We start from the raw sequence: 72089 nt of genomic DNA, 5'->3' as shown, positions 1-72089 counted from the left end.
GATCAGAAGAACACTACCAATTTTCTTCAGGTAGCTTTAGGTGCACACTGTGCAGAGGACGCACTACACTAACTATAAATACTGTAGCTAATAGGACTAATAGGATCAGAAGAACACCAGCAATTTTCTTCCGGTAGCTGTAAATACTGTAAAAACACCTGCCTGCCTGTCAGTAGGAAGAGAATAACAGGAACGGATCTAGCTAAACTGAATACAGTGTATATATATGCACACTGTGCAGAGGACGCACTACACTAACTTGTAAATACTGCAGCTGCCTGCGGTACTAATAGGATCAGAAGAACACCACCAATTTTCTTCAGGTAACTTTAGGTGCACACTGTGCAAAGGACGCACTACACTAACTGTAAATACTGCAGCTGCCTGCGGTACTAATAGGATCAGAAGAACACCACCAATTTTCTTCAGGTAACTTTAGGTGCACACTATGCAGAGGACGCACTACACTAACTGTAAATACTGCAGCTGTCTGAGGTACTAATAGGATCAGAAGAACACTACCAATTTTCTTCAGGTAGCTTTAGGTGCACACTGTGCAGAGGACGCACTACACTAACTATAAATACTGTAGCTAATAGGACTAATAGGATCAGAAGAACACCAGCAATTTTCTTCCGGTAGCTGTAAATACTGTAAAAACACCTGCCTGCATGTCAGTAGGAAGAGAATAACAGGAACGGATCTAGCTAAACTGAATACAGTGTATATATATGCACACTGTGTATATATAAATACTGTAGCTAATAGGACTAATAGGATCAGAAGAACACCAACAATTTTCTTCCGGTAGCTGTAAATACTGTAAAAACACCTGCCTGCCTGTCTGTAGGAAGAGAATAACAGGAACGGATCTAGCTAAACTGAATACAGTGTATATATATGCACACTGTGCAGAGGACGCACTACACTAACTTGTAAATACTGCAGCTGCCTGTGGTACTAATAGGATCAGAAGAACACCACCAATTTTCTTCAGGTAGCTTTAGTTGCACACTGTGCAGAGGACGCACTACACTAACTGTAAATACTGCAGCTGCCTGCGGTACTAATAGGATCAGAAGAACACCACCAATTTTCTTCAGGTAGCTTTAGGTGCACACTGTGCAGAGGATGCACTACACTAACTTGTAAATACTGCAGCTGCCTGCGGTACTAATAGGATCAGAAGAACACCACCAATTTTCTTCAGGTAGCTTTAGGTGCACACTGTGCAGAGGACGCACTACACTAACTTGTAAATACTGCAGCTGCCTGCGGTACTAATAGGACCAGAAGAACACCACCAATTTTCTTCAGGTAACTTTAGGTGCACACTGTGCAGAGGACGCACTACACTAACTGTAAATACTGCAGCTGCCTGCGGTTCTAATAGGATCAGAATAACACCACTAATTTTCTTCAGGTAGCTTTAGGTGCACACTGTGCAGAGGACGCACTACACTAACTGTAAATACTGCAGCTGTCTGAGGTACTAATAGGATCAGAAGAACACCACCAATTTTCTTCAGGTAACTTTAGGTGCACACTGTGCAGAGGACGCACTACACTAACTGTAAATACTGCAGCTGCCTGCGGTACTAATAGGATCAGAAGAACACCACCAATTTTCTTCAGGTAACTTTAGGTGCACACTGTGCAGAGGACGCACTACACTAACTGTAAATACTGCAGCTGCCTGCGATTCTAATAGGATCAGAATAACACCACCAATTTTCTTCAGGTAACTTTAGGTGCACACTGTGCAGAGGATGCACTACACTAACTGTAAATACTGCAGCTACCTGCGGTACTAATAGGATCAGAAGAACACCACCAATTTTCTTCAGGTAGCTTTAGGTGCACACTGTGCAGAGGATGCACTACACTAACTGTAAATACTGCAGCTGCCTGCGGTTCTAATAGGATCAGAATAACACCACTAATTTTCTTCAGGTAGCTTTAGGTGCACACTGTGCAGAGGACACACTACACTAACTGTAAATACTGCAGCTGTCTGAGGTACTAATAGGATCAGAAGAACACTACCAATTTTCTTCAGGTAGCTTTAGGTGCACACTGTGCAGAGGACGCACTACACTAACTATAAATACTGTAGCTAATAGGACTAATAGGATCAGAAGAACACCAGCAATTTTCTTCCGGTAGCTGTAAATACTGTAAAAACACCTGCCTGCCTGTCAGTAGGAAGAGAATAACAGGAACGGATCTAGCTAAACTGAATACAGTGTATATATATGCACACTGTGCAGAGGACGCACTACACTAACTTGTAAATACTGCAGCTGCCTGCGGTACTAATAGGATCAGAAGAACACCACCAATTTTCTTCAGGTAACTTTAGGTGCACACTGTGCAAAGGACGCACTACACTAACTGTAAATACTGCAGCTGCCTGTGGTACTAATAGGATCAGAAGAACACCACCAATTTTCTTCAGGTAACTTTAGGTGCACACTGTGCAGAGGACGCACTACACTAACTGTAAATACTGCAGCTGTCTGAGGTACTAATAGGATCAGAAGAACACTACCAATTTTCTTCAGGTAGCTTTAGGTGCACACTGTGCAGAGGACGCACTACACTAACTATAAATACTGTAGCTAATAGGACTAATAGGATCAGAAGAACACCAGCAATTTTCTTCCGGTAGCTGTAAATACTGTAAAAACACCTGCCTGCCTGTCAGTAGGAAGAGAATAACAGGAACGGATCTAGCTAAACTGAATACAGTGTATATATATGCACACTGTGTATATATAAATACTGTAGCTAATAGGACTAATAGGATCAGAAGAACACCAACAATTTTCTTCCGGTAGCTGTAAATACTGTAAAAACACCTGCCTGCCTGTCTGTAGGAAGAGAATAACAGGAACGGATCTAGCTAAACTGAATACAGTGTATATATATGCACACTGTGCAGAGGACGCACTACACTAACTTGTAAATACTGCAGCTGCCTGTGGTACTAATAGGATCAGAAGAACACCACCAATTTTCTTCAGGTAACTTTAAGTGCACACTGTGCAGAGGACGCACTACACTAACTGTAAATACTGCAGCTGCCTGCGGTACTAATAGGATCAGAAGAACACCACCAAGAACACCACCAATTTTCTTCAGGTAACTTTAGGTGCACACTGTGCAGAGGACGCACTACACTAACTGTAAATACTGCAGCTGTCTGAGGTACTAATAGGATCAGAAGAACACTACCAATTTTCTTCAGGTAGCTTTAGGTGCACACTGTGCAGAGGACGCACTACACTAACTATAAATACTGTAGCTAATAGGACTAATAGGATCAGAAGAACACCAGCAATTTTCTTCCGGTAGCTGTAAATACTGTAAAAACACCTGCCTGCCTGTCAGTAGGAACAGAATAACAGGAACGGATCTAGCTAAACTGAATAGAGTGTATATATATGCACACTGTGCAGAGGACGCACTACACTAACTTGTAAATACTGCAGCTGCCTGCGGTACTAATAGGATCAGAAGAACACCACCAATTTTCTTCAGGTAACTTTAGGTGCACACTGTGCAGAGGACGCACTACACTAACTGTAAATACTGCAGCTGCCTGCGGTACTAATAGGATCAGAAGAACACCACCAATTTTCTTCAGGTAACTTTAGGTGCACACTGTACAGAGGATGCACTACACTAACTGTAAATACTGCAGCTACCTGCGGTACTAATAGGATCAGAAGAACACCACCAATTTTCTTCAGGTAGCTTTAGGTGCACACTGTGCAGAGGATGCACTACACTAACTGTAAATACTGCAGCTGCCTGCGGCTCTAATAGGATCAGAATAACACCACTAATTTTCTTCAGGTAGCTTTAGGTGCACACTGTGCAGAAGACGCACTACACTAACTGTAAATACTGCAGCTGTCTGAGGTACTAATAGGATCAGAAGAACACTACCAATTTTCTTCAGGTAGCTTTAGGTGCACACTGTGCAGAGGACGCACTACACTAACTATAAATACTGTAGCTAATAGGACTAATAGGATCAGAAGAACACCAGCAATTTTCTTCCGGTAGCTGTAAATACTGTAAAAACACCTGCCTGCCTGTCAGTAGGAAGAGAATAACAGGAACGGATCTAGCTAAACTGAATACAGTATATATATATATATATATATATATATATATATATATATATATATATATATATATAGCAATAACTCTCGCTGGAGCTGCTGGTTTAAGCGGGCTTGTTACCTTCACTCTCCTTCCCTCTGTTTCACTGGCACCGGGTCTAGGGTTCCGTTGAGTTTACCTCTGGATGACACACGCACCAACACTTGAGTACGCTTTCAATGCTTTATTAAACAATTTAACAAGGAAGTAGCAGGAAAGAGGCAGAAGGGAAACTGCAGAAGAAACTCAAATATCTTCTTGTAGGATTCTTGACAAATGTCCTGATAGAACTTGGATATTATAATAGAAAGCGCTCCCCTCGTGGGACACACTCCTTGCTCGCCTGGATAGGCCTCTCTCACTTGCCTAGCAGCCAGTACGTAGCACGAACAAAAGTCTCTACCACAGACTTGTTTGGGATAAACCCGTACGATCCTCTGCCACAGGATGTATTGTTTTTTTCTCCAATGAATGTCAGTCACAGTGCCTGAACCTTTAAGCCAACCCGGCAACACTATGCTGTATAGTTACTTTAGGATATGTCCTCCAACCGAGTCACCAGGCCCCTCTCCAGACCAGCACGCTGCGTGATCCTTCCATGACGGGTCCTCCCCTGGGATCTCCTTGGTTGTCCAGCTTCTTCACTCGGGATAGACAGCTCAGGACCATTCCTTGGCTGCTGTGGTAGGCCCCAGACAAGCTTCTGGGCCCACCCCTGCGCCGCGGGCCTCCGGAATGGAGGACCACGAGGTAGCTCTCTAACGCATACCTGTCGGCCAGGAGGGCCTGCAGGTGGCTGTAAAACGAACCCCAAAATATGGCGTCTGTCCATATATACCCTCGCCCAGAATGCAACTCGGAGGACCACCTCCACGGAGTTGTCTCCGGGACAGAAGAGCATCCATACGCTTCGACACGTTGCCTTTCCAACACTAACCAGTGATAACAGCGACACCCACCGGTCAGTATGGAAAGACACGCAACGTCAGCCAAGCTGGAACAGAGGCAAACCTAACCTTCCTAACGAACAAATTACTAAATTTACTTAACATATGATAGATCACAAATCTACCAGCGCTACATATATATATATGTACAACACCTAGGATGCATATATATACACAATACACTGTAAGTGCAGCTAACTGACTCGCCTGCCTACTCTATCTAACTTAAATCAAATGACACTGTGTCTCTGTCTATCTCTCCGCCGCCGCCGCAACACACTACACAAGGCCGCCATGCAGGTGGCCTTATATAGTGTGGGGCGTGTACTAAACCCCCTGAGCCATAATTGGCCAACAGCCCATAATGTTCGAAATTCGACGAACGGTCGAACATGCGATGTTCGAGTTGAACATGGGTTTGACTCGAACTCGAAGCTCATCCCAACTGAAGAAGTCCTGGTGCCCAGGATAGCAGGGAGATAGGGAAAGGACATAGATTACATGGGAAAGTGCCAACAGCCACTACCATAATTGGTGACAAGATGTATTGCCCTGAAGTTGAATGCCTTGAAGTTGTCTACTGTGAAAGTAAAGCTTTGAAAAGTTATTTGCCTCGCCTCTTCTTGCTACCATTTACCTATCCATTGAGCTGGTACCTGGTTCTGCCAGGGTGAAGTACCAAGGATAGCATTGTACATGTGCTGGTGAATGTACACTTTACTTGCTCCCTCTGGGAGTGGGGTAGGGTTGCCATCTCATCCCTTTAAACCCGAACACATATGAATTACACAGGTTCTGAGGCTAATTAAATGCAGATAAGGCAACAAGTGAGTTTAACTACCACCTTAATCAGCCACAGGACCTGTGTAATTAATATTTGTTCGGGTTTAAAGGGATGAGGTGGCAACTCTAGAGTGGGGAGACTCACACTAACGTGGAATTTGGGCCAGAGGCCTTTTAGTGGTACCCGGGAATGAAAATTTATGCCCACGTTCTCAATGTCCTGCCTACATACTGTATTCATATGATTAGTTATATGGAGGAACATCATAAAAGGATCCCGTACAGAAAAATGTGTCTGTCTGGGTAAAATAAACGCCATTGTGGCATATGGAAATGTGCTTTCTTCCTGTGAAATCTTCTTCCTTAAAACACAAAAATGTCTCACCAAGAATAACAAGTGGAGAGACATCTGCTCATCCTGCATCCTATTGCCGGAGTGGCCATTCTGGCCATGAAATTCAACTGATGTATGATAATATGAGCGCAGTGCATTGCTGTATGATGATTGGCCAAAGCATGCACCATGACCTGCATGCTTTGGCCAATCCCAGCGCCCTCAGCTAAGAGAGCCATAATTGGCCAAAGGCAGGGTGCCTTTGGCCAATCATGGCTCAGGGGGACTAAGTCCACGCCCCACACTATATAAGGCTGCCTGCACGTCCGCCCCGCGTAGTATGTTGTTGGCGTGGACAGAGAGAGAGTGTCATTTAGATTGAGCAGGCAGGCAGGTTAGCTCAGTGTATATATATATATATATATATATATATATATATACACATATATATATATATATACACAGACAGTCTCATATATATATATATCCATATATATATCTACTGCATCCAGTTTAGCTAGAATTCACTGCAGGCCATTCCTGGTGTACTTTTTTTAATATACTTCAGGCAGGCAGGTTATTCAGTTAGCTGCAGTGTATTTAATATATATACAGTGGGGACGGAAAGTATTCAGACCTGCTTAAATTTTTCACTCTTTGTTATATTGCAGCCATTTGCTAAAATCATTTAAGCTCATTTTTTTCCTCATTAATGTACACACAGCACCCCATATTGACAGAAAAACACAGAATTGTTGACATTTTTTCAGATTTATTAAAAAAGAAAAACTGAAATATAACATGGTCCTAAGTATTCAGACCCTTTGCTCAGCATTTAGTAGAAGCACCCTTTTGATCTAATACAGCCATGAGTCTTTTTGGGAAAGATGCAACAAGTTTTTCACACCTGGATTTGGGGATCCTTTGACATTCTTTCTTGCAGATCCTCTCCAGTTCTGTCAGGTTGGATGGTAAACGTTGGTGGACAGCCCATTTAGGTCTCTCCAGAGATGCTCAATTGGGTTTAAGTCAGGGCTCTGGCTGGGCCATTCAAGAACAGTCACCAGGTTGTTGTAAAGCCACTCCTTCATTATTTTAGCTGTGTGCTTAGGGTCATTGTCTTGTTGGAAGGTAAACCTTCGGCCCAGTCTGAGGTCCTGAGCACTCTGGAGAAGGTTTTCATCCAGGATATCCCTGAACTTGGCTGCATTCATCTTTCCCTCGATTGCAACCAGTCGTCCTGTCCCTGCAGCTGAAAAACACCCCCACAGCATGATGCTGCCAGCACCATGCTTCACTGTTGGGACTGTATTGGACAGGTGATGAGCAGTGCCTGGTTTTCTCCACACAAACCGCTTAGAATTAAGGCCAAAAAGTTCTATCTTGGTCTCATCAGACCAGAGAATCTTATTTCTCAACATCTTGGAGTCTTTCAGGTGTTTTTTAGCAAACTCCATGCGGGCTTTTATGTGTCTTGCACTGAGGAGAGGGTTCCGTCAGGCCACTCTGCAATAAAGCCCCAACTGGTGGAGGGCTGCAGTGATGGTTGACTTTCTACAACTTTCTCCCATCTCCCGACTGCATCTCTGGAGCTCAGCCACAGTGATCTTTGGGTTCTTCTTTACTTCTCTCACCAAGGCTCTTCTCCCCCTATAGCTCAGTTTGGCCGGACGGCCAGCTCTAGGAAGGGTTCTAGTCGTCCCAAACATCTTCCATTTAAGGATTATGGAGGCCCCTGTGCTCTTACAAACCTTAAGTGCAGCAGAAATTTTTTTTGTAACCTTGGGCAGATCTGTTCCTTGCCACAATTCTGTCTCTGAGCTCTTCAGGCAGTTCCTTTGACCTCATGATTCTCATTTGCTCTGACATGCACTGTGAGCTGTAAGGTCTTATATAGACAGGTGTGTGACTTTCCTAATCAAGTCCAATCAGTATAATCAAACACAGCTGGACTCAAATGAAGGTGTAGAACCATCTCAAGGATGATCAGAAGAAATGGACAGCACCTGAGTTAAATATATGAGTGTCACAGCAAAGGGTCTGAATACTTAGGACCATTTGATATTTCAGTTTTTCTTTTTTAATAAATCTGCAAAAATGTCAACAATTCTGTGTTATTCTGTCAATATGGGGTGCTGTGTGTACATTAATGAGGAAAAAAATGAACTTAAATGATTTTAGCAAAGGGCTGCAGTATAACAAAGAGTGAAAAATTTAAGGGGGTCTGAATACTTTCCGTCCCCACTGTATATACAGACAGTCTTGTGTATGTATATATATATATATATATATATATATATATATATATATATATATATATATATATATATATATATATATATAAAAAACTTCAGGTGGGTTACCTTCTTTACTTTAATGCTTAATCAGATCACAGCACCATCAGGGTGGACTCCCAATCTTCCACCATAAATTAATGAAGAAAAACGTGGATCGATGCTTGATGCCAATAAATCCTTTACTTGAAAATTTCAATCATACAGACATTTTAAAGTGCAAACGTGCAAGCGAAATTTTCAATCATACAGACAATTTAAAGTGCAACGTGCACGTTTGCACTTTAAAATGTCTGTATGATTGAAATTTTCAAGTAAAGGATTTATTGGCATCAAGCATCGATCCACGTTTTTCTTTATATATATATATATATATATATATATATATATATATATATATATATCCACTGCATCCAGTTTAGCTATATCTGACTGCAGGCCATTCCTGGTGTACTTTTTCTAATATACTTCAGGCAGGCAGGTTATTCAGTTAGCTACAGTGTATTTAATATATATATATATATATATATATATATATATATATATATATATATATATATATATATATATTGCATCCAGCCAAGCCTATATCTGACTGCAGGCCATTCCTGGTATACTTTTTCTAATATACTTCAGGCGGTGTACACAGTACACAGTACCGTGCACCCATAGTGCAGTTGCTTCTACTTTTCTGGTGATGTATACAGTACACAATATAGTGTAGTGTGGTTTTGCTAAACAAAATTTACAGTATGTCCGGAAGGCCACCAAGGAGAGGCAGATGCTCACAGGCCACTAAAAGAGGGCAAGCAGCCTTTGTGTCTACAGTCGACAGTGCTGGTCTTGGACATGGTGCATCCTCAGCACTTGGCCGTGGTGCACGCTTGTCCTTTTTTTCTGTAGCTGGCCATGTTATTGAGTCACAACATGCAGAAGAGTTGGTGGAATGGGTAACAAAGTCGTCCTCATCCTCCTCATCCTCTGTCACCCAGGGTTTATTGCTGTGGACCTACCTGGGACAAAGCCAGACTGGTCAGGATGTATTAACTTTTGCCTAGCGTTGTTTAATCTAGTAGCTAGGACCCTAGCCAGGATCTTAACGTCTGAGTTTAGTAATGAGATGGATGAGAAGACTCTGGTAGTAGGTTATCTTTGTGTGGTTTAGATAGTACTATAATGCTAGCATCATTCATGGAGTCTGGAAGTTTAAAAGAAGTAAGCGTCTGATTAAATATTTTCAACAATTCTGGCAATATTATGTCTCCTTAGGTCATTTATATTTCTGGCGGCAAGCAGTCAACACCCAGGGCCTTCCCATCGGGAAAATCCAAGACTGCTTTGGTTAACTCTAACGTTAGGGGGAATTAAAGTGTTACTAAAGTCATATATATATATATATATATATATATATATATATTATTAAGTAACAAACATGTTATACTTACCTGCTTTGTGCAGTGGTATTGCACAGAGTGGCCCCTGATCCTCCTCTTCTGGGGTACCTGGTGGTGATCTTGGTTCCTCCTCTTCTTTTTAGGACTACCATAGCCAGCCACTGGCTATGGGGAGAGCGTAGTCTGCACGCTCCCGACCTGTGTGTCTTAGGCCCGCCCCCCACTTCCTCTGCACTGCATTTGATTGCCATAACCACGGTATATATAACGTCAAAGTAATGATGTATATATACAGTGGGCTGTCCAGGACCTGGTTAAAAAAAAAGTAATTTTTATTTCTGCATTTTCCAAAAACAGGTGGCAAAAACCAAATCTTTAAAAGGCTCAACATGCTTATTAAAAATATCTTGGGATGTTTGTTTTTCAAAATGTGGCAACTTTGTGAGTGTTTCTACTATCCTGGTGTTCCGGGGACTCCAAATGTGATAGGTAGTCAGGGAATTAGATGCCTGATTAAAGCTGGCCACACATTATACAAGTTTCTAATGCAATTTCCTTTAGATTTACTTTCAACTATGTAGTACAAGAGCCTGCCTGACTGCATGAAAACTGAAAGTGCTTAGGTTGGACTTCATATTATATGGTTGTGCACACTGGAACCTGTTCCGATTCTCGGATGAATACAATTCTTACATTTGAATAACCTGTCTTAGGAGAAATTGAACCTTAGGACCGTCGACCCTGCCAGAACCCTATCACCCCACCTCCCCTCCACTTACCTACCCTCTACCACTTCTACTTGATTCTTTATCTTTATTCTCCCTTTTGACGCCTTTGGCGTCATCCTCTTTGTTTTCCTATTTAAAAAAGAAAAAATTCCTTTGGATTGCAGTAATCCTCTGGTATTGCTCCTGCGAAATCAGGACCGGGAGCCACGTATTGTAGGAGGTACGTTACTCAAGTTTAGTCTTTCAGGGTACAATAGTTCGGCTCCTGCCAAATAGGGAAAGTTTATTCTAACACCCAGGTTGTCTTTCTCTCACCTTAATGCTCTTAATCATTGGGTCCATATAGGCCCAGTAAAACTAACCCTATTTTAGGAATTGAGGTTCTCTCCAATGTTCAGGTTTAACTACAGGTTACGATTGTTGTAGAGCCCTTAGTTTAGACTCCTGAATTAATATAACTGTTTTAGAACCATGCCTGTGTTCTCCCTAACCTATATACAGTAGACCTCTTTGGATAGTTATGTTTATTGCTTACTACTGAATTTTGCAGGTTGACATGTGTGTTATTCTGTCACTTTGTTCAAACCACAATTCTTAAATAAATATTTAATTCATATTATATGGTTGTGGTAAATCTAAAGGAAAATTGTACAAGAACATTGTATAATGCATGGCCAGTCTTACTCCCCTTGAAAAGGTATCCCCATATTCAGGAGGAATAGCAGAAAGTATTTGGAGGTGTAATTCTAAGTATCCCCATGCTGTGTTTGAGAAATATCCTCCTAATTGACAGCTGTGTGTAAGAAATACATCTTCATTTTCCAAAAAAATATGAATTTCAAAAGACTCACCATGCAACTAGTTAAATATATTGGGGGTCTATTTTGCAAAATATGATCATTTTGTGGGTGTTTCTCCTGTCCTGGCACTTTAGGGCCTTGAGAAATGTAATAGGTAGTCAGGCAATCAGATGCATAGCCTTGCAAGCCTAAAGGTGCTCCTTGGATTTGGGGGCCCCTCTATGCATCTAGGCAGCAAAAACTCCTCACACTTGTACTACCCCCATACTCAGGAGGAGTATAGGATTGTGTTTTGATGTGTAATTGTAAGTATCCTCGGAAAAAGTGTGAGAAATACTTTGTTAAAATGACAACTCTGTGAAATAAAATCAAGTTTTATTTACTTTATCCCCCCCCCCCCCCAAAAAAAAATGGCACAAAACTTAAAAAAAAAACCTCACCAGTCAATACATCAAAATGGCAAAATTGATACATTTTCAAATATATGTCCCATCGTTTGTAGACTCTATAAGTTTCACACAGTCTAAGTAATATACACTGTTTTTTTCTAACAAAGAAATGTAGAAGAAGAAATTTGGCCTGAGTTTGTGCAGAAAGTTTATTTTTGGTAAAATTTTTGGTAAAATTTTATAGCAGAAACTAAGCGAAACTGTTTTTTCCCCAAAATGTTCGTTTTGTTTTCTTTTATAATATATAGTAAACAAATAAAACCCCAGTGGTGATTAAATACCACCAAAGGAAAGCTCTGCCTGCCTCAAAAGTTATATAAAATTCATTTGGGTACAATGTTGTTTGAATGAGTGTTAGTCAAAGTATCAGAGGAAAAATGGCCCGGAATGGAAGGGGGTTTAACATGCCAGGCTTTCGAGTTGGTAAATAACACTTCCCATTTATAGGACTGTGGTAGAGGATTTTGTTATCCATTCATCTGCTTCTTCTGGATATATATCTGATGTAAGATTTGAGGGTATGAAGATATATACAGTATATAATCATCTTCACCTATTTCTATGTATATACAGTATCTCTAGTATTCATAATCTATGGTATAGAGGTGACTGTTTATTGAGGTTATCGGTCATAGTGGTACGTGGCTAATGTTGTTTTGGATAATCAGCTAATAAACATATATTTTTTGTTATTATGTTTATCCTGATATTTATACTTTTTGTTTTGATGGATTTTTTTTTAATTTTTTTTTAATTCCCAAAGCTTTCTTTTTTTTTTTTTTGTAATTTTTGACTTTGGAGTCAGGGTTTGTTTTTCCTTTTTTTTTCTCTTTTTTATGTCCCCATAGACATATTTTTAGGAAGCCATGTACAATACCCTACTTTCTCCCCACCAGTTATGATCTGCCTGAACTGTATTGAGAAGCCCAGAGACCCAGTGATGATACCACTGAATCTACCTTATGGTATGTAATGAAACCAGAAATATTTTATTTAAACAATTTGTTAACATGTTGATGAAGGGGTGGGGTTAGGAGAAATCCAGGAAAGCAAATATAAGCAAATAAAACTTAAAGACCTCACGTGTATGCCCCACTGAGGTGTGCAAACCTGTTCTTCCATTATTAGCACTTTCTTTACCCACTGGAATTTGTTCTGACCCTTAAAGTGATAGTTGGTTGTGTTTGCCCTCCAGCCGAAGTTTTCCCGTCCTTCCCTGGTACAGACCTAAGCCATCAGTTGCTGCTTGTTGCATGCTGACTGAGGACACATAGACCCAAAGGTATTATCATAACCTCTGATTGATTTACTTTGATACTTGAATTTTTCTTCCATATGGAGGACCCCTTGTCTCTATCTGCCCTCTTTTGGTATTATCCATTATATATATGGGCAAGTGGGGCAAAAAAGTATTTAGTCAGCCACCAATTGTGCAAGTTCATCCACTTAAAAAAGATGAGAGAGGCCTGTAATTGTCATCATACGTATACCTCAACTATGAGAGACAAAATGTGGAAACAAATCCAGACAATCACATTGTCTGATTTTTGAAAGAATTTATTTGCAAATTATGGTGGAAAATAAGTATTTGGTCACCTACAAACAAACAAGATTTCTGGCTCTCACAGACCTGTATCTTCTTCTTTAAGAGGCTCTTCTGTCCTCCACTCATTACCTGTATTAATGGCACCTGTTTGAACTTGTTATCAGTATAAAAGACACCTGTCCACAACCTCAAACAGTCACACTCCAAACTCCACTATGGTGAAGACCAAAGAGCTGTCAAAGGACGCCAGAAACAAAATGGTAGACCTGCACCAGGCTGGGAAGACTGAAGCTGCAATAGGCAAGCAGCTTGGTGTGAAGAAATCAACTGTGGGAGCAATAATTAGAAAATGGAAGACATACAAGACCACTGATAATCTCCCTTGATCTGGGTCTCCACGCAAGATCTCACCCCGTGGGGTCAAAATGATCACAAGAACGGTGAGCAAAAATCCCAGAACCACACGGGGGTCCTAGTGAATGACCTGCAGAGAGCTGGGACCAACGTAACAAAGGCTACCATCAGTAACACACTACGCCGCCAGGGACTCAGATCCTACAGTGCCAGACGTGTCCCCCTGCTTAAGCCAGCACATGTCCGGGCCCGTCTGAGGTTTGCTAGAGAGCATTTGAATGATCCATAAGAGGATTGGGAGAATGTCATATGGTCAGATGAAACCAAAGTAGAACTGTTTGGTTTCATCATGTTTGGAGGAGAGAGAATGCTGAGTTGCAACCAAAGAACACCATACCTACTGTGAAGCATGGGGATGGCAACATCATGCTTTGGGGCTGTTTCTTTGCAAAGGGAACAGGACAACTGATCCGTGTACATGAAAGAATGCATGGGGCCATGTTTCGTGAGATTTTGAGTGCAAACCTCCTCCTATCAGCAAGGGCATTGAAGATGAAACGTGGCTGGGTCTTTCAGCATGACAATGATCCCAAACACACCGCCTGGGCAACGAAGGCGTGGGTTCGTAAGAAGCATTTCAAGGTCATGGAGTGGCCTAGCCAGTCTCCAAATCTCAACCCCATAGAAAACCTTTGGAGGGAGTTGAAAGTCCGTGTTACCCAGCGACAGCCCCAAAACATCACTGCTCTACAGAAGATCTGCATGGAGGAATGGGCCAACATACCAGCAACAGTGTGTAACAACCTTGTGAAGACTTACAGAAAACGTTTGACCTCTGTCATTGCCAACAAAGGATATATAACAAAGTGTTGAGATGAACTTTTGATATTGACCAAATACTTATTTTCCACCATAATTTGCAAATAAATTCTTTCAAAAATCAGACAATGTGATTGTCTGGATTTGTTTCCACATTTTGTCTCTCATAGTTGAGGTATCTTTTTAAGTGGGAGAACTTGCACAATTGGTGGCTGACTAAATACTTTTTTGCCCCACTATATATATATAGATATATATCTATATATAGATATATAGATATATATCTATATATATCTATATATATCTATATATCTATATATAGATATATATATATAAAAACATTCCCAACAATCCTATTTATTTGAGGATTACTTTTGCATCTTTAATATTTACTTTCACTATTTACTTTCGGACTAACACCTGTCTGATGGACCCTGTTAGGGGGTCACTTGGACTTTTGTGGGATTCTTGTGTATGTGGGTCTGGGTCAATGGGGATCTCCCTTCTCACTAACCATGGGGCACATCCGCAGGAATACCACATCCAGCAGGTACTGATGTGTTTTTACACACTATATGCCTTTGCTTGAGCTTTGTAAGTATTTACAAAGCGTGTGTGATATGGAATACTAGAATACAATTATTAATACAGCTATACTTGATACTGTATTCATGTTTATTAATGTTCATTATATATTTACATTGTAAAAGAAAAATACCCAGTTCATATACCCTGAGGAAGGACAAAAAAAGTCTGAAACATGTTGGCTTTCATCACAACTGTTGAAGAGAGCTGACCTTGAATTGGATACGGGTAGCCCTCTGCATATAATTGTCTGCGTATAGGGTATTTGTATGTAACCTATTAAGGATTGATCAACATTGTATCTGTATGTTTATTTTATACTGTATTTTCAATTTTAAGTACAGTATATTGATGTCAAAATAAAAATATATATTTTTATCTTACATAATGAGTCTGCCTCCAGTCCATGAGGGTTTTTTGTGCATTACGTGTGCTTCACTGTTGTGTTATTACTATTTAGGATTCTGGCAGAATATGCTTTATTACACACCCTCTCCCCCTTCGCCTCAATTTTAAGCCATGACTTCACTGATAACACGTATGTATGAACCCAACTGGCAGTGTCAGTACATAAATCAATCCACGAATCTGATCTGATCAGTAATTCCATAAATGTTCATAGAAGACAAGTAAATCCTGGGGCCTACATACAATGTACCAACCCACCAGACAGCTCTTTATGGGGGATGTACTGCAATGTAGTAATGGATGGGTAGAATTTCCATGGACTTCACATAGACATCAAGTGCCTAATAACTGAGGACCAAAAAAACATCCATCTAAGCCGGAGCTTCTCAAAAATCATAGATGAAGATTGATGATAGGAGATATTGGATGTTGTCATCATTTGTTTTAATTTTATGATATGTGTAACAGAAATGTTTGCTTAAAAGTCCATATACAGATCAGGATTGTAAAATCACAATCACTATATTACACTGTCCTCATCCACATCTTTCTCTTAGAACAGCTCAGATAACTTTGTATCTTTCCCATGAACAATGACTGTGCCATAGACCAGTGGTTCTCAACATCAGTCCTCAAGTACCCCCAACAGGCCATGTTTGCAGGTTTTCCTTTATCTTGCACGGGTGCTTTAAATCAGAGTCATTTGCTTGGTTTTTGGATAGCTATTTTATCTAAGAGAAACTCCCAAAACATGGCCTGTTGGGGTTACTTGAGGACTGAAGTTGAGAACCACTGCCATAGACCAAGTTGTAGGTCATACTGAGATCTGTAGATGTTTAGTAAATTCTTGTCCCCATATACAGCAGATTCTATTTATGGTGATATATATGGACCACGCTCTAATAGAAGCTCATATCAATCAAGGATCCAATGTATCACTTGTGAATTGTCCCTCAGAGACCATAATGTCAAAAGGTAAAATAGTGTGTGCTCCTTGTTATCACATCAACTTTGATCTTGCCATGTAAGGAAAATATAAGTATGTAAATATAACTTTTGCTTCATTAGCTATCATTACCCAACCTTGGTTGGAGTCATTCATTGCTAAACAGGCTCAGAGCTACTGCCAATGGATGGATCCCTCCTTGGTATTAGGGATCAGTGACTGAAACATACTCACTGTTATTACCATCACCCTCTTGACCCGTGTGACATTCTACACCACTGGGCTCTCTCAGGAAGGCACACCGGAGAATGGACATGACAGAACCTGGACTGCTGGCTCGGCCAGGCTGTAAAGTCAGACTGTGATTTTTTTTAAACAAAAACTCTACTGTAAACGACATCAGTTTCTGGCAGGAATGTTTCTAAACACATGTCGTTGTGGGAAACATATTTGCACAACACTATTATTTGCTGTCCTCTAAAAAATTGGGGAAATAGATATGATTGTATAGCTTGGCAATCTACCAATGTTTAGCTTTTACCATTGTTTAAGAGGAGCTTATGTCAAACATTGGACCCAGGTTTTGTCAATAGAAAACAGTTTGATCTTTTAACAGACTTGACCCATGACATGTGTGATACTACAATGCTAGAGTTTGGAGTTAGAAAAAGCTTCTCTCATAGAAACCAATGTAGAAAGGAAGAGGCAAAAAAAAAAAAAGAGATACACCCATGTGGGAATTGCTACTCAAACGTTCTAAATAAAGTGCAAGCAACACAAACTGAAAGGGGGGGCTCTTCAAGACCAAAGAAGATTATACCAGAGGGGATAACACTGGAAGTCACACTATAAGAGAGTAGCAATAACAAGAACCCATTTTACTGCAATCGCTTAAAATTCCTGGAGTCCTGTTTGCTATGGAAATCGTGGACCAGTTATAACGCCAGCGAAGTGACTTTTTAGTGTATCCCTATAGCACACAGACCATTGTCCATGCTTATTTTCTCAGGAGGTTAGATAGCATGTGAATGTGTGTTGTATGCATGTCTCTGTATGAGGGATCAATTAGAGAAGGTCCAGTCCAAGTGACCAGCTAGTGCTGGGCTGTCTTATAGGAAAACCCAGAATTCTCTGCAACACGGTGTCTTGGAAGAGATCTGTATTAAATGTTTATTTTTTCTATTAAAATTTTAAAATAGTAATAAGAAAAGTGACATAAAAGATCAGTTTATACATTTTCAAGTATTCCAAAAAACAAAAGACATATTAAGGATTATCATTCAGCATTTTGTATTCGGGTAAAATGAAAACAAACAACGCAACAAGAAATTCCCCAGCTATGACTTCCATTACACCTGTACTGAGGGGAATATGGAGGGGCCATTGCTGGATGTCTTCTAAAAATGCTATTCTCCTGGCTGTCTGTGGTCTCAGTATTTGGGGACACTGACCTGGAACAATCATGCCGATCAGGAAATCAGAGATAAGTCAGAACTCCGAGTCTGAATACTTGTTTCGGGTTACTGACATAGAAAGTACAGAAGCCATTGGATCAGAATGATAGCCAGGGAACTGGTATTCTTTAGAAGTAGTTATCAATGGCGGCCACCATACTTCCTCCATACAGATTCCTATAATACAATTGTGTAGGATGCAGACAGGTTAGTGTGTGATGATATATTAGCAATATGTGTCTCCTTTTTTTGTCCTGTACATCCTGGGGAAGGTGAGAGCTCTATACTGCTCTGTACACACACACCGGGTTATACCGTTCCTCTTCCTCTGCCCCTCCCCCCCACACGGAGTCATGTGTCCCATCACAATGACCGCACTGCATTCTCTGTACTGATGGATCATCTCCACCATCTGTGTCTGATCATAGCTGGACATAGCGCCACCATGAGGAGGAGGAGCAGAACATCAAGGGAAAGGGCAGGGGAAAGGAAATTGCTGATATAATATGGGAACTTCTTGTTTGGAAAATTAAAGTAGAACTAAAGGCAAAACTTTTTTTCATTTTGGAGAGAGTAAGAGGGTTATAACCTCTCTTAGTATTTTATTACCATCTGTTTTCCATTGGGGAGACTTCACTTCCCGTCCTATAACCAAAACAGGAAGTGACAGGAATTCCCTCCAAAGAGTTTCCCCTCTATTCCAGTTCTGGTAGCAACTCCAAGAATTTCGGATTTTCTTTCACTTTGGGTGATAACATTCACCAGAACAAATAGAGAGGGGGCCTCTCTATAAATGGGATGGAGACAGCAATGATAACCAGGATTGATTAGATAGATTGACCCCTCCCTCGGGAGATGCACTGATACCGTTTTTTTATCAGCGAGTACTGATACTATGCGGTGTGATTTGCGTCCATACAAAATGAATGGGTGCAAATCACGCTGCAAAGAATCGCATGCGAGTTGAGCAGGAATGTGTCTAAGTCACATGTGGTTTCCCCACTGCTCCTGTGTGAACCCAAGCTTGTCATAGTGATATCAGCCTGGGATTACACAGGAGCAGTGTGTGGAAAACCAAATTCAGACATGAAGCATACCACATTCCTGTTCAACTTGCATTCGATTCTTTGCAGCGTGATTTGCACCAATTCATTTTGTATAGACGCAAATTGCACCATAAAGTTTCGGTATAGGGAGCATTTTTATGAGTACTCATGAAAATACTTGGTATAGGTGCATCCCCACCCCTCGCTATAATTAGAGTTATTCCAGCCAATCACAGTGATCTGAGAGGGAGCGATAGTGAAGTCTCATAGAAATATATTTATCATAGAAAATCTATTAACATATAATAGGTGCTCTATCCCTCTAAAACAATGAAACTAAGTAGGTATAAAAAAAAAATTCATCATAGTAAAAATAAAAAGTTGAAAACAATTGCATTAGAACTCAGAGCAAGAAATAAGTGCAAATCCCTTTAGGTATGAAGCCCTATGAATGGAAGTTCATTAGTGAAGCCAAAATAATTGTTTATCCAAGTAATGTGATGTGCCAAGATCACTCCACTCCAGTGCTAACCTCATTATATTACACCCACTGAGTGCTCAGGCCTCCTTCCCCTTTTCATTTCCCCCACATATCTTTATATAACCTTTATTTACACATATCCCAGCATGGAGGGGCTCAGTGAAGGTGGTGGTGAAGGTGTGGAGATGTCGGATCGGGTCACACAGATCATAAAAGGAGATCCGTCCGGCCTCATAATCCAGATATATCCTGACTATGTTACTGGAGATATTGGTGGGTAAGTGGATCCCTTTCCTGTTATGTCTCACCCAATACTGATCATCATCCCTGTACAAACCCCAGGACTTCTTATTCCATCCAATCAGTGACTGATCTCCTGCCCTGTCTATACTGGGGTAACACATTGCAACTCTCCATTCATCTGATCCCCCGACATCCACTTCCCAGTAATGTCTCCCTGAGGAGAAACTCTGACTGCTCAACACCTGAGAATACTGAAATCTCTCTGGTGTTTCTGGACGATTCTGGTTTATATCTGACCCGGATACAGTTTTCAGGTCATCTGATATATGGAGATAATTATTAGCTGTGTTTACATCCAGTAATATGTCTGCAGCTCCCTGTATATAGAAGGATACATTTCTCTCTGTTATTATATCAGATAATGTGTGTAATGTGTGTGATATCCCAGCCATATTCAGACCCCCTCCATCATGGAGGAGCTTCTCATGTCTCTCTCTGTCCTCATTATCTCCATCCTCAGTATCACACAAGTCACCTGTGTCTGATTCCTGCAAGACAGTCCGTGGATCCGTCATGTTACACAGCTCCTCAATGTGACGCATCTTCCTGGACAGCTCCTCCTTCTTTATTTCCAGATCCCGGATGGAGATGGAGACCCGCTCTGCCCGCCCAGAGATTTCCCTCAGGACTCTCTTCTCCAGGTCCTCCAGACGTCTCCTGAGATCTCTAAACAGGACAGTGACTCTTTCAGTATCACCAGCTGCTTTTTCTTCTACTTTCCTCCTGTGTTCCTGCAGACTCTGGACTCTTTCCTCCGTCTCCTCTTTCTTTGTCAGAAGTTTCTGCAGAACACTCCTCAGTGTCTCCTTCTTCTTCTCAGAAGCCTCATCCAGCATCTCCACCTGGTGTCCTCGATGTTCTCCAGCCAAAGTGCAGGACACACAGATACAGGTCTCATCCTCAGTGCAGTAATACTCCAGGATCTTCTTATGGACGGAACATTTCCTGCTCTCCATGGACAAGGTGGGGTCACATAAGATGTGTTCTGGGGACTTTTTGTGGACTCTCAGGTGTTTATCACACAGAGAAACCTCACAGAGCAGACAGGATCTAACAGCAGGTACAGGAGAGTCCACACAGTGAGTACAGAAGACCCCGGACTCCTCCCGATCTGGCTGAGCAGACAGGAAATTCTCCACTATGTTACGTAGTGTTATGTTCCTCTGCAGTGCAGGCCGATCCTGAAACTTCTCTCTACATTCAGGACAGGAATATCCTCCAGACCCCTCCTGTGTATCTAGCACACGATCAATACAGACCCGGCAGAAGTTGTGTCCACATCTCAGCATTACAGGATCTGTATAAATGTTCAGACAGACGGAACATTCCAGCTCAGCTCTCAGGTCAGCAGACGCCATCGCTGACAGCAGAAGAGAGAAATTAAACTGAAAGTCACTGACACCAGGGAATAATGCAGTTGGGAGGGTCAATTCCTCCGACACAGGGTGAGGCTGGGCTCATGGGCTGTGACTTGTACTTTTTTATTCATAGGATTCGTTATATGGAGGGACACCAATGCTGGAAAATTCTCCTCCATAATAATGTGCCTGCCTCAGGAAAATATAGGTCACTTTGGTGAAAATTAGAGCCTATGTCAACAAACTTTTCTTTAGAATTGATTTTTCTCCTCATACAAGTGAATAGGCAAGCAAACACAGATTAAAACTGTCACAGGTTAAAGCAATAAAACTGTTCCTTGTAGTCCTACAGACCAGAAAGCAAGCTGGTTTGTTACTTGCAGTTCCTTAGTCATAACATGCAAAGCTGTTTTGTTTATTTCAGTTCCAGAAACAGGAGCTCTGTTCTGACCTTGTTCCTGCACGGGACTGAGTAATATAGACGTCGGCCGGCCTCACCTGCTGAATAATATAATCAACTCACAGCTAGTCCCTGCTAAGCTTGGCTACCTGTCATGCCACGGCCAATCAGAGTGGCTGCATCCTTCCAGAGAAGCTCAGATCAGCAGACAACATCGCTGACAGCAGAAAGCAAAGTGACAGTGAAAGTCTCTGACACCGGGGAAGAATGCAGTCAAGTGTTTAATATTTTCCAACACGGGGCAAGGCTTGTAAGAGGGTGTAAGGGCAATTCACAATTTGGCTACTAGGTGGCGTCCTCCCCATAGACAAATAGTGAGTTACATTAGGGAGTAGGAGGAGTTTGGGTAGTGAGGCTGAGAGAAGAGGAGTACTCTAGGACTAGCTCCCATGGGACTTGGTGGGACCCTTTCTACAGGACAACCCAAAAGTCAGCAGCTGCTGCTAGTCTGTCTGATAGATAAGCCCGGATTTTCCAGTGACACCATGTCATGGAAGCGCCTTGTCATCAATGGAAATATTTTTACCAGTTTATATACAAGTTATAGAAAAAAGTAACACAAACGATTATTTATAGATGTAGCACCCTAATGTTTAGGCAGGGTTGCTAGTAAATGTATTTGCCAAGTGATAGTGGCCTTGGCCAATTCATAGGAGATCATTTTTGATTTCACACTAATTTTGGAATTGCTGCACTACTCTCTTCTGCCACTAGATGGCCGAGTAACTGATAAAACTAGGACAATGCAAGGACAGATTAGGAATGATTGGGGTGTCTCAGCCAATGGGCAGGGATTTTCTTAGGTCCCTTGGCCTGCTATTTATTTGGGTGAGGTCAGGTGATCGGGGTTCTGTGCCACCTGGACGGCTGTCTGGGTGGATGTGTTTTTGTGCTGCCCTAGGCTGCTAGGCCAGAGCTTGAGGCCTATCCCAGGGACTTCTGGCTGCTAGGCTGTCTGAGGGCCTATCCAGAAGCAAGAGAGCAGCATAGGGGTTGGGATTGCGGCTTGCAGTCCAACCAGAAGTGAAGTTCTGCCGGCCGGAGAACCTATCATGGTCGGAGGTGGAGGAGAAGCTGTCGCCACTAAGGGACCATCTTGGTGGCAACCTTACTACCAGGGACCACTGTGAGTAGCTGAAGCAAGTACCAGAGCGGTATTCTCACCAACCAGGGACAGTGGGAAAGTTCAGCAGATCTCAAGCCAGGGACCCAGCCAGTGGAGGTGACGCTTACAGACCAGTATTGTGTGCCAGGGACCAAGCAAGCTAGCGGGGCAGCGCTTGAAGAAGTACCTGTGAGTGCCAAGCTAGGGACCCAGCAGGGACGCGGGGGTGACGTTTGAGGAAGATACTGAATGAAAAGATTGGAAGAGCTCAGGGGATCCAGTGGCAGTGGATCAGCAAGTCTAGTGAAAGACTGGGAGCTCAGTTGAGTGAAGATCTAAAATAGGAGATTGTAGAAGAAGTTCATTACAACCTTTGTTAGAAACCGTTTCAAAATCGTTGCCATAGGAGACAGCGGTCCTACTCATGCAGATGTGGTGTCTTGCTGGATGCCTTTCACTGCATGGCTGTCTACCTGTGAAAGTCTCAGAGTCTGCTAAATTAACATTGCGACCATTAAAATGTGTCCTGGCCCTAAACCTCTCTCCAACAGTTCTGTTTGAGAGACAATAAATCTCTTTGCATTCAAGAAGTGTCCGGCACCCATGAATCTATCTTACATTACACTCACCATGCCTTGTAACCCACACAGAAGGATGTCAGCTGTCCCTGAATGGTGGTCACCATTAGGCCTGGAGAGGCCTGGGACTTGGCTACATAAATGAGCAAATATTCCCAACACCTTTTCTATAAAAGTTGACCTCAACACATTATTGTTCTTTTTAAACTTTTTGTATTTTAGTAAAAAAAATGCAACAAGAGACTTCCATGCTGAGAGAACTATGCAGAAGACAATTCTGAAAATGCTGTTTGCCTGATATTGTCTCAGTACTTTGAGACACTGACCTGGAATAATCATGGAGATGAAGAAATCCAAGTTCATTCAAAACTACCAAAACTACCTTGTTCTAGGTCAATTACCTAGAGAGTATGGAAGCCATTGGATCAGCATGACAGCCAGAGAACTAGTAATTCTCAAGGTTTGCTGCTATACTTCCTCCATACAGATTCCTATAATTCAATTGCATTCCTCCCAATCGTCCCGGATTGGGCGGGACTTTCCCCCATTCACACCTCTGTCCCGCCTTACAGGATCTTTGTCCCGCATAATTTTATTGATTACATGTTAAGTTCTGGCTCAGTAGGAAAGAGACGGGATTCATACATTGCTGGCCCGGGACAGAGTTGCAAAGGATCAAGATCAGGATCAGTGGCGTGTTCCCCTCCCCTCCATGGTTAACCCCTCATTCACAAGCAGCTCGCGACTCTCACTTTAAAACACAGAAGCCAAGCTTCTGTAGTTGAAAGTGATAGTAACATCTCTCGGCTCCTTCAACAGCCTCTCTGCTCTGCACTAAAGTCAGGACAAGTGTTGGTCTGGATGACTGCAGTGTGCTCAAGGGGAGGAGGGAAGAGTGGGGTGAGCTGCACTCTAATCTTTATCTCCTTCCTGTTCGGAGAGTCCAGGAGCTGAAAATACCTAGTGCACTGAAAGGATAAGGAAGCTGTGTCTGCAGTGGATAGAAGAGCCAAAGGTAAACATGTGGAAGATGGTGGAGCTTTGGGGGAGGGGAAATGAGGGCAGAGGAGAGAGGGGTGTGTGTGCGTGCAGAGATTATAGCTGATGAGAGGGGAAATAGTGAGATGTGGATGGATGACTGCACTGTGTACCTAGCGCTCTTGAACCCTTGTACTCTGTACGTAACGCGCTCCAGAACCATGCACTGTGCCTAGCACTCTCCTGCACTCCAGAACACATTATGCACACCAGAACCTACCTCCCTGTACACAACACACTCCAGATTCCTGCACTCTGTACGTAACTCCAGAACCCTGCGCCCTGTGCATAACGCAATCCAGAACCCTGCACTTTGTACATAACACACTCCAGAACCTACCTCCCTGTACATAACACACTCCAGGACCCTGCACTCTATACGTAACTCCAGACTCCGTCACCAATTTCACCCCTGCTTCACTTGGTCGAGAATCGGACTCCGAAACAACAAAGGAACTTGGCTGATCCCAAGTCAACTTGACAGTAGCCTTCATACAAGTTATATCACCCAGCTGCAACACCTCTCATCTCCAGCCTCCATAGTCTTCCCACCTCCTCTGCTGGGGCTCTCTGTTCTCAGACCACTCGCTTAAAGGCTTGATGCATTTGAAGATGTATCCCTCTAAGCGCAGAATCTTCCTTCCCAGCTAATGGGACCAGTAAACTTCTCCCCAGGTCAGTATTAGTCCCAATCAGCATCAAATTTTGTCCAGTCCGGGGGGGTAGGGGCACACAATGGCCAGCATGTCGAAGGTTTCTATTTTCCTGTTACTGACAGCCCAAGGTGATCTTGATTGGGATATATCCGGGGGGGGGGGGGGGGATTTCTCAGAACTAACCCCCCAGATCTCCAGCTCTATCAGCTTACACAAGGGAATATGATTTGAGTGCTTGTTATAGAAATTCCAGTACAACAGCATCACTTGTGCTCCAGTACCCAATAATGCTTTGGTGTAGATGCCCTCCACTTGCACTGACACTATAGGAGAAGGGCCTATAAGCCTTTTCTGGTATATCAACTTGCGTTTTAGAGTGAGCTAAGTTCCCTTCTTTTCTCAATAACTGCTGCAAGGATTTAACAGTGGCCCTGGGCTATGGTGAAGCATTGACTCTCTGTGTGAGGTCTTCTTCTTACGCCTTGATCGACATGCTGGCCATTGTGTGCCCCGACCCCCTCCCATTTTTCTGACTTTTGGAGCGCTGGGTTTTGTTGGGGTTCTCAACTGGCTCCTTCACTGAGACTCCTTGAAGTTTCCAGCTTTTTGGATAAGGAGGCGATTCTGTATGGCCTTCAACACCTCTGCTGTGAAATCTGGCTCTGCTTTCTTCTGAGGACAATGGGCCCTGAAATGCCCTGGTTCTCCACACCAAAAACATTTTCTTGGATTGGAGGACAATGACCCCTGAAATGCCCCGGTTCTCCACACCAAAAACATTTACTTGGATTGGGCTTAGTCGCCTGCACATTTGTCTGAGCCTTTATTGCTCACAGTAGAGTCTGCTGCATCTTGTCCTGAACCTGAACAACTTGAGTCAGCAACTCAACTGGGGCTGTCTCACTGATCCACTTAATAATGGGAGGATTTGAACATTCATCCACCTTAGTCTCCCTGTCACTATCCTCCTCAAGAATACTCTTATCCACCTGAATCATCCGGGTTGATACCTTCTCTGTCTTGAGATTAAGTATTGACAGATCTTTGAATTTCTGATTCTTTTCATCTAGTAAAGTTACTTCCTTCTTTATTCTTTCACCACCTCAGGGTAGGTGGGCACCACTTGTGTTCCCTTAAGTAGTAGTTTCAGTACAATTGGGTGATTAGGTTTAGCACCCTGTAGAATTTGTTCTAAATGGACTTTGTCAGCATCATAGGGGTCAATTCCTTTCTTCAGAATGATCTGGTGAAAAATCCGGTCCACTCTGGTAATATACTAAGAAACTCTATCACCCTTACATTCAGTGGTGGTGCATCCATAAGGGTGCACGGATGTCGCCCCCTCTCTCCTGTCACCCCCTCTATCACCAATAGATAGATTTATGCATTGCATGAATCTATCTATGGCCGCCACTGCCACCCCCTTTTCAGGCACCCAGCCCCTTTTCGGGCGCAGTGCACCAGAATTACAGCGGTGGGAGGTGGTTTTGAAGCACCTGATTAGAGCCTAGCATGGTGCTTGCAGGTCACTCAGCTGTGTTAGAAAAGCGAATAAATATTTGCTTTCCTAACACTAAACCGCCTCTCCGCCAATCAGGTGCTCGGATCTGTTAACCGTCACCTGATTGACGCTGTGATTAGACGTCAGGTGTCCAATCATAGCAGGGGACGGGAAGAGAGGACGGGAGAAGACATTGAGAAGCTGTCCCACCAAGACAGGTAAGTAAGTGCAGACTGTGGGGGGCACACTGGGAGCATTTGATATGGCACAGTGGCTGCGTTTGATGGTGCACAGTAGGAGCAATTGATGGGCACAGTGGCTGCATATGATGGGCACAAGTGGCTGCATTTGATGGATGGGCACAAGTGGCTGCATATGCCTGGCACAAGTGGCTGCATATGATGGGCACACGTGGCTGAATATGATGGGCACAAGTGGCTGCATTTGATGGGCACAAGTGGCTGCATATGATGGGCACAAGTGGCTGCATTTGACGGCCACAAGTGGCTCCATGTGATGGGCACAAGTGGCTGCATATGATGGGCACAGTGGCTGCATTTGATGGGCACAGTGGCTGTATTTGACGGGCACAAGTGGCTGCATTTGATGGGCACAAGTGGCTGTATTTGAGGGCCACAAGTGGCTGCATGTGATGGGCACAGTGGCTGCATATGATGGGCACAGTGGCTGCATATGATGGGTACAAGTGGCTGCATATGATGGGTACAAGTGGCTGCATATGATGGGCACAAGTGGCTGCATTTGAAGGGCACAAGTGGCTGCATTTGAAGGGCACAAGTGGCTGCATTTGACGGGCACAAGTGGCTGTATATGATGGGCACAGTGGCTGAATATGATGGGCACAGTGGCTGCATATGACGGGCACAAGTGGCTGCATTTGACAGGCACAAGTGGCTGCATTTGTCGGGCACAAGTGGCTGCATGTGATGGGCACAGTGACTGCATTTTATGGGCACAGTGGCTACATATGATGGGTATAAGTGGCTGCATATGATGGGCACAGTGGCTGCATATGATGGGTACAAGTGGCTGCATATGATGGGCACAAGTGGCTGCATTTGACAGGCACAAGTGGCTGCATTTGTCAGGCAGAAGTGGCTGCATTTGATGGGACACAGTGGCTGCATTTGATCGGCACAGTGGCTGCATTTTATGGGCACAGTGGCTGCAAATTTTGAGCACCATGGACAAATGGCTGCATTTGATGGGCACAAATGGCTGCATATGATTGGCACAGTGGCTGTATATGATGGGCACAAGTGGCTGCATTTGATGGGCACAAGTGGCTGCATATGATGGCCACACGTGGCTGCATATGATGGCCACACGTGGCTGCATATGATGGGCACAGTGGCTACATATGATGGGCACAGTGGCTGCGTTTGATGGGCACAGTGGCTGCATTTGATGGGCACAAGTGGCTGCATATGATGTGCACAAGTGGCTGCATATGATGGAAACAATGTCTGCATATGATGGGCACAGTGGCTGTATTTGATGGGGCACAGTGGCTGCATTTGATCGGCACAGTGGCTGCATTTTATGGGCACAGTGGCTGCAAATTTTGAGCACCAGCTGCCACTGCTTTGATGGGTGTGCTCGAACTTGTACAATAGGTCTGGGAGCTTCTCCACTCTGCAGAACACAGTGTACAGAGCTTCAATGTAATCCATAGCCACACAGTCTTATTTACCCATCCTAAGGCTATGGATTACTTTAGCTGCCAGGCCTCTAAGACCCTCACTTAATCTCTGTCTTTTCACTGCTTCTGGAATACTCCATTCTTCCACAGCTTGAATGGTCTGATCCATACAACTTTCAAACTCTTCTTCTCCTGCAGGAGTTGGAATCCGCCCTGAGAAGAACTGAAGCTTCCCGTATCCCTGATTGACTGAAGCTATATTATTCTTCTTCACCAAGCTCTCAACTAGCTTGCTCATATCAGTGTAGGAGGCAGTCCAGCTAAGGGTAAATAAGCTTCCACCGATAATGGGCTTATTGACCTGACCTGCGAGCAATTCTCCACCCGATCCCCAACCGGCAAACAATCGTATTACTCGGGCCTCGACCATCAAACTTACAATGTCCTTCTGAAAGCAGGCTGGTATAACCTTTCTCCACTCCAATAAAGCATATGTGCAGTGATCAAACTCAGTAATCATGTTGATGAGGTAGGCCTCACCCAGGCTCTGGTACTGCCTTCCTCACCGGCTGCTGTACTTCCCTTTCGGTGTATTCACTCCCAGGTATTTCCACCACTGTGCATAACTCCAGATGGCTATCTTGATCTTGTCCCCATGTGGCTGGGTCCATCTGCTTTTCATCTCTTGGCTCATCAATCTGCTTGCTGGGGCCAACCAGAATGGGGTATCCTGTACGAGCCCCCAAATGTAGCACCACCGCTGTAGGGGCCACTGGAAGATGACTGGCCTTAAAAGTTGCCCTGACTGTACAAGCCTCCCAACATCTCTAACACCCTGGGTTCTGACATAATTCAAAGAGAGAGTACACTTGCAAAGACACCAGAGAAGTAATAGAAATAATAATACAAATTTTGACACTGCTTTACTTTAAAGACAATTGTGCAGTCATGCAACGCTCTACACAGATAAAATTTATATAATTGTTTCCCCACAAATAGAGCTTTCTTTTGTGGTATTTGATCACCTCTGCATTTTTTATTTTTTGCACTATAAACAAAAAAAATAGACAAAAAAATAGACAATTTAAAAAAAAAACAATATTTTTTACTTTCTGCTATAAAATATATTCAATAAAAATGTTTAAAAATCAAATTTCTTCATAGATTTATGCCAATCTACTACATATTTTTGGCAAACAAATGCCCAATAAGTGTATATTGATTGGTTTACGCGAATGTTATAGCATCTAAAAATGATGGTATATATACTTGAATTTTTTTTATATATACTTGTAATGGCTGTGATCAGCGACTTATAGCAAAACTGTGATAGTATGGTGGGCAATCTGTCACTAACTGACACATTGTGGGAACCAGTGACACCAATACAGTGATCAATGCTAAATATATACACTGTCACTGTACTAATGGCACTGGCTGGGAAGGGGTTAAACATCTGGGGCGATCAAAGGGTTAAATGTGTGCCTAACCAATGTTTGTGTGTGCTGTGAGGGGCTTTTGCTAGGGGATGTGCTGTAATTTATTCCCTTTACAGGTAAACAAAAAATGACATATCCCAGCTGAAAGGACAGAACTTTGTATTGTGTACATAGACAGAGCTCTGTCCGGTCTTCCTCCTCACCAATCAGTGGGTGCCGGTGGTCATTCATTGGCCAGAACCCACTGATCGGCTTGTGCTGTAACCAATCACAGCACAAAATATATATATAGTGTAGCGCTGTGTGTGTAAATGGTAAAGGGTATAAAAACAGTGGGCTAGGCTCGAGCCATCTTTTAATGGCCAGCAAATAGACAGAAAATACTTCAAAATTAAATAAAAGTGACTCAATACAATCAAAAGTGCACTATATGTTATAAAATGACATGTAAATTATAATAATTACAACAAACCAGTGATTAATGGTGAACAAGAACAAATTATATATAGATAAAAGTTCAGCCAAAAGAGTCCATAAATATTAGAAAATGTGTTCCTGATAAAAATCAAAAACCACCACCGAAAGGTCTCTGAGGGTCAACTGGTGAAAACAACGATGGAAAGCTTCTGGTAGATGAAAAGGTAGAGCACCAAAATGAAATGAGACGTCTAAATATAAGACAGGACCATCACCAGAGTATCTGAGGAGGCTTACCGGAAGCAGGGGACTTGAAAAGACATACGTCTTACAAGTCTCAGAAAGCTTAATGAGCCGCCAGGGCTGGCAAGATGGATCATCGGGTGTCCACAACTTCAAATGGGGGGGAAAGGAAAATCCTTGCACAGCTTCAACCGTCCAAATGTTTCAACAGCCTTAGGGCTGATACACAGACCAGAGGTTTTTAAAAACATCCGGTTGGCCTGTTGAAACGTTTGGACGGTTGAAGCTGTGCAAGGATTTTCCTTTCCCCCCCATTTGAAGTTGTGGACACCCGATGATCCATCTTGCCAGCCCTGGCGGCTCATTAAGCTTTCTGAGACTTGTAAGACGTATGTCTTTTCAAGTCCCCTGCTTCCGGTAAGCCTCCTCAGATACTCTGGTGATGGTCCTGTCTTATATTTAGACGTCTCATTTCATTTTGGTGCTCTACCTTTTCATCTACCAGAAGCTTTCCATCGTTGTTTTCACCAGTTGACCCTCAGAGACCTTTCGGTGGTGGTTTTTGATTTTTATCAGGAACACATTTTCTAATATTTATGGACTCTTTTGGCTGAACTTTTATCTATATATAATTTGTTCTTGTTCACCATTAATCACTGGTTTGTTGTAATTATTATAATTTACATGTCATTTTATAACATATAGTGCACTTTTGATTGTATTGAGTCACTTTTATTTAATTTTGAAGTATTTTCTGTCTATTTGCTGGCCATTAAGAGATAGCTCGAACCTAGCCCACTGTTTTTATACCCTTTACCATTTACACACACAGCACTACACTATATATATTTTTTGTTAATTTACTTCTACCTGTGTCTTAGAGGTGTGTTAGCTGCTTATTGTGTAACCATCTTTATAACACCATCGGAGCAGCGCTGTACTTATTCCCTATCGATTCCAATACCAATCACAGCACAGCCAGCGTGCAGGAGGCGCGCACAGACGTCCCCTGCCTGGCAATGCAGAATCACTTATACATGAATGATTCTGCACAGAGCGGCTGTCCTGTAGCAGAATAGCTACATGGGCCAGTTGGCAAGTAGTTAAACAAAAGGCGAGAGTTTCCCCCATAATCCATACCAAACCCTTTAGGTCTCTTATGAATTTTAAAGGGAATCATACAAAAAAAAATTGTAGGGTCCCCAGAAAAATTCTATACCAGACACTAGGTCTGGTGTGCATTTTCAGGAGGAATCAAATACAAAAATCATCAAGACAAAATAAACATTTTTTTGGTCTATGAGACATTCCAAGATGCCAAGACAATAAGGCCAATTTCACATGGGTGTTCCAATGAGGTCCACTGTTTATTTTTCCCATGCTGACTTGTGTTCGTTTACACCTGCCTGCCTCTGAGTCCATCCAGGTCCAGTAAAAAAAAAGATACTTTTTCCTTTAAAACTTTTGTGGACCTAAAAGTGTCAGATTGGAGGTAGCTGGATGTAAATGGACAACAAAGTCCTACATCAGGCCACCCATGGAGCTATCACAGGTCCGCCTGTGCCCACCGGCCACAAACTGAATGAGCACAGATGTCAAAACACTGACATGCATCCCGTTCACCCCCAATTCAGCAGAGGATCTGTCCACAGAACCCCTGCTGAACATAGGGGACTCCTCTCCGTGTGAAAGAAGCCGAACAAAACTCAATATAATATTTTACTTCTTGTGAAGAAAGGAAATATCTGCCTTGCATTTAAGGAGGGAATAGAGACTGACTTGCTTGAGCTTGCCTGATCTTAGTAAATAGGGTGAAGGTGTGTTCACTATAATCATGTAATCTTGTTGAACAAAAGCACCTTTCTTTTTTCATTTCCTTCCTCATGATTTGGTACAAAGAGAAAACAGCTTCAAAGTGTTGACTAAGCTTGGTCAACATACACTGGGCAAAAGTCTCCAAAAGTAAACCCACACCTATATCTACTAATAATGTTGGTCTGGATTGAAGGATTTAGTGGTTGATTGTGTATGATGAATCATCTTTTCAGTACTCGGGTTGTGTTGTCTGTAGATATCACCAAGGAGACTCTTATTTTGTGCCAGAAGACCAACACAATGCGTACAATAGGTCCAAATGTATATACACTCACCGGTCACTTTATTAGGTACACCTGTTCAATTGCTTGGTAACGCAACTTATCACATGGCAGCAACTCAATGCATTTAGGCATCTAGACGTGGTGAAGATGAATTGCTTCACGAGCATCAGAATGGGGAAGAAAGGGGATTTAAGTTACTTTGAACGTGGCATGGTTGTTGGTGGCAGATGGGCTGGTCTGAGTATTTCTGGGATTTTCACGCACAACCATCTCTCGGGTTTACAGAGAATGCTGGGAAAAAGAGAAAATATCCAGTGAGCGGCAGTTGTGTGGAGGAAAATGCCTTGTTGATGTCAGAGGAGAATGGACAGATGATAGAAAGGCAACAGTAACTCAAAGAACCACTTGTTACCCACCCAAGGTATGCATAATACCATCTCTGAACACACAACACATCAAACCTTGAAGAAGATGGGCTACAACAGCAGAAGACCACACCGGGTGCCACTCCTGTCAGCTAAGAACAGGAAACTGAGGCTACAACTGGCACAGACTCACCAAAATTGGACAATAGAAGATTGGAAAAACTTTGCCTGGTCTGATGAGTCTGGATTACAGCTGCGACATTCAGATGGTGGGGTCAGAATTTGATGTAAACAACATGGAAGCATGGATCCATCCTGCCTTGTATCACTGGTTCAGGGGGTGTAATAGTGTGGGGGATATTTTCTTGGCACATTTTGAGCCCCTTAATACCAACTGAGCATGGTTTACATGCCACAGCCTACCTGAGTATTGTTGCTGACCATGTCCATTCCTTTATGACTACAGTGTCCCCATCTTCTGATGGCTCCTTCCAGCAGGATAATGCACCATGTCACAAAGCTCCAATCATCTCACCACTGGACAATGAGGTCCCTGTACTCCAATGTCCTCCACACTCACCACATCTCATCCAATAGAGCACCATAGGAATGTGGTGGAAACAGGAGATTGGCATAATTGATGTGCAGCCCAAAAATCTGCAGCAACTGCGTGATGTTATCATGTCACTATGGAGCAAAATCTCTGAGGAACGTTTCCAAGAACCTTGTTGTATCTATGCCACCAAGAATGAAGGCAAAAGGGGGTCCAACTCGGTACTAGCAAGGTGGTCCAAATAAAGTGACCAGTGAGTGTATGTTTACTATTTGATTTAGTCTGTAATGTTAATACTGCATTCAAGATTCAAGTTATGAAAGACAAATTACTGCAGTTCAGTCATCATTAGTATATAAACAAATGTATTTTATATTAAAAATACAAGCAGTGTAAGTATCAGAACCTCACCTTGTATCAGCTTCTTGCAGTCCCTGTGCAGCAGTGTTCAGACTGGGAGAGGAACAGAACAAGGAGCCAATTGGTTTTGCTGCAGTAAAAGGAGCATTCTGATAGGAGGAGAGAGCAGAGTCATGGAGAGATGAGCCTATGGGGTTGATTTACTAATGGCAATATATTGTGCACTGCAAGTGCACTTGCTCCAGAGCTTAGTAAAGCCTCACTTTGCAAAGAATACCCAATCACATGCAAGGAAAATAAAAAAACAGCATTTTTGCTTGTACGTGATTGGATGATAGAAATCAGCAGAGCTTCCCATCATTTCAGAGCTTCCAGAGCAAATGTACTTGCAGTGCCCAATATATTTGCCTTTAAAAAAAAAAACAACCTCCCTGAGTCTTGCTGCTTCTCCTTTCACTGTCCAGTCACAGACTGGGGGAGGGGCAAGAAATGTAAGTGTTTTTAACCACTTCAGCCTCGGAAAGGATTTACCCACTTCCTGACCAGGTAATTTTTTGCAATACGGCACTGCGTCACTTTAACTGACAATTGCTCGGTCGTGCAACGCTGTACCCAAACAAAATTGTCATTTTTTTTCCCCACAAATAGAGCTTTCTTTTGGTGGTATTTGATCACCTCTATGTTTTTTATTTTTTACGCTATAAACAAAAAAAGAGCGACAATTTTGAAAAAAAAAATATATATATATATTTTTTCCTTTTTGCTATAATAAATATACAAAACCAAAAAACACATTTCTTCATCAATTTAGGCCAAAATGTATTCTTCTACATATTTTTGATAATAAAAACCGCAATAAGCGTATATTGATTGGTTTGCGCAAAAGTTATGGCGTCTACAAACTACTGGATAGATTTATGTCATTTTTTTTTTTCTACTAGTAATGGCGACGATCTGCGATTTTTATCAGGGCTGAGACATTGCGGCGGACAGATTGGACAATTTTGACGTTATTTTGATACCACTGACATTTATACAGCGATCAGAGCTAAAAGTAGCCACTGATTACTGTATAAAGGTCACTGGCAGGGAAGGGGTTAACACTAGGGGGCGACCAAGGGGTTAAATGTTCCCTGGGAGGTGTTTCTAACTGTGGGGGGGGATGGGACTGACTGGGAATAGAGAGAGATCGCTGTTCCTGATCACTAGGAACAGCAGATCTCTCTCTACTTCCCTGACAGAACGGGGGATCTGTCTGTTTACATTGACAGATCCCCGTTCTGGCTCTCTGAGGAGCGATCGCGGGTCACCAGCGGACATCGCGGCCGCCGGCCACGCGCATCAGCTTTAGCGTCATGCCGCGGGCACCCTTCAGCTCCCTAAAGCATCCGACGTACACCTACGGCGATCCATGCAGCTGTGCCAACCAGCCATTATACGGCGGCTGGTTGGCAAGCAGTTAAACTGCAGCAGAAAAATATCAGGTCTCCTTTCCTGCCAAACAGGGCTGTGCCTTGTGGTGGAGCTGTGTAATTCTCAGGACTGGATAGATAGATATACAAATGCTTTGGTGGGTAAAACAGATTTCAAATGTGTATTTTATCTGTGTATTTGGCGTCTTTCCTGGAGTTCAGGTTTAATGGTTCATACAATGTGTGACCTTCTCTACCATGAAATGACAAATATCCTTAAGACCACCATTGCCTCCAACATGTTTCGTCTGACATTGTCAGTCTGTGTGATTCAGTTCTGTGTAACATTTTCTGAGTATTTTGTCTTTTTGGGAGGCAACATAAGCAGTAGAGATGTTTGCATCATCAGTTTGATGTCCTGGATATGTTGTATTTTATATGTCTGTGTTGGTATCCATGCATGGTGTGAATGTAAATGTCATCATTTTTTGGGGGGGTGGGGCAGAATGTCTTGTTGTGGTGTCAAAGGGTGCAATAGAATAGCCTGTCCAGATGAAGAACACAGACCACCCTATATATCTATTGTGACAGTGCGAGGCCCCGTCACTGCAAAAATGGTTGGAGAAAGGACACTGGATTCTCAAAGTTACGGTTTGAGAGGCTCCAGTGTGTATATTGTGAGTGGAGAAAGCTGTGTTCTGAGCTTTCTCCAGGTTTTGTAATCTCAGATCGGGCCTGGAGTTTGAAGGTTCCAAATTGTCTTGGGTGGGAAGGAACCTTCCATCCTGTGTCTGGATTTTTCGAGACACCCGCAGCCTGTGTGAGTGCACAAGTGTGCAGGGTAATTATGAGCCAGGTCTGAGAATAGCTCAGGGGTCCAGCCAGGAGGGAGGTGTGCGCCCGTCTGAAGACAGGTGGTGGTTCCTGTCTGGAGGCAGAGGTGATCTACTCGATAGACAGCACTCCATGTGGGAGAGATTCCAGGACCGTTGGACTAAGAGAGTTGGGACAGCTGAGAGAGTCTGGGAGACTTATGCCGCGTACACACGAGCTGAATGTCCGACAGAAAAAGTCCAACGGAAGCTTTTCATCGTCTATTCCGATCGTGTGTAGGCCTCATCAGACTTTTTTTTTTCGAAAATTCTGATGGACCTAGAAATGGAACATGTCCTAAATATTTCCGACGGAACCATTTCCTATCGGTAAAACCAATCGTCTTTATGCTGTTCCAACGGACCAAAAACGATGCATGCTCTGAAGCAAGTACGAGACGGAAGCTATTGGCTACTGGCTATCGAACTTCCTTTTTCTAGTCCCGTAGTAAGTGTTGTACGTCACCGCGTTCTGGACGGTCGGACTTTGGTTTGGTCGTGTGTAGGCAAGATCGCTTGAATGGAATTCCGTCGGAGTTCCGTCGGAGAAACCTTCGGAGTTTATTCCAACGGCAAAACCGGTCGTGTGTACGCGGCATAGGAGGGCTGAGGCAACTAGGAGAGAGTCCAGGGGACTGAAGGAATCTGCGAGTCTCAGTGGAGTCAGAAAGCCTGGCGTGTCAGGAGAACCCCTACCTAGAGACAAGGAGCGGATGCCTTGAAGCAAGGTACTGCAACCGAGGCTTAGTGAGCCTTAAGAGCCAGATGGCTTGATATTTTTCACTCTTTGTACTTGTTGGAGAAGAATACCAGATGGGCAATCTTTTTGTGTTGAACTTTTTCTTTTGCTGTTCATTTAGCCATTTCCTGCCCGGTCTATTGTTAAATGACGGTAAGACGGGCATTCGTCATTCCAATAGGACATCATATGATGTCCTCTCAGGACTGGGCCACACTGCGGCGTGATCTATCACCGGCTGTGTACTGAGCAGTGTACCGGACCTCTGCCGGTACTTTGTGACCTCTGTGACCAATCACAGCAGATCACATGACAATTGTAGACAATTGATGGCTTCCTTTCATGCCATCCATTGTGTACAATTGCGTTGCTAGCTGTGATTGGTCACAGTGCTCACATGGTACAGGCAGGGCCAATCACAGCACGTCGTTACCATGTGATTAGCTGTGGCCAATCACAGCTAATCACAAGAAAACATGCTGAATGAATCAGTTTATTTCAGTAAAAAGGGTTGCTTATACCAATGAAATTCACTGGTATAAACAATCATTATGTGTAAAAAAAAAAAAAAAAAAGAAGGATTTGTGATCACTTCCCCAGAGTAGTACAGTGATATTATGGTAAAACTGTATTGCTCTGGTCACAGTGTGTAAAAAAAAAAATTAATTTGGAAAAAACTTTTTTTTTTACTGTCACCAGTGTCTGATCACCGCCACACCAGGGATAGAGTATGATGATACTGTACTGCACTTGTGACATTATGTAAAAAAAAAAAATTAATTTCTTCATTTTCCAAAAAATTACAACTTCAAAAAAACTTGTCATGCCCCTTACTAAATACCTCGGACTGTCTACTTTCCAAAAAGGGGTCACTTGGAGGTATTTGTACTGTCCTGGCATTTTTGGGCCTCAGGAAATGAGATTGGCTGTCAGTGCATCAGGATCGATCGATTTTCAGATATATCCCATAGATTGTGGACTCTATAACTTTCCTACAGACTAAATAATCTTCACTGATTTGGGTTATTTTCACCCAAAAAATTAAGCAAAATACATTTTAGCCTACATTTATGAAGAAAGATTATTTGGAAATTTTTATAACAGAAACAAAGAAAAATTTGGTATTTATTTGCTTACTTAGCAAAAAATTAAAAACCCAATGATGATTAAATACCACCAAAAGAAAGCTCTATTGGTGTGAAACAAATTAAAAATGTCATATGAGTACAGTGTAGCATGACCGCGCAATTGTCATTCAAAGTGTGACAGCGCTGAAAGCTGAAACTTGACCTGGGCAGGAAGGTGGTGAAAGTGCCCGGTATTGAAGGGGTTAATAACAGTGGGCTGCCCTTTAAGCGGAGTTCCGCCTGGGTAAATTTCTTTTTAAAGTCAGCAGCTACAAATACTGCAGCTGCTGACTTTTAATATATGGGCACTTACCTGTCCAGGGATCCCACAATGTGGGCACCTAAAGCCGGCCCATGCCCTGGCTCCGGGTGCAGGCGTTGGCATCCTTACTAAGGGAAACAGGAAGTGGAGCCTTACGGCTTCACAGCCTGTTTCCTACTGCACATGCGCTGCGCTTTCTGAATGGTCCCTGCTGTCTTCTGGGACCTGTGTGTCTCCCAGAAGGCAGCGGGGGGCAGGGGAGGAGGAGGCGCCAGACATTGCGTAGTTCGCCGCACCAGATTGCTGTGATCTTTCCACGGAAGTGGGAGCAGATACCTGGATTTGACAGATATTCGCTCCCCCCTCCCCCCTAAAAGGTGCCAAATGTGACACGGGGGGGGGGGGGGGGGAGGAATCCGATCCACGGAAGTTCCATTTCTGGGTGGAACTCTGCTTTAACTATATTTCTGGTCTTCTGTGAACTCACTTTACAAAAGCCTCTACCAGGAGAGCTATACATCCCCCATATCACACTATATACACAAAATGATAACATAATTCCATAATACACAAGTCTAATGTACGGAATGCTGCTAAATCCATGAGAATAAACATTGTGGCAGCTAGAAGAAGAAATCGTTGTGTAATATGGAGATCCTGGGTGCAGCTATACAATCCTTCCATGGCGCTGTGCCAACCACTGGGAGGAGGGGGAAGGTAAAATGATCGAGCCGTGCGATTTATTATTATTTCATGTAAGAAATGTCCACACATGGAAAAAGAAAATCATACAGGTGTAGCTGAGAAGGTTTGAATCCTGACATAGTATAATAACGTGTGTCCAGCAGAGTGGTGTTACTAATGGAAAACATAAGGATAATGTTCTAAATATACAGTGCCTTGAAAAAGTATTCATACTCCTTGAAATTTTCCACATGTTGTCATGTTACAACCAAAAACGTAAATGTATTTTATTGGGATTTTATGTGATAGACCAACACAAAGTGGCACATAATTGTGAAGTGGAGGGAAAATGATAAATGGTTTTTAACATTTTTTACACGTAAATCTTTTAAAAGTGTGGGGTACATTTGTATGGCGCCCCCCAGAGTCAATACTTTGTAGAACCACCTTTCTCTACAATTACAGCTGCAAGTCTTTTTGGGGATGTCTCTACCAGCTTTGCACATCTATAGAGTGATGTTTTTGCCCATTCTTCTTTGCAAAATATCTCAAGTTCTGTCAGATTGGATGGAGAGCGTCTGTGAACAGCAATTTATAAGTCTTGCCACAGATTCTCAATTGGATTTAGGTCTGGTCTATGACTGGGCCATTCTAACACATGAATATGCTTCTAACACATGAATATGCTTTGATCTAAACCATTCCATTGTAACTCTGGCTGTATGTTTAGGGTCGTTTTTCTGCTGGAAGGTGAACCTCCCCCCAGTCTCAAGTCTTTTGCAAACTCTAACAAGTTTTCTTCTAAGATTTCCCTGTATTTGGCTCCATCCATCTTCCCATCAACTCTGACCAGCTTCCCTGTCCCTGCTGAAGAAAAGCATCCCCACAACATGATGCTGCCACCACCATGTTTCACGGTGGGGATGGTGTGTTCAGGGTGATGTGCAGTGTTAGTTTTCCACCACACATAGTCTTTTGCTTTTAAGCCAAAAACTTCAATTTTGGTCCCATCTGACCAGAGCACCTTCTTCCACATGTTTGCTGTGTCCCCCACATGCGCCTGAAAACTGCCTCCCATTCATTGCAGTGTGTCTTTTCACACTGGAGCTTTAGTGCTAATGGCCGGGCGCTGCCAGTGTGAAATGGGTCTAACAGTTTACATTAAAACAAGGGGTTTAGCTTGCACACATTTGCAAATATAAGCTGCACAGGCCACGTCATGGCACCCCAGTATTATCTGTAGTCCTAACGATCATAGGTGTGCGCAGCCTATTGCATTAGGGTGTGCACCCTAAAACGCAAACACACATGTGTGTATGTGTGTGTATATATATATATATATATATATATATATATATATATATATATATATATATATATTGTATACACGAAACACTCACATATATGTACATAAAACCACCCATTTATGTGCCTGCCTGCCTGACCCAAGTGCCTTCTCTGACATTCTTGTTCATAAAAAAAATCCATCCTTGCAGTAGGGCCCCCTATACTGCATTGGCTAAATGCTCACTTAAGCCTCGTACACACAATCGGATTTGAAGAAATGTGTGATGACAGGCTGTTGGCGGAAAATCTGACCGTTTGCACGCTCCATCGGACAATTGTTGGCCAACTTTCCGCGGACAAATGTTGGATGGCAGGTTTATAAATTTTCCACGGAAAAAAGTCTGTTGTCGGATTTTCTGAGCATGTGTACACAAGTCAGTCGGACAAAAGTCCAAAGTACAAACACGCATGCGCAGAAGCAAGGATGGCCGGAGGCTCTAATAGGCTTTAAAATAGGGTGAGCTTGGGGCGCCCTGATCCCACCCAATTGTGTGATTATAGCAAATTAATTTTCGCTATTTTCACACTAAACTTCCTCCCCGCCAATCAGGAGGCAGGACACTTAGGAAGAGGAGCGAGGAGAGACTCTCACTGTACCGGAGGTCGCTGCCGCTCTCAGAGAATTTGCTGCAGACAGTGCTGCGGTAAGTACCCTCGGCTCTGTTAGAGCCACGCGGGGGGGTGCCAGAGCCTTGATCCACGCGGGGGGGTATGGTGTGGGTGCCAGAGGCGCAATCCATGCACGGGGTTGGGGGGATGCTGCCAGAGCCGCAAACCCAGCGAGTAGGGGGGTCAGTGGGCACAGTGGCTGCATTTGATGCGTAAGTGGCTGCATATGATGGGAACAAGTGGCTGCATTTGATGGGCAAGTGGCTGCATATGATGGGCAAGTGGCTGCATATGATGGGCACAGGTGGCTGCATTTGATGGGCACAGGTGGCTGCATTTTATGGGCACAGGTGGCTGCATTTGATGGGCACAGGTGGCTGCATATGATGGGCACAGGTGGCTGCATTTGATGGGCAAGTGGCTGCATTTGAGGCGGATCGTGGGGACGGAGCGGAGAAGATGCCTGGAGGAAGATGCGGGACGAAAAGAGCGGAGGAAGAAGAAGATGGAGAAGAAGAAGATGAAGAAGAACACCAAAGGAAGACCAGAAGAAAGAAGATGAATGAAGATGAAATTAATAAAGGACTTGTCAAAAACCGTCTCTTGTGTTTTTTAACCTTTTTGACACTTTTTAAGTGAAATGGTAGGGGTACATTCGTACCCCATTACCAATTCACACGGGGAGGGCAGGATCTGGGGTTCCCCTTAAAGGGGGCTTCCAGATTCTGATAAGCCCCCTGCCCGCAGACCCCCACAACCACCGGCCAAGGGTTGTGGGGTGAGGCCCTTCTCCCCATCAACATGGGGACAAGATGCTTTGGGAGGGTGCTTTGAGGTAGCCCCCCAATGTTGACGGCATGTGGCCTGGTAGGTTCAGGAGGGGGGGGGCGCTCTCTCATCCCCCCTCTTTTCATGCGGCCTGCCAGGTTGCGTGCTCGGGTAAGGGTCTGGTATGGATTTTGAGGGGGACCCCATGTCATTTTTTTAAAAATGTTGGCGTGGGGTTCCCCTTAATATCCATACCAGACCTGAAGGGCCTGGTATGGAATTTAGGGGGACCCCCACGCCATTTTTTTAAAATTTTGGTGTGGGGTTCCCCTTAATATCGATACCAGGCCCTTCGTGACCCCCACGCATTTTTTTATTTTATTTTGGTTCAGCGTTCCTCTGTGGGGAAATCCCATGATGTTTTTATCAATGAACCTTTATGTGTATTGTCGGACTGACAATTCATTAATAGCCACGAGTAGTTTTAAATGACTTTTTTTCCTTTGAAATGTCATTTTGCTGTCAGACTGTTCTAAACACGGGAAACATGCGCCCCTTTACAGGTATACTATAGACACCCCCCAGGTACGAAATTTAAAGGAATATTACTCTTTCATTGTTTCACTTTAAGCATTATTAAAATCACTGCTCCTGAAAAAACGTCCTGTTTTAAAACTTCTTTTTGCATTGATTCACGTCCCCTGGAGCAGGACCCAGGTCCCCAAACACTTTTTTATGACAATACCATGCATATAAGCCTTTAAAATGAGCACTTTTGATTTCTCCCATAGACTTTTAAAGGGTGTTCCGCAGCTTTCAAATTTGCCGCGAACACCCCAAATTGTTCGATGTTCGGCGAACTGGCGAACAGCCAATGTTCGAGTCGAACTCATGTTTGACCCGAACATAAAGCCCATCCCTAGTGGCTGCATTTGATGGGCAGAGGTGGCTGCATTTGATGGGCAGAGGTGGCTGCATTTGATGGTCACAAGTGGCTGCGTTTGATGGTCACAAGTAGCTGCGTTTGATGGGCAGAAGTGGCTGCATTTGATGGGCACAGGTGGCTGCATTTGATGGGCACAGGTGGCTGCATATGATGGGCACAGGTGGTTGCATTTGGTGGGCACAAGTGGCTGCATATGATGGGAAAAAGTGGCTGCATTTGATAGGCACAGGTGACTGCATTTGATAGGCACAAGTGGCTGCATATGATGGGCACAAGTGGCTGCATTTGATGGGCACAAGTGGCTGCGTTTGATGGGCACAAGTGGCTGCGTTTGATGGGCACAAGTGACTGCGTTTGATGGGCTCAGTGGCTGCATATGATGGGCACAAGTGGCTGCATATGATGGGCTCAGTGGCTGCATATGATGGGCACAAGTGGCTGCATATGATGGGCACAAGTGGCTGCATATGATGGGCACAAGTGGCGGCATTTGTTGGGCACAAGTGGCTGCATTTGATGGGCACAGGTGGTTGCATTTGATGGGCACAGGTGGATGAATTTCATGGTCACAAGTGGCTGCATTTGATGGTCACAAGTGGCTGCGTTTGATGGGCACAATGGCTGCGTTTGATGGGCACAAGTGGCTGCGTTTGATGGGCACAAGTGGCTGCGTGTGATGGGCACAATGGCTGCATTTGATGGACATAATGGCTGCATATGATCGGCACAAGTTGCTGCATATTATGGGCACATGTGGCTGCATATGATGGGCACAATGGCTGAATATGATGGGCACAAGTGGCTGCATATGATGGGCACAAGTGGCTGCATATGATGGGCACACATGGCTGCATTTGATAGGCACAGTGGCTGCATATGATGGGCACATGTGGCTGCATTTGATGGGCACACGTGGCTGCATATGATGGGCACAAGTGGCTGCATATGATGGGCACAAGTGGCAGCATTTGATGGGCACAGGTGGCTGCATTTCATGGGCACAGGTGGCTGCATTTCATGGGCACAGGTGGCTGCATTTGATGGGCACAGGTGGCTGCATTTGATGGTCAAAAGTGGCTGCATTTGATGGACACAATGGCTGCGTTTGATGGGCACAAGTGGCTGTGTTTGATGGGCACAAGTGGCTGCGTGTGATGGGCACAATGGCTGCGTATGATCGGCACAAGTTGCTATATATGATGGGCACATGTGGCTGCATATGATGGGCACACGTTGTGGCATTTTATGGGCACAATGGCTGCATATGATGGGCACAAGTGGCTGCATATGATGGGCACACATGGCTGCATTTTATGGGCACAATGGCTGCTTTTGATGGGCACAATGGCTGCTTTTGATGGGGACAGTGAGGCTGCAATTGATCAGGGGGTGTTTCAGTGTTTTTCAGTTTGTTTGCGCCCCCCAAAAAATGTTGAGCACCAGCTGCCACTGCTGTAGTGTGTTTCTGCAAAACTGAAAATGCACTAAAAATGCATAGGTGTGAACCAGGCCTAAAGTTGCTATATGTGCACAGGTTTTTTTGTATAGATCACTAGCTGACAGGTTCTTGCATCTACACAAGTGATGCTTGGGCACTGTATTCTGATGGGGGGGGGGACTCTAGGGTTGCCACCTCATCCCTTTTAACCCAGACACATACTAATTACACAGGTTTTGTGGCTGATTAAGGTGGTAATTAAACTCACTTAGTGCCTTACCTGCATTCAATTAGCCACAGGTTAAAACTGGCCATGTTGCGGCTCCACCCAAGCGCTTTGCAGGTGCTTCGGCAGCACTGCCCATTCATTCCAATGGGCAGCGCTCCCAAGCCACCCCAAAGATGCTGCTTGCAGGACTTTTTCTAACGTACCGCAAGCGCACCGCCCCAGTGTGAAAGCACTCGCTCTTTCACACTGGGGAGGCAGGGGAGGTGTTTTTCAGGCGCTTTACAGGTGCTATTTTTAGCACTAAAACACCTGAGAAACGCCTCCAGTGTGAAAGGTGTCTTAAGTTACTGGCTGTGGTCACACTCCAGCCTCCCCATCATACCATACTGCAGACATCCCAACCTGCAAACTAATTTCAGGGAGGTGACGCTTCGCGCTGCGCCCCCCTCCCCCCAAATAAAATGCAGCCTGATCAGTGCCAATTAAATGCAGCTATACCAGTGCCCATGAAATGCAGCCTGATTACACAGCTTCTGGTGCTGGGGTCTGTCTGCTGGTGCTGGGGTCTGTCTGCTGGTGCTGGGGTCTGTCTGCTGGTCCTGGGGTCTGGCTGCTGGTCATGGGGTCTGGCTGCTGGTGCTGGGGTCTGGCTGCTTGTGCTGGGGTCTGGCTGCTGGTGCTGGGGTCTGGCTGCTGGTGCTGGGGTCTGGCTGCTGGTCCTGGGGTCTGGTTGCTGGTGCTGGGGAGCCATCCCAGTCAGAGAATTCCTCAGCAGGAGGGGGGTGGGCAGAGGCAGAGAGAAGACTAGGTGCCATGATCTGCAGGCTGTAGCAATTAACCACAATTAAGCCCCGGAATAATTTTCCCCCTTCCTAACCAGTGCGTTTTTTGCGATTCGGCACTGCGTCACTTTAACTGACAATTGCGCGGTCGTGCGACGTGGCTCCCAAACAAAATTGACGTCCTTTTTTTCCCACCAATAGAACTTTCTTTTGGTGGTATTTGATCACTTCTGCGGTTTTTATTTTTTGCGCTATAAACAAAAAAATAGCGACAATTTTGAAAAAGACGCATTATTTTTTACTTTTTGCTATAATAAATATCCCCAAACAATAATGGAAAAAAACATTTTTTTCCCTCAGTTTAGGCCGATATGTATTCTTCTACATATTTTTGGAAAAATCACAATAAGCGTATATTGATTGGTTTGCGCAAAAGTTATAGCGTCTACAAAATACGGGATAGATTTACGGCATTTAAAATATATAAAAAAAAAAAAAAAATCGCAATAAGTGTTTATTGATTGGTTTGTGCAAAAGGTATAGCGTTTACAAAATAGGGGATAGTTTTATGGCATTTTTATTAATAATTAGTTTTTTTTACTAGTAATGGCGGCGATTTTTATTGTGACTGAGACATTATGGCGGACACATCGGACAATTTTGACACATTTTTGGGATCATTGGCATTTATACAGCAATCAGTGCTATAAAAATGCACTGATTCCTGTGTAAATGACACTGGCAGTGAAGGGGTTAACCACTAGGGGGTGGGGAGGGGTTAAGTCAGTACTAGGAAATGTTTTCTAACTGTAGGGGGGCGTGGCTACATGTGACACGTCACTGATCTCTGCTCCCGATGACAGGGAGCAGAGATCCGGGATACTGTCACTAGGCAGAACGGGGAGATGCTGTTTACATCAGCATCTCCCCATTCATCCTCTCCGTGAGGCGCTCGCGGGTATCCCCGCGGCGTTTGAGTCCGCAGGACCCGCGACCCGACTCACAGAGATCCCGGCCGGCGCGCACGCACTGGCATGGCAGGAAATTCAATGGGACTTACCTGTACGCCCATTTGGCCAGCCGTGCCATTCTGCCGACGAAGTGGTTAAAAGAAAAAGAAAAATTCTCCTGTCAAGTGGACTCTTTCTTCACTTTCGGGTGCCGCTGCACGGTTATCTCCTGTGTGACAAGTACATGACAGTCCTGGTCTGCCCGGCGGTTTGATAAAGAAGAGAACTGTCATGTACTTGTTGCACAGGAGATCACTGCGCAGCGGCACCCGAGAAAAAGTGGAGAAAGAGACCGCTTCTAAGGTGCTACATAGATGTAGGCTGTGTAGACCTGTGTAGTCCTTATTTAATTGTAAGGATGCCCAAAATGTGTGTGAGAAATACCTCGTTAAAATGACTGTGAAATAAAATCAAGTTTTCCTGTCGCATCATTCATGGCAGCATACACGTTGGGTTGTGACTCCGCCTCCACAACCTGATAGGACCACATAGCTATAAATTAGAGAGTAGACACCTGCCCCAGTATTCTCTTATTTTTCCTCACCTGTCAGGATGCACGGATCAGCACCCCCTTACCGCTTCGCCCCAGCCAGGTTCTAGCCTCTCCTGGGTGGAAGTCCTTCTTGTACAGCCTCTAAACGAGCTAAATGGAAGGAGCCCCACTCTGGTGGTCTCAGGGGCACTCATCTCAACTCAAAACTGTTTGCCAGAAGACAAGCCTTAAACAGGCTTCAAGTGCAACAGCCCACAAAAGCCTTAAACAGGCTTGCTGGAGGATTGGCCAGGGAACCCTCAGTATGGCCTCAGGAAATAAGCCTTAAACAGGCTTAATTATGTGCAGCGGTCTCCATTCCCCTCTCTTCCCCCCCCCCCCCCATACCGTTTGTGTTCTGCTGGGCTCTGTGGTTCACATAGTGCTGTGTGGGACCGCCGAGCGTTCTCGGCATCCCCGCGCATGCGCAGTACGGCTCTTTGGGCGCTTCTATGCTGTTTTCCAGTCTCCAAGATGGCGCCGGGTGCCTCGCGGTGCTACTGCGCATGCGCGAGCGTCCGACGCCGATGGCGGCGGATTTAAAAACCCAGCATTTGCTGTAGATGCTGCTGATGGTTGCTGCATGCTACAGACGCCTGTTACTGCGAACCATAGCGAAAAAAACGCTCTACAAAAGGTGGGCGTTTCTCCCCTCCCCCCCTGTTCAGGTCTGTGTCAGGAACCCTGTTCTCTCTCTCTCTCTCTCTCTACATTGCTGCTTGTTTTTTTCCTTGCAGGTTTCCAGCCCATTCACCATGGAGACCGCTGCCCCAGCAGATCACCGCCAGCCTACTAGGTAAGGGGGGGGGAAGACGAGGGTAAGTAGTGAAGATTGAAAAAGAGAGCACTTCTAACGCTGCCTAAATTGGTCAGCCCTACCAGGTCCTCAAAAACGTCTGCATCAAGACAAAGAGAGTCCTCACGCAGGAGAAGTCGCTCCAGACATAGACGGAGCCGCTCCTACCATAGAAGAAGCAGCTCAAGAGGAAGCCGCAGAAGAAGCCGCTCCAGGTCGCATTCCCGACATGGTCGATCCTGCCACGGAAGGTCGTCCTCATGGAGGCACCGTTCCCCTGCACGCCATTCCCGTCCCGCTGGGAACGCATGCTGGATTTGCGGTGCAGCGGCTCTTCCGGATAAGCTGGTTTGTCAAAAATGCCTGGAAGAGGCCACAAGAGAGAGAGCCTCAGAAGTTGGGGACTCAGCCCCTCAGGACTCGATACCAGATGTGGATCTCTCCACCATTACCTCTCCAGCCCGGGCCAGTACATCAAAGGAGCAAGACTCCCTATCTGATAATGAAGGCCTGGAGGTGTCGGCCGGATTCGACTTCGGTCTGATAGAGCCGTTTGTTAAATCGGTTAAGGAGGCAATAGGATGGGAGGAAGTCCAGCCAAAGCAAAGAAAATATTTTCCTCAGCTTAAGAAGGAACCAGAATCTTTTCCGTTCATTGACAAACTGGAAGATTTAATCAAAGAAGAGTGGCAGAGACCGGAGAAGAAATCTAGTCTGAACAACAGACTCCAGAAGCTGTACCCACTCAACTAGCCTAAAGTGAACCCTCTGGTGTCCCCTTCGGTAGTGGACGCATCTTTAATGCGTCTCGCCAGGCATGTTACCCTCCCGCTAGAAGATGCGGTAACGTTTAGAGACGTTCTTGACAGAAAGATCGACACGGATCTTAAGCGGGCTTACCTATCGGCTGGAGGCGCATGCAGGCCTGCGATAGCACTCGCGGCAGTAGGAAGGGCCATCTCGAGCTGGTCTTCAAGCACGGAGAAGCTGGTATTAGAGGGGGCAGACCAAGAGAAAATAGTGAAGGCATTACAAGAGTTAAGCTTGGCTGGTGATTTCGTGGCTGAAGCCTCAGTTGACACTATCAGGTCTGCATCAAAGTCTATGTTGGCCTCAGTGATGGCCAGAAGAGCTTTGTGGCTGAAGCCCTGGACGGCGGATCCGGCATCCAAGTCTAACTGGTGCCGTATTCCGTTCGACGGTGAGCACCTCTTCGGAACAAAGTTAGATACGGCCATCTCCAAAGTAACTGGTGGAAAATCCGGGCTCATTCCCTCAGATAGGAGGCCCAAACAGAGACCTCCTCCTTTTAAGCGGAATCTCCCAGAAAGGTATAGGGACGCGAAAGCGTACAGACCAGGGAAGGAGTACCGAAGGAACTGGAAGAGCCCTCAAACCTCTTTCATGAAATTCCAAAAGCCTAAGACTCCCGCTTCCAGTGACCAGAAGCCTTTTTGAAGGTGCGCCCGTCCGGCCAGCAGTAGTAGGAGCAAGACTTTCCAGTTTCAAGCTGGTCTGGGCGGGGACCATACACGATACCTGGACCCTGGCCACTGTCAATTTCGGCCACAGATGGGCCTTCAAAAATCGACCCCCAAGGGATCAATTCTGCCCAACCCGTATTCCTCCACCTGGGGAGAAAAGGTTGTCCCTTCTAAATTATGTCCTAGAACTTCTTCAAAAACGAGCGATAACAGAGGTTCCGCCAGCACAACGAGGCAGGGGATTCTATTCTCCACTATTCCTCGTCAAAAAGAAGTCAGGGGACTTTCGTCCGGTTCTAGACCTGAAGAACCTCAACAAGTCCATCAGAGTGGAGTCGTTCAGGATGGAAAGCCTGCAGTCTATCCTTCAGGCCATAAACTTAGGAGACTGGATGCTCTCCATAGATCTCCAGGATGCCTACCTACACATACCAATTCACGTGGCATTCCAAAAGTTCCTGCAATTCTCGGTGGGTCAGGAGCACTTCCAATTTCGAAGCCTCCCTTTCGGGATCTCTACGGCCCCCAGAACGTTTACGAAGGTTCTGCTTCCAGTGATAGCCTCTTTGAGGGAGAAGGGTCTAAGGGTCCACCATTACCTGGACGACATTCTTCTCCTCTCAAACAGCCAGGAATCACTTGTGCAACATCGCGAGGTCTTAGTTTCCACCCTAACGAGTCTGGGTTGGATAATCAACTGGCAGAAGAGCAACATTCAGCCTACTCAGAGGATGGTCTTCCTGGGAGCCGAACTAGACAGCCGAGCCAACACGGTAGAACTGCCAAGGGAGAAGTTGTCCCTATTAATTCAGAAAGTGAAGGATGTGGTTCCAGCATCATGCCTACCGGCCAGAGCATACCTCAGCCTTCTGGGTTCCCTATCAGCAACCATTCCAATGGTCAGATGGGCGCAATGGAATACCAGACCTCTGCAAGCCTCCTTCCTGTGCCAGTGGGACGGATGGTCCATGTCCCAATCAATTCGCATCTCAGAGGAAGCCAGATTATCTCTACGGTGGTGGACCCACCCCGACAACCTCAGCAGATGCAAACAGATAGTCATCCTCCATCAGGTGGTGGTAACTTCGGACGCCAGTCTGGAGGGATGGGGGGCACACTACCTACATTATGCAGCTCAGGGCCGCTGGCACTTCAAAACCAGGGATGTAGTGTCAAACGTCCTAGAGATGAAGGCAGCCTTCCAAGCCCTTTTGGCATTCAGCTCACTTCTGAGAGGGAAACAGGTCCTCATTCAAATGGACAACCGAGTGGCTGTGGCCTACATCAACAGGCAGGGGGGTACCAAAGAGCATCTCCATGATGCAGGAAGTCGGTCCGGTGATGCGATGGGCTCAACTGAACCTGCGGGACCTGAAGGCGGCCTATATTCCAGGGGTTCAGAACCTACTGGCGGATTCTCTCAGCAGGACATTCGTTTCCAACAACGAGTGGTGTCTAAGCCCGCAGGCCTTTGTCCTCATATGCCAGGCATGGGGTCATCCAGACATAGACCTCGCAGCAACGCCAGAGAACAAGAAATGTCAGAGGTTTCTGTCAAGGAACCCCTTCCCCTCAGCGGAGGGAACGGATTGTCTCCAGCACACCTGGAACTTTCGCCTAGGTTACATTTTCCCACCGACCCCACTGATAGCCAAGTTCCTTCTGAGGCTCAAACATTCAACAGCTCTAGTCCTGGCCGTGATTCCCTTCTGGCCACGGAGGCCTTGGTTCACCACCCTCCTGCAACTGAGCACAGCGGATCCACTTCCTCTTCCGGTGACAACGGATCTACTAACCCAGGGCCAGCTACTACATCCGAATCCAGAGAGATTGCACCTAGCGGCCTGGAGACTGAAAGGTCTAGGTTCCTAGATCAAGGCTGTTCTCAGAAGGTAGTCGAGACCCTGCTTCAAGCCAGGAAATCCTCCACGAATAGCACCTACGAGAGAGTCTGGGGAAAGTTCTCTTCCTTTGCTCAGGAACAAGGTTGGGACCCTTCTTCCCCATCAGCAATACAAGTCCTTGAGTTCCTACAGTCAGGTCTAGACAAAGGCCTTAGGTCCAGCACTCTAAAAGTCCAAGTCTCTGCCATCTCTGCTCTGACAGGGGTTAGGTGGGCACTTAACCCTCTCGTGGTTCAATTCCAAAAAGCATGCCTGAAGCTAAGGCCTCCCAGAAAGCCTTCATTTCCAACATGGGACCTATCAACTGTCCTAGAGATTTTATCCGGAGAACCATTCTCCCCACTTGAAGATACCTCCCTCTGGGACCTGACTCTAAAGGTATCATTCCTAATTGCCATCACTTCAGCGAAGAGGGTCTCAGAAATGCAAGCTTTGCTGATCAAAGAACCGTACCTGATGGTTTACCCAGACAGGCTAACCCTGAAGCCTTCAGACAGGTTTATCCCAAAGGTCTCCTCTTCATTCCACTTTAACCAGGAGATTGACCTCCCAGCTTTGATCACAGATCAGGGCGTTCCTCATCCCCTGGATGTAAAGGGCAACATTCTGCATTACCTCTCGGTGACCAAGTCATTCAGGAAATGCGAAAACCTCTTAGTCATCCCACATGGGTTCAGGAAGGGCCAGGCAGCTTCTGCCCGTACCATCACCTCATGGCTCGTAAAAACTATCAAGAAGGCCTACTCCTTAAGCACCTTGCAGATTCCGGAAGATCTTAGAGCGCATTCCACCAGGGCAATGGCTACTTCATGGGCAGCTTACTGTAAAGTTTCAGCGGAAACCATTTGTAGAGCGGCCACTTGGTCTTCGAGAAACACCTTCATTTCCCATTATAGAATAGACGCTGCACGCTTAGCAGCAGTTGAATTTGGGAGGGCCGTCATACAGGCCAATTCTTCTGTTTCTTGTCAATAAATTTGATTTTGCATTCCCACCCAGTTTGGCGAGTTACTCCCCAACGTGTATGCTGCCATGATGCGACAGGAAAACGGAAAATTGTATACTCACCTTTCCGTAATTTTCCGTTCCTGTCGCATCTTCATGGCAGCATACAATCACCCACCCTCTGAGGTGACATGTGTATATATTTACAGAGAATACTGGGGCAGGTGTCTACTCTCTAATTTATAGCTATGTGGTCCTATCAGGTTGTGGAGGCGGAGTCACAACCCAACGTGTATGCTGCCATGAAGATGCGACAGGAAAGGAAAATTACGGAAAGGTGAGTATACAATTTTCCGTTTTATTTATTTTCTTAATTTCCAAAATCAGTGGCAAAAAAAATTATAGCTTCAAAACAACTCCCCATGCTTCTAACTAAATTCCATTGAGTGTCTTCCAAATGGGCTCATTTTAGAGGTGTTTGTACTATCCTGGCATTTTAGGGTTTCAAGAAATGAGATAGGCAGTTGGTACATTAAGATGGCAAGATTGATCAATTGTCAAACATATACCATAGTTTGTATACTCTGTAACTTTCACACAGTCTAAATAATATACACTGATTTTTGTTTTATATAACAAAGAATTGTAGAAAAATAAATGTTCATAGAAGACAAGTAAATCCTGGGGGCCTACGTACAATGTACCAACCCACCAGACAGCTCTTTATGAAGGAGATAATGGGAGATGTGCTGTAATTTGGTAATGGACGGGTAGAATTTCCATGGACCTCACATAGACATCAAGAATAATAACTGAGGAACAGAAAATCATCCATCCAAGCCAGAGCTCCTCATAAATCATTAATGAAGATGGATGAGACTGTGATGGGAGATGCTGGATGTTGGCACCATTTGTTTTACTTTTATCATACGTGTAACAGAGAAATGTTTGTTGAAAAGTCCATATAGAGATCAGGATTGCAAAAATCTTTTTCTGTATTAGAAAACTTTTATTTGGACACTTACCTCCAGACAATCTCTTTTCATTTATGGATATCATCTGTATAATCACAATCACTATATTGCACTGTCCTCATCTACATCCTTCAATTAGCACGGATAACTTTGCATCTTTCCCATGAACAATGACTGTCCCATAGACCAAGTTGTAGGTCATACTGAGATCTGTAGATGTATAGTAAATGGTGATATACATGGATCCATCTCCAACGGAAGCTTATATCAATCAGGGATCCAATGTATCACTTGTGAATTGTCCCTTAGAGACCATAATGTCAAAGATAAAATATTGTGTGCTCCTTATTATGTCAATTTTGATCTTGCAATGTATGGAAAATGTCAATATAACTTTTGCTTCATTAGATAACATTACCCAACCTTGGTTGGAGTCAGTCATTGGTAAATAGGCTCAGATCTCCTGACAATGGATGGATCCATCCTTGGTATTAGGGATCGGTGACTGAAACACATTCACTTTTATTACCATCATCCTCCTGACCCGTGTGACAATGCACACCACTGGGACCTCTCAGAAAGGACACCAGAGGATGGATATGAAACCATCTGGACTGCTGACTGGACCAGTGAGGTCAGACAAGTCATACCTAAATGAAACAGGCTGAGCTGAGTGGAATAAAACTTCAATGGGTCCATGTTACATCTACTGAGGACCACACCGACCTCATTCCAGAAAATGAGAAGAGCACTTTGGCACTCTAATCTCTATTACTAGACCAGCTAGTGCTGGGCTGTCTTATTGGAAAGCCCAGAATTCTCAATGTCATGGAAGAGATCTGTATTAAATGTTTATTTTTAAAATTTCATACAAGTCATAAGAAAAGTGACATAAAAGATCAGTTTATAAATTTGTAAAAAATTTCCCCCAAAATTTATAAAATTAATCAAAAGACATTATAAATTATCATTCAGCATTTTGTATTCGGGTAAATTGAAAATAAACAACGCAACAAGAAATTCCCTGGCTGTGACTTCCATTACACCTGTACTGAGGGGAATATGGAGGGGCCATTGTTGGATGTCTTCTGAAAATCCTATTCTCCTGGCTGTCTGTGGTCTCAGTGTTTGGGGACACTGACCTGGAACAATGATGCCGATCAGGAAATCAGAGTTAAGTCAGAACTCCGAGTCTGAATACTTGTTCCAGGTTACTGACATAGAAAGTACAGAAGCCATTGGAACAGAATGACAGCCAGGGAACTAGTATTCTTTAGAAGTAGTTATGAATGGCGGCCACCATACTTCCTCCATACAGATTCCTAGAATACAATTGTGTAGGATGCAGACAGGATAGTGTGCGATGATATATTTTTTTTTATGTCCTGTACATCCTGGGGAAGGTGAGAGCTCTATGCTGCTCTTTTCAACAAACACACACCATGTTATACCGCTCCTCTTCCTCTGCCCCTCCCCCAACCTATTCTATTTAACCCTTCACCCCTCTCCCCTCCCCCGATCTCCATGAGTCCTCCTAGTACAGACGGAGCTCATCACCCCCCACCATCTACCAGACCTCACTTCTGTCCTTCCCAGTCCCCTCCCCCCACATGGTGTCATGTGACCTCTCCCAGATGTAGAGGTGACCACATCCTATCCCATCACAATGACCGCACTGCATTCTCTGTAATGATGGATCATCTCCACCCTCTGTGTCTGATCATGGCTGCACATAGCGCCACCATGAGGAGGAGGAGGGGCAGAACATCGGGGGAAGGGCTGGGAAAGTGAAATTACTGATATAATATGGTAACTTCCTGATTGGAAAATTAAAGTAGAACTAAAAAGGAAAAACTTTTTGTTCATTTTAAGGAAGGGTTATAATCTGTTAGTATTTTATTACCATCTGTTTTCCATTGAGGAGCTTTCCCTTCACTTCCTGTCCAATAACCAAAACAGGAAGTGACAGGAAATCCCTCCAAAGTGAGGAAATCCCTGGTTGTCACCAGAACTAGTGTCCCCATTGGAAGATTTCCCCTCTTTTCCAGTTCTGGTAACAACTCGGAATTTGGGATTTTCTTTCACTTTGGGTGATAACATTCACCAGGAGTAGAGAGGGGGGCTCTCTCTAAATGGGATGGAGACAGCAATAAAAACCTGACAGGGACTCTAATCCCTCTCCACGATAGATAGGTAGATAGACCACATCCCCCTCGCTAGGGATGAACCAATGCCATTTTTTATCTCCAAGTACCGATACTTTCAGTCAAGTACTCGCTGATAACAAGAACCGATAATTTGTGGTCAGTTTTGCATCTATGGAAAATGAATGGGTGCAAATCACACTGCAAAGAATTGCATGCAATTTGAACTGGAATGTGGTGCAAATTCTGTCCAAATCGCATGTGGTTTCCCCACCGCTCCTGTGTGAACCCGAGCTTGTCATAGTGATTTCGGTCTGGGTTCGCACAGGAGCAGTGCAGCAAGCTGCATGTGATTCACACAGGAATTGCACCACATTTTTGTAGTGCGATTTTCACCCATTCATTTTGTATGGATGCAAATTGCACTACAAAGTATTGTTACTGGTGCATTCCCACCCCTCACTATAATTAGAGTTATTCCAGCCAATCACAGTGATCTGAGAGGGAGCGATGGAGAAGTCTCATAGAAATATATTTATCATAGAAAATCCTGCAGGACTAATAACATATAATAGGTGCTCTATCCCTCTAAAACTATGAAACTAAGTAAGTATAAAAAAATTACAATCATCATAGTGAAAATAAAAATTGAAAACAATTGCATTAGAACTTAGAGCAAGAAATAAGTGCAAATCCCTTTAAGTATGAAGCCATATGAATGGAAGTTCATTAGTGAAGCCAAAACAATTGTTTATCCAAGTAATGTGATGTGCCAAAATCCCTCCACTGCAGTGCTAACCTCATTGTATTACACCCACCGAGTGCTCAGGCCTCCTTCCCCTTCTCATTCCCCCCCACACATCTTTATATAACCTTTATATACACATATCCCAGCATGGAGGGGCTCAGTGAAGGTGGTGGTGAAGGTGTGGAGATGTCGGATCGGGTCACACAAATCATAAAAGGAGATCCGCCCGGCCTCATAATCCAGATATATCCTGACTCTGTTACTGGAGATATTGGGGGGTACGAGGATCACTTTACTGTCATGTCTCACCTCATACTGATCATTATACCTCCACAAACCCCAGGACTTGTTATTATATCCAATCACTGACCGCTCTCCTCTCCTGTCTATACTGGGGTAACACATCCCGACTCTCCACCAATCTGATCCCCCGACATCCACTTCCCAGTAATGTCTCCCTGAGGAGAAACTCCGACTGCTCAACACCTGAGGATAATACTGAAATCTCTCTGGTGTTTCTGGACGATTCTGTTTTCTATCTGACTTGGATACGATTTTCCTGTCATCTGATATATGGAGATTATTATGAGCTGTGTTTACATCCAGTAATATGTCTGCAGCTCCCTGTATATAGAAGGATACATTTACCTCTGTTATTATATCAGATAATGTGTGTAATGTGTGTGATATCCCATCCACATCCAGACCCCCTCCATCATGGAGGAGTTCCTCATGTCTCTCTCTGTCCTCATTATCTCCATCCTCAGTATCACACAAGTCACCTGTGTCTGATTCCTGTAAGACAGTCAGTGGATCCGTCATGTTACACAGCTCCTCAATGTGACGCATCTTCCTGGACAGCTCCTCCTTCTTTATTTCCAGATCCCGGATGGAGATGGAGATCTGCTCTGCCCTCCCGGAGATTTCCCTCAGGACTCTCTTCTCCAGGTCCTCCAGATGTCTCCTGAGATCTCTAAACAGGGCAGTGACTCTCTCGGTGTCACCAGATGCTTTTTCTTCTACTTTCCTCCTGTGTTCCTGCAGACTCTGGACCCTTTCCTCTGTCTCCTCTCTCTTTGTCAGAAGTTTCTGCAGAACATTCCTCAGTTTCTCCTTCTTCTTCTCAGAAGCCTCATCCAGCATCTCCACCTGGTGTCCTCGATGTTCTCCAGCCAGAGTGCAGGACACACAGATACAGGTCTCATCCTCAGTGCAGTAATACTCCAGGATCTTCTTATGGACGGAGCATTTCCTGCTCTCCATGGACAAGGTGGGGTCACATAAGACGTGTTCTGGGGACTTTTTGTGGACTCTCAGGTGTTTATCACACAGAGAAACCTCACAGTGTAGACAGGATCTAACAGCAGGTACAGGATAGTCCACACAGCAAGTACAGAAGACCCCGGACTCCTCCTGATCTGGCTGAGCATACAAGAGATTCTCCATTATGTTATGTAGCGTTATGTTCCTGTGCAGTGCAGGCCGATCCTGAGACTTCTCTCCGCATTCAGGACAGCAATATCCTCCAGACCCCTCCTGTGTATCCAGCACACGATCAATACAGACCCGGCAGAAGTTGTGTCCACATCTCAGGTTTACAGGATCTGTATAAATGTTCAGACAGACGGAACATTCCAGCTCAGCTCTCAGATCTGCAGATGCCATCGCTGACAGCAGAAAGCAAAGTGACAGTGAAAGTCTCTTACACTGAGGAAGAATGCAGCTGAGTTATTAATATTTACCTAAACAGGGTGAGGCTGACCTTTGATTCATACTTTTTTGATAAGATTAGTTATATTGAGGGACACAGATAATAAACGGAACTCATGTAGGAAAATATGGCTGGAGAAAATAAAGGTTTTTTTGGAAAAGTATAACCTGGATATGGAAGTGTAATTTCTTTCCGTGAACAAGCGGTTCTTGTAGAAAGGGGATCATCATTTCTGAAACACAGCCAATGAAAGGTCACCCTGAAGATAAACTCCTACCTAACAACCCCAGTTCTTTACCCTCAAATGATCATGTGTGGTGGGTTCTGGTTGATGATGAGCTGAACTGCCTTGGGTCCTGTTCAATCAGGGTTTGGCCAACTTCAAAGATGTTGGGATGCTAAACCTGAACCCCATTGAAATCAATGGGGGCTGAATCGGTCGAAATAAAAATGCCCATTATCTGGGCTAATAGGGAAGGGGGTGTCAAAAAATAGCATGGAAAGGGCACTGCTCTGGGGAACATGTGCCAATGCAGAAAAAATAAATAAAAAATTCCACTCAATGATTCAAAAAAAAAAAAAAAATTCGACTCAGCAAGGAGCAGTGATTTTTTTTAACCACTTGACCTCCCGAAGATTTACCCCCCTTCATGAACAGGCCATTTTTTGCAATACAGCGCTGCGTTACTTTGACAGACAATTGCATGGTCCTGCGATGCTGTACACAAATAAAATTGATGCCCTTTTTCTCCCACAAATAGAGCTTTATTTTGGTGGTGTTTGATCACCTCTGCATTTTTTATTTTTAGCGCTATACACAAAAGAGCAACAATTTTGAAAAAAAAAATACATTTTTTGCTTTCTGCTATAAAACATATTCACAAAAAAATTGAAAAAAATCTAATTTCTTCATCAATTTAGGCCAATATGTATTCTGCTACATATTATTGAAAAAAAAAAATCCCAATAAGCTTATGTGTGTGTGTGTGTATATATATATATATATATATATATATATATATATATATATATATATATATATGTTTGCGCAAAAGTCATAGCATCTACAAACTATGGGAAATTTTTATTTATTTTATCTTACTAGTAATAGCGGCGATCGGCGACTTATTGTGATATTGTGGCGGACAGTCGGGACACTAACTGACACTTGACACTTTTTGGGGACCAGTGACACTAATACAGTGATCAGTGCTAAAACTATGCACTGTCACTGTACTAATGACACTGGCTGGGAAGGCGTCTACATCAAGGCAGATCAAGGAGGTTAACTGTGTGCCTAACCAGTGTGCTTGTGTAGTGTGGGAGGTGCTTTTACTAGGGAAAGGCATGGATCCATGTCTCGGCTTTGTGGGAACACAGGATCCATACCTTCCCTACTGACAGAACCGTGATCTGCCTTGTTTACATAAGCAGATCACAGTTCTGCCTCTGTGCTGGATGATCGGCAGATACCGGTGGACATTGAGTCCGTAGTACCCGCAGATCATCTCTCTCTGTCTATAATCACAGTGGAAGCGGGTCGCATGCGTGTCCTAGACCTGGAAGTGTCGAATCACGTAATAGGTGCCACCTTGCTTCCGTATAAGTAAGTTATATGGTTGACAAGTAGTTAAATAGTAGTAGTAGTTAACCCTTTCACTGCATATGGACCAACAGAACTGCTTGCAGGGGGCCAGGTCCGTACACTGTGTGGACCTCATTTCTCCCCCTGCTATAAGCTCATGGTCACTTCAATGACCATCAACTTATAGTAGAATTGTTCAGCAGACTCTGCTGAACAATTCTATGACTCTGATCAGAGTTAATAACCTCAAATGTGACCACCCCCATGCTGTCGCTTCCCTGTCCCCAACCTCTCCACCTCCCGCCAGTTCCCTTTCACCTAAAACTGCTCCCCCCACTCTATCCCCTTCTTTTATCCCCCCTTCTTCCCCCCCAGCACTAATTTGCACCCAATCCGCACCCAATCCGAACCCCCCCTTGCAAACAAGATCCCCTGCAGCTACCATCATTAGCCGGAATCCCTCCTTTTCCACTCCCGCCCGCTTCAGGTGCTGCATGGGGCTTGGGGGGATCCCATAGCCTCCCGTACTGCCCCTCCCCACCCCCAATCTATGCCTGCTCTGAGAGGCATCCCTCCTTCCCTCCTGTCGCCTGCAGCTTCTCCCTGCACTTAACTCCGGCGAGCTGTCAGGCTGGGGAGCACAGTGGGGGGGGGGGGAGCAGTGGGGGTGAAGTTTGGGCTTGGTAAACATGTGTTTACTAAGCCCCCCCTTGTAGTACAGTGGGCGCAGGCAGCGATCTCTGTAGATTGCTCTTATGTCCACTGACAGCTGATACATAATAACACTATAGGGGGTTTACTATATATCAGTCTGTCATTTTATGAATGAATGAGAAATCTCTATACAGATTTCTTATTCATTCAAGTAAAATGCTGCACAGAAAGGCACCATCTTCAGTCCCTTTCTCTGTCTCAAAAAAGAGATGTAATACTGACACATAATCACACAAAGGTTGGACTTGATGGACTTGTGTCTTTTTTCAACCTCGCCTACTATGTAACTATGTAAGGGTCTTCTTAGACGTCTGATATCTCACCAAAGACCCCCCCTTCAAAAAATGCAAAAAAAATATGTTTTAAAAAATGGAACTGTAAAAAAAATTTAAAAAGCAAAAAAAAGCCAAAAAAATAGTGAGACCCAGTGACTTTTTTGGGGGACGGCAGCCCCCCAGGTCCGTTACCTCGGGGAAGTACATTCGGGTTTATCAAATCCCTCTTTATTTAATCCCCCTGTACCAACAGCACCTGCGGTCACTGTATTCAAAGATCTAGTCCTCAAAGACTTAGCTACTCTACCTGCTAAGAAACATTACAACCACCCCCTACCGAAGATAGGCCTAAAATCACTATGTGAAAGAAGGATCTCATCGTCTGTCCAGCTGACAAGGGAGGTGGAATTGTTGTAATGGATACATCTGATTACATCTCAGAGATGTACAGGATTCTCGGCGATTGCGACACGTACATTGAACTCCCAAATAATCCCACTAACCAATTTAAAAAGGATTTGACGGTATTAGTTAATAAAGGATTTGACAGAGAGATATTGAACAAGAAAGAGAAAGCCTACCTAATACCAACAGCACACAGAATTCCCACAATATATCATCTACCCAAAGTTCACAAGGACCCCCTTCATCCACCAGGGAAGCCAATAGTAAACGATATTAACTCAATAACATCTCGCATTGGCCGCTATATTGATTTTTATTTGCAGCCGCTGGTTAAGAAAACTCCATCATATTTGAAAGACACGACCGATACCATCAAATTGTTGGAGGGTATTAATGTACAGGGTGATTACTTATTAGCTACCGCTGATGTAGCATCACTGTATACTTGCATCCCACACAGTCTAGGTATCAAAGCAGTCTCACACTTTTTAAATCGTGACCCGTCTCTCACTGACACACAGTGTTGCTATATCATTGAACTATTAGTGTTCGCTACAACACATAACTATTTTTAGTTTGACAATAAATTTTTTTTGCAACAAAAAGGGGTGGCAATGGGGGCCAATCTCTTCATGACCAAGTGGGAGGAGGATGTCGTCTATTCTGAACACAGACCTGGTCTTGTGGGCCAGATATATAGACGACATCCTCCACCTTTGGGATGGCTCTCCCAAGTCTTTAGAGGAATTCTTCACGTTTCTTAATTGTAACGATAGGGGGATCTCTCTAACATTTGAGTTTAACTAGAGTACATTTCCCTGATCTTGACATTGAAATGTGCAACCGTCAACTGAAATTTCAAACACATTTCAAGTCAACTGATCTGAATAGCTTCATACCCATTGACAGTTGCCACCACAAATCTTGGCTTAAGTCAGTTCCTCGCAGCCAATTTCTAAGGTTGCGAAGGAACTCTACTAGCGTTGATACCTTTAGGATTCAGGCACTGTCATTGAAGCAGAGATTTCTAGACAAGGGGTATGATCCAGCCATTATTGATTCAGAGATACAACATGCTATGCAAGTTGACAGGAGATTATTACTGACCACTAAGACTCCACCTGAGCCCAATGAATCCTTCAAATATTCTATGCTCACCTCTTTCTCAACTCAACATAAAGATATTAAAGCCACTATTCAACGTCATTGGGGCGTGCTTAGTAATGACCGCATCCTTGGCACTATCTTACCAGAACAACCCAAGGTTATCTATAGAGGGGCTCCCTCCTTGCAGAGCAAAATTGCCCCAATATTATTGACCCTCCAAAACGTCCCACCTTTTTCCGTGACATGGTGGGTTATTTCCCATGCAAGAAGTGCTCAGTCTGTCAGCACAATTCATGCGGGAGACACAAAACTTTGGAGTTTCAATCAAATGTTACCAACAAAACTTACCCTATTAAAATATTTTGTACCTGTGCAACAAGATATGTAGTATACCTTATCACCTGCCCGTGTGGCAAACAATATGTGGGCTGTACTACTCATGCCTTTTCAGGGGTACTCCCGTGGCACTGACACTGACTGAGATTGACGAGCTCGCCGCTCGTAGGAGATAGATGTGATGCTTGTTTACTGAATGTGAGTACATGCTTTTAAACTTTAATAAAACGTACCTTGCTGGAAATACTACACTATTTGGTACCCCTCTGTTCTTTTATCATCCGTTTTGCTGACACTGAGGTATCAAGGCAGAGAAAGCACCTACTCCGGTCCAGGGACCCCAAGGAGAGATACCCCCACCAGCATTTGCTTTTATGCGGTTTTCCCATTACCGCAAGGTAAGGGGCCACTACTCACTCGTGCTTATGCACGAAGAGGATATATACCCTCTCTCCTTCGGCACCCCACTCCTGCGATTTTGCACATGGACTGTGTGTTTTTTTCTTATAAGAACTATTATCACTGTATGTTTCAGCATTTCCAGTTTTCCACTGGTACACGTTTGCTTGTGTTTTGGACTTTTTTGGATTTTTTAGTTGTTTTTTTGATAAAACTATTACGGTGGCACTTTTTTGTGATGTGATTGATGCGTGTATGTCACACATCACCTTGCACTTTATATGCGATTTTGCACAGTTCATAGAATATTTTTTATATTGCTGTGGTTTGCACATTTATTGATTTGCACTTTATGCGTAGAGCTGCAACTGTTGCTCTATTATCACATATGTATGATGTATTTGCACAGTGTGTTTCATCTGAATTTTTTTAACAATTTTATTAATTTTTTTTTGGTTTCTGCAAATATATTTTTATTGTTTTTTTGCACATATTTATATTCACGTCCAGGTTTGCACATTAGTATTTGATTTAATACGTGGCCATTTATGATTTTGCACAAGATTTCTCCTGCATGGTCTTAGTAGATATTGTGCTTGAGACCTACCTCTATTAATACTTCATTCTTTCATTGTCTTTCATATATGTAGCTGACAACTTTCACTTTTTACTACAACATTTATCTCATACTGCCACCTGTAGTAATTTTTTCTTACTCCACCTGGTTAGCGCAGCACCTACCCTCATGCTTTTTTTATTCTGTAGTCTTACCGACTATTTGAATATTTCACTTTTTAGCGCTGCACTTGTTTACACTATATGTTACTTTTTGCATGATTTGATCACTTGCTGTGCCTGCTGCTTATTTATCTATTTAAAAAGGACAGCACGATATATACACATTCTTATTTCCAGCCCCCCAGGTCCACTCGCACTCAGCCTCTCCATGGTGATCCCTCCCGCTCGCTCCCACACTCACCCCTCCGCGGTGATGCCCCCCCAGGTCTGCCCGCACTTAGCCTCTCCACGGTGATGTCCCCGCCCGCTCCCGCACTCACCCCTCCATGGTTTGCTCAGCTTCTTCGGGAAAAGCCGGAAGACGATTGCGAATATTAATTTGCTATTGTCACAAGTGGGTGGGTTTAGGGTACCATGCTCTGCGCTCCAAGCCCAACCTTTTTCAAGCCAATTTAAGGGCCTCAGGCTCTAATCATGTGGCTTGAAAAAAAACCTCATACAAACCTATGAGTCCGGCGCCTTGCAGGGGAGTGGCACCCCAGTGCCCCTAATGGACCGGCCACTCCTGGTAAGAACCCTTTCACATGGAGTGGACTCTGTCAAGCAGATCTGCCTGCTCAGTGGGGGCTCTGTCTGCTGATCCCTGCTGATGCTGAGGGGACACGGACACAGCCCGCTGGTCTCTATGGGGCGGTCGGATGGAAAGAGACCACCTGTCCATTTCCATCCGATACTATCCGATCTGATCTGCTACATGAATGGGGAATGAAATCCCCATCCATCTGTTTTTAGCGGACTGGATCGGATGCAGGCGGGTGTAAACAGACACATGCCCATTTACATCAGTCTCTCCATAGAGAACAATGGGTGGTCCGATCGGGCCCACCTGAAAAATGGACAGGCAGACCCGAGCAGTTTCCTTGTGTGAAAGGGCCTAAAGCCTTGTTCATACAGGGAATACACAGCGTACCTTTACAGGGATGTACAGGTGTTCTGTGCATCCCTGTGCAGACAGTCCCATTGATGTCATTTGGGATGTAGGACCTGCATGAACAGAGTGATTGCTCCCAATTTTACATCCATGTAGGTCCGCATGCATGTCCCTGAGCTCACACTGTCTGCATTCGCTGTCATGTACCCACACCCATACGGATGTCAGATTGGAAACAGCAGCTATGCCTGTGCAGCCGTTGCATCCCAATTGACATAAATAGGACTGCCTGTACGGGGATGCATGGAACACCTTTGCATCCCTGTGCAGGTAAATATGGCCCCCCATGGGGGAACACTTTAGTATGCCACATGTGAACGATGATTTAGCACTAATTTAGCAGGAATTTTGTAAGTTACGTTGTGTTTATGTGCACCATTAATGCTTTTTGTGTATTTTTAGTGAAAATAGCGATATAATGAACATTTGTGCAATTATTGTGGGGCCCAAAAAACCAGTAGTACTTTATTTTTATTCTACGGGTCATGAGCTTTCAGAAAATGTCTAGTTTGGGGGGTCTTTTCAAATTCTGAAAGCTGTAAGTGAAAAAAAGTAACCTCCGGATTTTTAGAGTAAGTTGTTTTTATTTACAGCTTCAGTTTTCACCATTTCACAAAAAGGTGCAATTTAAAATGTACAAATATATTTGTTTTTTATTAACTCAATACAGTTTTAGCTTTTATATTTACTAGGAATTTAGCAGGAATTTTGTACATTTTGTCATGTATGAATCCACTAAAAACACCTATTTATTCTAGAGGTCATATGCTTTCAGAAAATATTTAATTTTGGGGGTCTTTCACAAATTCTGAAAGCTGTAAGGGAAAAATGAAAACCTTCAGATTGTTAGAGAAATTTGGATATTTACATTTTGCGTACGTTTGATTTTCATCATTTTGCAAAAAGGCGCAATGTAAAAATGAAAAACTTTGTTATTTATTAACTCTGTACAGGTTAAGCTTTTATATTTATAGGGATTTAGCAGGAATTTTGTAAAATTAGCTGTGTTTTTATCTGCTAATAATGGTTTTAGTGTATTTTTTGCCAATATACTGGTTCGATAAACATTTGCGCAAATACCGCAGGGTCTAAAAAATCAGTAGCACCTTCTATTTATTCCAAAGGTCATATGCTTTCATAAAATATATGGTTTTGGGGGTCTTTCACAAACTCTGAAAGCTGTAAGGGAAGAATGAAAACCTTCAGATTTTTAGAGAAATTTGGATATTTACACTTTTGCGTCTGTTCAATTTTCACCATTTCGCAAAAAGGCGCAATTTAAAAGTTACAAATATTTGTTATTTATTAACTCAATACAGGTTAAGCTTTTATATGTAGTATGAATTTTGTAAAATTTGCTGTGTTTTTATCTGCTAATAATGGTTTTAGTGTATTTTTTTTGCAAATATATTGGTTGATAAACATTTGTGTCTAAAAAATCAGAAGCACCTTCTTTTTATTCTACTGATCATGTACTTTCAGCAAATATGTGGTTTTGGGGGTCTTCTTCACAAATTCTGAAAGCTATAAGTGAAAAATAAAAAAGCAAAGGAAAAATTGCAAAAATGGTCTGGCCACCTGAGTGTACAAAATGGAGCACAGGGCCTGGCAGCGAAAGAGTTAATGCTATACAACGAGGCTCATTCATTCCCAATCAGGAAAATAAGGCATTCATCCACATGATACCTAAGCAGGGAAAAAAAGAAAATGGAGATTGTGCAAATTATCAACCAATTTCCCTCATTAATTTGGATCTGAAGATCATGACAAAGGTCATGGCAGAAAGAATAAATTCATTCCTAACCCAATATATCCATCCAGATCAAGGAGGTTTTATCCCTCATTATCAAGCCTCCGATCAAACATGGAGAATTATAGATGTCATCTCTGCAATCCATTCTAACTGGAATAAAAGGAAAAATAGAGACGGCAATGTTATTATCACTAGACATACACAAGGCCTTTGATTCCTTGTCCTTGGATTACCTCTTTTATGGTTTAAAACTCTACGGTTTTGGTCCACGATTTCTATCAATACTACGTATGCTATATGATTCTCCTACTGCATCCATACTAGTCAAAGGATACTCTTCTGAGTAGACATGTGCACTGTTGAAAAATGTGTTCGTTTTCCTTTCATTTGTTTTTTTTTCGAAAATTCATAAATTCGACAATTCGGAAATTCGACAATTCGGAAATTCGACAATTCGACAATTCGACAATTCGACAATTCGACAATTCGACAATTCGACAATTCGACAATTCGACAATTCGACAATTCGACAATTCGACAATTCGACAATTCGACAATTCGACAATTCGACAATTCGACAATTCGGAAATTCGACAATTCGGAAATTCGACAATTCGGAAATTCGACAATTCGGAAATTCGACAATTCGGAAATTCGACAATTAAAAAATCGGAAAATAAGAAAGGAAAATCTGAAAGTTAGAAAGAGCGAAAATCCAAAAATCCCAAAATTAGAAATAATAACCAACTAATAATAACTAACTATTAAATTATGGGTATTGGAATTTCCTTTCAAATTTGGCTGTTAGTGAACGTAACAAATACAAATTTATCTGAAGTTACAAATTATCCAAAATAAAGAATGCCACATCTAAACAAATGGAACAAAACTAAATTATAATATGTTTTTATTATTATTAGTGTTATTTATTATTAGTTTGTTACGTTCCATTTGTTTAGATATGCCATTCATTATGTTGGATAGTTCGTAATTTCGGATAAATTCATATTCGTTACGTTCACTAACAGCCAAATTTGAAAGGAAATTCCAATACCTATAATTTAATAGTTAGTGATAGTTAAGTTGTTGTTAGTTATTTCAGATTTTGGAGTTTTCGGATTTTTGATCTTATTTTCGATCTTTTGAAATTTCATTCTTATTTTTGGATTTTACGAATTTCAAAATTGTTGAATTTCTGGATTTTCGAACTTCCAAATTTTCGAATTTCGAATTTCCTAAATTTCAAATTTTTAGATTTTCCAATTTCCGAATTTTTGAATTTCCGAATTCCTGAAATTTAGATATTTCCGAATTAACAAATTTGTCTAAATTCGTTAAAAAACTAATTTGGAACTAAACAAAATTGCACATATCTACTTCTAAGCCTCTCCATATTCATAGGGGAACCAGACAAGGATGTCCCCTCTCCCCACTCGCAATTAAAATCCAAACCTGGGGGTTGTGACTGGAAGCCGACCTCGATGGAATCTTGATTCTCCTGCTCGCTCTCAGCCCATGACTAAAGGCAAATTTGGGGACATTTGATCACATCTACATGGGCAGATCTAAAGCCACCCAATCCGCTAAAGCCCGGGGATCATCGCAACCCCCGCCTGGCTCCTCGTCGGACCTCCGATCATCCTTCCCGTTGACAGACATGCCTCCTGGCGGCACAGACAACAGGGCGCCAGAGGCCTCGGCGGCCCGCTTCCGGACCTCCATGCTGCTCTCCCAGCCGGATCACACTGCAAGCCAGGCCTCGGAGGGTCCCCCGCTGGCTCCGCTGGACACCCTGGGCATATCCTCCTCATCAGGAGTGGTGAGTCCCCTCCACTCGGTCTTATCTGGGACCTCACCGCATGGCCCTCAGTCCGCCTTGCTCAGCCTCCCTCCCCCTCACTACACCCAATGCTCTGATGCATTTCCTCGTTTTCTGAGGATGGCTTCAGATCCCTGCATGCTGAGAGATGACCCTGGATCCCTGGCCTCCTCTGACCTCTCTTCTGACTTTCCAGCCCTGCCAGGCCCAATGTATCCGGCCAGCAACACAACTCATGAAACTGTGGAGACTCCTGCGGCCTTTAATGTCTCTGCACATGATTCACCCCCACCTAAAGCCCAGAGACTGTCGCACTCACAGGCCCTCGGCTCCTCCGGTGAACAGGCTGCACATTTCGCCACCTATGCACAGAAGATGCAATCACCTGCCCCTCACTTCTATGGAGTAGAAGACATGAGGGTCCCCACGCCTGCCCAGGCACAGCCCTGGGGAGATTCATGGAGCCTGACCTCAGGACCATCACACTCCCCAAAGCAATGCTGCCTCGCATTCTCAGCAGCAATTGCCTCACCAACCCCCACCGCAGGAAACCTCATTGCCAGCCCAAACCCACTCTATTCCCCCGGAGTGGCATTCATATCTACAGTCGATGCCCACCAAGGAAGATTTTAAGTAGCTGATAGCGGATGTAAAGTCCACATGCCGTTCAGAAATACAGATGCTACAATCAGGCCTTAAACACCTAGCAGACAGGGTGGAAATGGCCGAAGAGGAAATACAAGAGACTAAGCTAGCAGTTCACAGTACCCAACTTCAAGGAGCGGACCATCGTAACCTGCTAAGAGACATGCAACGCCACGTAGAGGACTTAGACAATAGGGGGCGCAGAAACAACATACGGGTGAGGGGAGTCCCGGAGGCGGAGGGCCCTGAAGACATTCACAACACCTTACAACATGTGCTTAACCTCCTAGGTGAGCCTCTCACCAAACGCATTAAAATGGACAGAGCACACCGAGCCCTGCGTCCCAAGAGCTCCACCTCCAAACCAAGGGACATTAACTGTAGGATCAGTTCCTACCCCCTGAAAGAAGACATCATGCGGCAAGCTCGCCTGCCACGCAGGGTGACTTTCCAAGATGCCCAGCTGGAACTATTTCCGGATCTCTCATGGATAACCCTGCAAAAGTGCAGACTTCTACAACCTCTATTGCACATACTCCAAGAAGAAAACATCCCTTACCGTTGGGGATTCCCCTTCAGCCTCACAGCTAAACACCAAGGCAAATCCGCTGTCCTCCATTATCCAGAGGATCTAAATACCTTTTGTGATGTCCTTGGAATTTCTATCCCCCAACTTCCGGAATGGGACTTGGTAGCCACACCACCCCCACCACCTACAATCTGGCAGAAGGTCCCCCCATCTAACCGCTCCCGGAACGCGGACACCTCCTGCAAGGGCACTAAACCCAGAAATGGCTGAACTAACTGCATCCCCTCCTTATTGGTGTCCCATTAATGGATTGCACTGCCATATAAAAAGGCTGATGAATCTGCCCTGGACACTTTTTATTAATTAGTCCCCCTTTCTTGCCCCAGTTTAAATCTTCGGCTTACCTTATGGGCATGTCTCAGATGAGACCTGAGAGAGTAGGAACTTTCATGCTTACTCACCCCTCCCCTAGTTAAGTGATTAAAGTCACAGCAGTTTTGCTATTTATATGTTACATTACCAATCTAGGGCTCCCTTGCATCCACCTAGCCTATCCTTTCGGATTAGGGTTGGGTGGATCCTTGGGAAACCGTACTGACCTAGGTCTAACAACCTCCCAAGGTCAGGTGAAAAGATCTATTCTGATCTGTCTCGGTTTATTTTGTGTTAACCTTTCTTTTTCTTTTTCAGCTTCTCCCTCTCTCTTTCTCGCACGTCACCGTATGGTTCCCCGCGTGGATTGTGGAATTTGCCTGGATCTCCTCCCGAACTGTGTCCGCTCCTGGCTCTTGGCTTTAAAATCCTCGTCTCTACATCAGGTAAAACACCCCCCCCCCCCTCCCTTTACCTGACACCATGGCTAAGATCTTTTCTTTAAATGTCCACAGTCTAAACTCTAATAAAAAGAGGCATCTGGCACTGAAGGAGTTTAAACAGTCAGGTGCAGATATTATATTTGTCCAAGAGACGCACTTCGATAAAGGGGGCTCCTTTGCGTTAGTTTCCAGGCAATTCCCCCAGATCTATCTCTCCTCAGGACCCCATAAGCGAGCCGAGGTAGCAATACTCATCAAACATGGGTCCCAGTTCACCTGTTCGGAACACTATAGTGACCCACACGGCCATTTTGTCATTCTTAGGGGATTGTGGCAAGCCCAGGAGATCACTTTGTGTGCCTTATACACACCGAATGTTAAACAATATAGATTCCTCTCTAAGCTGTTCACCCGCATTTTTCGGTCTGATCACGGGCTCTTAGTGGTGGGGGGAGACTTTAACTTAACCCATTCCGTATCTGCTGATCGCCACGTGGTGAGCTCCTGAGCGTCGTCGGCTTGAGCCCTTAGAGACTCGAAGCTCTTCCGCCAACTCTCTAGAAGATATGCTCTGTTCGACGCTTGGAGGGTTCTCCACCCGAGAGATCGGCAATACACTTTCTATTCACCACCCCACAGAACTCATTCCCGTATTGATTATTTTTTTGTTAATAATTCCACCCTTAGAATAATACGTGAAGCCGGAATACTCCCGATCTCCTGGTCTGACCACGCCCCCATCTTGCTCACCTTAGATCTGGGATCCCCCAACCCCAGGCCCTACAACTGAGGACTAAACACATTTCTTCACCAGCACCTTCCATCAAAAATGGAGCTGACCTCCGCCTTAAAATTTTACTTCACGGAAAACAACACTACTGACAGCTCCCTCTCCACACTCTGGGAAGCCCATAAGGCGGTCATTCAAGGCAGATGTCTAGCACTGTCCTCTGCCATGAAAAAGAACACTCTAGCCACTTAGGGAAACTTAGGAACTCAGGGTCATAGAGCACCGACTACAAATGTCCCCTACCTTATCCTTACTCAAGAAAATCACTAAACTACGGGCGACTCTAAGGCTCCTTTCACACTGGGGCGGGGGCGTTGTCGGCGGTAAAGCGCCGCTATTGTAAGCGGCGCTTTACCGTCGGTATGCGGCCGCTAGCGGGGCGGTTTTACCCCCCTGCTAGCAGCCGAGAAAGGGTTAAAACCACCGCAAAGCGCCTCTGCAGAGGCGCTTTGCCGGCGGTATAGCCGCGCCGTCCCATTGATTTCAATGGGCAGGAGCGGTAAAGGAGCGGTATACACTCTGCTCCTTCACCGCTCCAAAGATGCTGCTAGCAGGAATCTTTTTACCGTCCTCCCAGCGCATCGCTCCAGTGTAAAAGGCCTTGGGGCTTTTACGCTGGAATGAAAGCAGCGGCACTTTCGGGTCGGTTTGCAGGTGCTATTATTAGCGCAATAGCGCCTGCAAACCGCCCCAGTGTGAAAGGACCCTAAGTGATCTTGCATTGGGCCGCGTAGAAAAAGCTTTACTTAGATTAAAACAAATATATTATGATAAAGGAAATAAGGCACACTCCCTATTGGCGAATAAATTACATGACAATTCCCTTATCTCCACACCCTGCCAGATTAAGAATAAGTCAGGTTGTCTTTTTTCCCACCCCAAAGACATTGCCCATACCTTTGCAGAAGATTACACAGACCTCTACAATAATCCCGACATTCCCAGTAACCCCGCCCCCCCAGATCTCTCCCAGTGCATGCACCAATACCACGAACAAAGTGGAGTCCTCCGACTCCAAGCTACTGATTTAGAAGCCCTAAATGCACCAATCACAGAAGAAGAAATAGAACTTCCTATGAAATCTTTACCATCCCACAAATCCCCAGGTCCAGACGGACTTCCATACGAGTACTATAAGACCTTTCTTCCCCTTCTACTCCCTCACATGTGCAGACTTTTTAATGCCTTTCTCCGGGACACTCCCATTCCAGCGGACATGCAATGATCTTTTATCACTGTGATCCCCAAACCAGATAAAGACCCTGCTTTATGCGCCAATTACAGGCCCATCGCTCTGCTGAACTCAGATTTAAAAATGTTTACAAAACTACTCTCAATTCGCTTGAATGTAGTCCCTCTCTCTCTCTCATTCATAAGGACCAGGTGGGCTTTGTCCCACTTAGACAAGCAGGCGACAACACCAGGAAGGTGATCGATCTGGTAGACGTGGTGAACAGGGAGAACTCGGCATCCTTGCTCCTTGGCTTGGATGCCGAAAAGGCCTTTGACCGTCTTGGTTGGTCCTTCCTGTTTGCCAGGTTAGGACCCCCTTTGCTCTTTCCCCCCCATTCTCTGTAACTAATGGCACTCGGCAGGGGTGTCCACTCTCAACCCTGCTATTCGCGTTAAGTGTTGAACCTCTAGCTGCCTCTGTCCGAGGCAACCCGGATATTCGGGTATATCAGTCTGGGGAAGAGAGTTTAAAATCTCACTATTCGCTGATGATATCATTCTTACCCTGACGCAACCTAGAATATCCCTCCCAAATCTCCATGCTGAATTAGACCGATATGGGGCCCTCTCGGGCTACAAAATTAATACATCCAAATCAAAGGCCCTCCCAATAAATATCCCTGAAGCGGAAATTACGCACTTACAGGCCAATTTTTCATTCCATTGGAAATGTGCTTCCCTGAAATACCTGGGAATTCGCATCACCCCAAAATTCGCCACCCTATACCTGGAAAACTCCCCCCCCCCCTTCCACTCTATCAGAACCATGCTCCTACAATGGAAAAAGCATCATATCCCCCTTCTAGGCCGCAT

General features: G+C 44.1%; 1 protein-coding gene across 1 annotated transcript; it reads right to left on the bottom strand.

The window, feature by feature from the left end:
- Positions 1-17787: 17787 nt before the first annotated feature.
- Positions 17788-57201, bottom strand: LOC141134349 (uncharacterized). Its single transcript, XM_073623918.1, is given in 5 exon segments — positions 17788-21217; positions 21220-21266; positions 21269-21320; positions 28277-28523; positions 55529-57201. Coding segments are annotated over 5 exon segments (3513 nt in total). The 5' UTR covers positions 57097-57201; the 3' UTR covers positions 17788-19618.
- Positions 57202-72089: the final 14888 nt, after the last annotated feature.

This window comes from Aquarana catesbeiana, linkage group LG03, assembly GCF_042186555.1.
Source record: "Aquarana catesbeiana isolate 2022-GZ linkage group LG03, ASM4218655v1, whole genome shotgun sequence".
Classification (NCBI taxonomy): domain Eukaryota; kingdom Metazoa; phylum Chordata; class Amphibia; order Anura; family Ranidae; genus Aquarana; species Aquarana catesbeiana.
This window is presented reverse-complemented; position numbering and strand designations above follow the sequence as displayed.